The sequence below is a fragment of the Scleropages formosus genome, chromosome 18 (assembly GCF_900964775.1).
Source record: "Scleropages formosus chromosome 18, fSclFor1.1, whole genome shotgun sequence".
In the NCBI taxonomy this organism is placed as follows: Eukaryota; Metazoa; Chordata; class Actinopteri; order Osteoglossiformes; family Osteoglossidae; genus Scleropages; species Scleropages formosus.
In genome coordinates, this window is record NC_041823.1 from 21,002,460 (window position 1) to 21,057,199 (window position 54,740).

Genomic DNA, 54,740 nt, shown 5'->3' on the forward strand with positions numbered 1-54,740 from the left:
TACCTACTTACACTGGGTCACCAATCCATACATCAGTGAAACACACTCTCTCTGCGTCACTCACACACTATGGGGAACCCGAACAGCATGTCTTTGGACTGCGGGAGGAATCCGGAGCACCCGGAGGAAGCCCACGCAGACACGGGGAGAACATGCAAACTCCACACAGACTGAGCGGGGATCGAACCCACATCCTCTCGCACCATCCAGGCGCCGTGAGAAAGCAGCGCTACTCGCTGCGTCACCGTGCCGCCAAATTCTACACAAAGGCAGATTGTTACCGTTAACCCTGACCGACACGGGCCCCATTGTGCCACATGGCCTCCCTCAGCCTCTCTTGCACCCCATCACCTCTATTCCTGTGCCTTTTCCTCCCATTTAAACACATCAGTCTCTCCTCCACATTCATCAGTATGCGTAGAAGTGCAGATTGGCCCATTCCATGGCTATGCCTTATGCTTACACTTTATCCGGACCGCTTATCTCCTAAAGCCTTTTTCCTCTGCAGCGTCTCATTTACCGCGCTGCGCCGGTGTAAACCGAGCACGCTCTTAAGAATAGGCGAAAGCTTAACGGAATCCCGGGTCACATTCGGTAGGCTAAACAGAGGCCGAGCCATGCGACGTCCCCTTTCGTGCCTTCTCCACATAGCCGACGTGAAACTAAGAGCGTTGTCCTTAACTCGAGTTCATTCCTTGCAATCAGAGAAGAATAACCAGGAAGGTTGGGCAGCCAATGGTATTTTGGACCCCCCGTGGATTATTTTTTCCACATTCTTTGCAATTCCGAGTTTTTTTTATTCCCCTCTCCTCGGCTACCGGCTGCCTTACTTGCCTCCCGTTTGCCGCATTATCCCCGCTTTTATTTCTGATTTTTATTGCGGTCATCTGCGCTCAGCTGTTGGGGAGCTCTGCGTCACGCCGCTCCGCGAAAAAAAAAAACAAAAAAACGACCGAACTGATTTAGGAGGCCGTTCTCTCGCGCGGGAAAAGGGAGAAGACATCAACATGCGTTTCGGTTTCGGGGGGTTCTGCCATTCTTCCCCGCGTACCCCGGTGAGCCCAAGGCTCTGTGCTCTGCGATAGGAGACACGCTGTGTGTGCTTCCCTCCCTGGCTCACACTACAACTCCCATTGATCCCTGTGGTCCAAGAGGTTCGGTTACACCTCTCGCCAAACCGGGAGGTGAACCCAGGGCCTTCCATGGCGCCTGGTTCTCCGGTGTCAGGGTGTTACAGGCACTTATGTAGACTCCTCTCGGCTTTTTGAAATATGGGACTGCTTTACCCCGGCACCTGCCCTACCACCCATCTGCTTTCTAGGCCTCCCGGCTCACGGCGCCCGTTGTCAGTTTACATTCCCAGCATTCCACGCTAACGCTCTGTGTCCGCCAGATGCCGGGAGCGAAAGAGTGAGTAAAGCTGAAAGTGCAGAAAAACCATCCGGACACCCATCGGTTTAACCGCATGGGAGTGAAAACACGTGGTGCGGGAGACAGCGATGGAGACCGACGCCCCAGGTGGCAGCACTTGGATGCTGGAAAAGACAGGATGAATGCAGGGAAAGGGGATGGAGGACGTAAGACAGAGACAGGGGATGCGCCGGGCTGCGACCCGCTGCCACGCCGACGCAAACCAGACCATCCTGCTCCACCGTGGAAGCACCGGTGCGCAATCACGGTAAAGAAGAAGCGCTACGACTCCACCTTCCCACAGCAGAGGCGGCAGCCAGGGTGACGGACGGATTTCAGCTCATAGCAGCAAATCCAAATAAAGTGCTTAGAAGATCCGATCTTGGTAGTTAGCAGCAAAGACAAACAAAGTGGGAATTATGGAAATGATAATGGGTCTAATGAAGGGTTACGAGAATAAATAAACTCTCCACCAATTCTTCGCCACCCCTCCCTCCCCTCTCTCTCGCTATGGTTTCGTCGCACCCCCTTCATTAGCACATTTGCAAAGTGCTCTAATGGCCCTCAAGAGGCTGAAAATTGGGGGACCTGATAAGCCCCCGGAGAGGATGCGTTTCTGCAGGCGACCGCGTGCCTCTTATTGGATAAACGCATTTGGCCGGATGGGCTCGGATCACTGCGGCAAAAACAAAGGCAACGCATGGATCGAGAGGTTCCGGGACACCCCTGTAATTGCCTCGAAACGCAACGGCACAATGGGGCATTCGTTTGAGCGTTGCCACGGTTACTTGCCTTTGTTCGTCCCCCTTATGGAGTGCAGCAGCATAGACGGCGCCAGCCGAACGAAATGGTTCGAGCACTAAAGAACAGGACAATTTGGGTCTCCTCTGGCTCCAGGTGCGGACAAGCCCTGGAACGCAGACGGGGTGGATGAGTGAGTGACGACTACGTATGAAATACCCATGATCCCGAGCATGGGAGGCACGCAAAGGCAGTCGTGGTAATCCTGGTAACACTGCAACCCAAACCTGCCCAAGCTTGATGTTAAGCAATTCAGTAACAGGGGTATTGGTTCAGATTTGAGTGTCTTCGCTGAAGCCATTTAACAGCTCCATGTGGTATAGGCAGAACTAGAAAACATACTGGATTTGGCTCAATAGCGGAATAGACCCACTTTCACCACTCCTTCGTTTAAGGATTAAAAAAACCCAAGAAAGGTGGAAAATACACACATGCAGTCTGAACCACTTGCCCTATATGGGGTTGTGGGGAGCCAGAGCCTAACCCAGCAACAGAGGGCGAAAAGACACACCCAGGACAGGACACCACTCCATTGCAAGGCACCCCAAGCAGGACTCGAACCCCAGACCCACTGGAGAGCATGACCCAGTCCAACCCACTGTGCCACCGTGCCACCACACCCCCCAGCTCTCTAATAAGCTTTCTTAACTTTACCCTTTGCCCTTACTATGAGGAAACATGCCCTCACTCTCAACAGTGACATGCTGGAGTCTTAAAAATCCAAAAACCAAACTCTACATTATATGCATCCACCGCCAGGGAGGAAGTGAAACGGTTTTACTCGAGGGACCACAGGCAATTATCATGCCTCAAGCACCTACGCACAAATGAAAACAAGAAACGATTTCAAAACCAGCGTGATTTGGTTTTCTGCTCGTAGCTGCTAAAGGGACCAGTACGGAGGCGGTTTCGGAACGGATCCTGGAATCCGCATGGCCTTAAACCCAAACGTACAAGAAATGCTTATGAAGTGTACCTCAAAGCTTTAAGAATGAAATATGCCCACGAATTAAGCAAATTAGTTTAATTATGGAAGCAGAATCGCTGGTGTGGCATTTTCAAGTACCGCACCGTCGTACAGCCTGCAATACTGCGCACTTTTTGTCGAGGAAATGCAAATATCCCCCCCGGGCTCTGAATACCCTGAGCCTCCAGCACAGACATGAGTTGCGATCTTAACGGAACTTAAACGCGCAGTAAGCAGTCTTTTCAAATTTTAGTCTAGCTGCCGCCATTCGAACCGTACTTGTGCCCTAGCAGCGATGGGTTACAGGGTAACGTAGAGGGTAACGCACTAGGTTCAGCGGGAAAACACTGAGATCGACACGGCTTATGGGCAAAAGTTTTTTGTGTCTTGAGACAGCGAGTCCGTGTCTCTTCCTCAAGACATCTGATTCAAGCTACTGCCGAGAATAAAATACCCGTCGTGGAAATGAAATGACTGCACGTGACGCAAAAGTGTTATCGTGCAGAATAAAAAGTCGATTTCACGAAAAGGGCCGTCTTTTTTCGTTAGCTGTCGTACCGGCTTTTCGTTGTACGGGACCCCGTTGCATAAGGGCTGCAGGTACTATTTTCCGTAAATCTACACACACACTTTCTGAACTGCTTGTCCCATACGGGGTCACAGGGAACCGGAGCCTAACCGGGCAACTCAGGGCGTAAGGCTGGGGGGGGACACCCAGGACAGGACGCCAGTCCATCAAAGGGCACCCCAAGTGGGACTCGAACCCCAGACCAGCCGGAGAGCAGGACCCGGTCCAACCCACTGTGCCACCTCACCCCCCTCGATAAATCTCGTTTGTAGTCATTTTTCTTATGCCAAATATGCTTATTCTGGGAACCCTGAAAAATACATAAAATCACTGATGGATGCAAGGGAACAATACAATTTCAGATCAATTTTGCAACTCATTAGACACACTAGAGTAGCATAGATGGTCCAGAAAGTGAGCCAAGAACCTGTGTTTATTTTAAGAAAGTAAAGGGGGCTTAAATCAGCGGTAGGTTACCTGAATCGACTCTTCGAGAGTTTATATAATATCCATAGCACTCTCCAAGCTGATGTAACAATACTGGTTTTAATGTTTGGATTCCCACTGCTTTTAGACACAGGAGGAGGGAGAAAACGTTTTTCTTAACAGCGCCATATTTATTGCACGTTGGTTTAGCGACGTGAAGTGCGATTTTAATATTTCTTCCAAATATATTTATTTATGCCAAGCGAATAAAGTCGGTGAGATTTTTTTTTTTTTTTTTTCATTAATGGATGCAATTAGTTTCAGTAGTTAGATTTACAGACCCAATTTACAGAGTGAAATCTGCTGGGTTCCAGGAAAAGTGCAGAGGGTGCAATATTACATATTTCACGTTTTTTTTTTTTTTAAGCTGACTTTATGGATGACTTTAGAAGCTCCCGGAAGAAACTGCGGTTAAATAATTTCCGGGAGTCTTCTCGGAACCTGGCATCGATGCTGTACTCCCGTGTGAATGCCGGATGGATGAGTGATCACTTGCATCCCGTGATAAAACATCATTCATTTTCTCATGGAAGAAGTCCAGGATGGCTATGCACCAATTCACAGCGTATGTAACATCGCCGGTTCGACTGAAGAAAATGATGGAAAAAGTCTGAATCTGTGACACCAACCCATGTAGGATAAAAGAAAATAAAAAGCTTCTAAAACTAGAAATCTGCGCTTTCCAGGCTCTGTTAAAACGAGAAACGAAAAATAAACATGGCATTTTTCCCAGCATGGTGATATTTTGAGATTTTGTTCCATTGCTGAGCCTCTACAAATATATCCATCCATCCATCCATCCAGCCATCCAACCGTCTATCCATCCATCCACCCATTTTCTAGGCTGCTTAGTCCTTCTAGGGTCGCAGTGGCAATACGGAGAGCAGAGAAGCCCAGACTTTCCCATCCTTTGCGACTTCCTCCAGCTCAAACCGGGGGATCCCCAGCCGCTACAAGGCCATCTGGGAGACATAATCTCTCCAGCAGGTCCTGGGCCAATCTCGATCCTTCCTGGATTGGGGTCTTGTCGTGGCGGCAGGGCTTGCATGATCTAGGGATCTCCAGAGCTAAATTGTTGGGAGCAGTATGCTCCTAGTAGGGTCTCCCTTGGTTACCAGGGCTGGAGTGAAGATCCAGACCAACACAATCCAAAAAAAACCCAGAACGTAAACAAGTCAACATTTACCCTGCCCGGAATAAGGTCACCGGGACCTACCCCTGGAGTCAGGCCAGGGGGTGTTGTCCCTAGGCAAGCGCACGGTGGCCGGGCAGCCCATGCAACCCAGCCGGATTCGGCCCGAAAAGGCAACATTGCGGGGGCCGTGTGGACCCACCACCCGCAAGGTCCAGAATGGGGGTCTGGTGCAATGGAGGAGCCAGAATGAAGTTTTATAAAAGTGCAAATACTAGTGTTGAAATAGCAAAGTACATTGGAACACCCTGGTAACAGCTCTTGTTGCACACACAGCGAAACTGCTTGCCTCGGGGGGTGGGGAAGGAGAGCCAGCCGGAGCCTAACCCAGCAACGGAGAGCCAGAGGGGGAGGGGACACACCCCGGATGGGACATCAGTCCATCACAAGGCACCCCAAGCAGGACTCGAACCCCAGACCCACCATATAGCAAGACCCAGTCAAATCTGCTGCACCACTGTGTCACAACCCCCCCCCTTCTTTTTATTGCACCTTGTCTTTTTTTTTATACCCACTTGCTAGTGAAGACAGCGATAAATTAAAATTTACAATTGAAAACTTGAACCAGCGGCTGAGCCGCAACCAAATGGGCCATTTATGTTTTTGGTCATTGCCTAGATGTCCTCGTAAAGATAACTGTGGTAAAAATGAATGAATTTCAGCACTAAAAAGGTCTTGGCACAAAGCCTACCAGAATTTTGTTGTCTACAAAACTGCTTAATTTAGTTAATTTCTTTCTTTTTTCCTTCTTTTTACTCCTTTTCCTTGCAATTAGAGGCATGGGGATTTTAAAACTAAGTATTATAAGTTAAGGGGCAGGTAACTCGTCGTGCTACATTGGGAAGCTAATAAAGCAGCTCTCGTTAAAGGTGAAAAACAAGGTTTTCTCTTGGAAAGGGCTCACTTTTTGAATTTATTGTTTATAGAATTACCGGTGTTCACCTAACGGACAAGTGGGGTGGCACCGTGAGTAGCGCCGCTGTCTCGCAGCACCTGGTTGGTGTGAGCGGACGTGGGTTTGAGCCCCACTCAGTCTGTGTGGAGTTTGCATGTTTCCTCTGGGTGCTCTGGTTGCCTCCCACACTCCAAAGACATGCTGTTCAAGTTCACCCCTAGTGTATAAGTGACAGAGTGTGTTCCGCTAACGTATGGATGAGTGGCCCAGTGTAAGTAATGTATCCAAGAGTGTAAGTCACCACGGTGAATAAGGTGTGTGGGCTGATAACACTACATAGAGTTCAATGGAAGTTGCTTTGGAGAAAAGTATCTGTTGAAGAAATAAATGTACATGACAACATGGATAATGAAATAACACACATCAGCCTTTAGCTGTGCTTTGCTTGCTGTATTATAAACACATGAATGTCAAATGACCCCTTATAATATGCAGTGTTTATTCTAGCATTGTTGTGATGCAGCCAACGGCAGCTTCCAGATGCTCACGGAACGCCCATGGAGCTGCAGTACAGCTGCCTTTTGCCCTTTTGTACAGAACTCATTTCCCAGCAGTACTCCCACGTCCCACCCCGTGCCCTTAGTCACATACCCTAGTATGCACCACGCTCCAGCTGCAATAGGCTGGATGAGAGAAACCACTGATCCACCAGTATGGCTCAATCATCCGTCTTGGACTGCAGCGCTTTGAAGAGAACTCCAGCCGTGGAGGCGCACGCAGACTAGCTTTTTTAACCAGAAATTTAAAAATGATAAAAATGGGAGGTGGGGTGCATGGTGGTGCCGTGGGTTGGACCGGGTCCTGCCCTCCAGTGGGTCATGGGTTCAAGTCCCGCCTAGGGCGCCTTGCAACGGAGTGGCATCCCACCCTGGGTGTGTCCCCCCACCCTGCACCACCAGGCTAGGCCCCAGCTCCCCACAACCCCACATGAGACAAGCAGCCTCGGATGCTGTGTGTGTGTGTGTATGTGCGTGTGTGTAAAAATGAGAGTGACCACAGAAACACAACTCGGATGTTTTTCCTCGCAAATCTTTTAACGCCAGCAAAGATGACCCCGCTGAGCACAAAGAGCTTTATTAGAGCCCCAAATCACTTCACTTCATTAACCCCCCCCAACCCCCAACGCTTTAGGGTGCAGAAGGGAATTTAATGAGACATATCACCACATCTTTTACGTATCTCTCACACACACACACGCGCCACATCATTCGCACACACCGCCTTGACAGAACCCACAGCGAAACCATTCCTATAAATCCCACCGGCTGAAAAAAAGTGAGCGGCAGAAACAAGCGGGGAAAAGGCAGGGCGGGGAAACGGAGACAGAGGGACAAATTAAAGGAGACTAGAGACGGCTACAGACCTCAGCGGTGGAAGGCGAGCGTAGAGCATCCTGCCTCACGAGAGGGAAGCGGCAATGAAATCGGCGCTTATAAGAAGCAGTTACTGGCACAATTTCCCTCCAAGAGTTCAATTAATCAGCGGGAAACATAATGATAAAGCAGGAAATTAAAACTATCAGATGAAGAGAAACAACCGGTTTATTGCCGGGATTGCTCACTCCCTCCCTCCCTCCATTTATTAATTAGCTCTCCATAACCTCATTTTCCTATCTCCTTTATACGAAATCCCTCAAGTGTGTCAGATTTACGTGCGCAGGTTCTTCTCGTGCTGCGCTCTCCGTTCCCTGCCCGCATCCTGCCTTCCTGCCCATCTCAAGTTCAGATTCAAGTTGCTTTGATTGTCATTCCTCTCTATGGCTTGTACGCAGCGGAACGAAATGTCGTTTCTCCGGAGACCGTGGTACAAGAGAGTAAAATACCCAGCTCATGGGCTGTGAACTGTAGGCAGTTTGCAGCGTACGGAGCCATGCTGCCGTTCCGTCTCGTTCCATCATCTCCTTCCATCATCCCGGTCCATGATCTCGTTCCATCACCTGCATCGTGTACCGGCTCCAACAACATCCCTCCCCCGTACTGGCGTAGCAGCCACTGTTATTTAAGTGTATATTGCTCCGTCCTGCTGCAGACAAACATTCCTTAAAGCGAGAGCGATGTGCGCAAAGGAGGAGTCGTGTGGGTGGCAGCCACAAGGCCAGCACTAATGCGAACGCTCCTTTTACCCTCTCCCTCTGCAGTAAGGACACAAATCACTGTCCTCCTCCCCGTCGTCCAAGAGGCCGTTTAATATCCTAATGGGTTCTTGGCAAGGAAAGCCTGCAGCATGACACAATCCCTGATACGATTATGCGTCGCCATGCGCCGCTTCGTACTGTGGAAACGGAGAAGATCTGCAGCTTTGGGACTTTTCGTTTGCTGCTTTATGTGCGGAAGATGTCAAAAAGACCGTGTAAGGCCTGTGCAGGGAGTCTTATCAATGCTGTGCCGACTAACGAAAAGGCGTGTTTACCTGCGCAAACTGCGAGCCTGGTTTCGAGTCCCTGCGCTTTTGGGGATGGGGGGTGATGTCACAGTCTGGAAATTATGTATAATTATGATAGAAAAAAAACAGAGCACAAATTCAAATTTTTGCAGAGCAGACCAGCAGAACGTGAGGATTTTTTTGTTGTTGTTTGGCGCAGTGGCGCAGCGGGTTGGCCCAGGTCCTGCTCTCGGTTGGGTCTGGGGTTCGAATCCCGCTTGGGGTGCCTTGCAATGGACTGGCGTCCCGTCCTGGGTGCGTCCCCTCCCCATCCGGCCTTACGCCATGTGTTGTCGGGTTAGGCTCCGGCTCCCTGCGACCCTGGATGGGACAAGTGGTTTCAGATGATGTGTGTGTGTGTTTGTGCTGTTTATAGGGTGGGGTTGCAGCTTCACAGACCTCAAGACACCGAATGAATGTTTCACGTGGCGGTACTTTAAAAATGAGCCTAGGGAAAAGATTTGGGTAGCGCTGTAGAGTGGCTTTGTGTGGAACACAGAGCGGGGCAGCATTTCCAAACCACGTCAAAGGTCTCATGGCGGTCCGTACCTCCGACAGGACCCTGTTGTCCTTCCAGTGACTCTGTCTTATGTCTCTGATGCTCTTTTGTCTGGTTTAAGCTGACAGTCGAATGTTTCGTTCTTGTTTCACTCACGCACTCGCTTCCCCTCAGCCAATGCACCACTTTCTTAGCGTACCTTTGGCTGCAACCCCAGGGCTCTGTGATGATACCGCAGTCCTCACAGGTCGTGTCCGGTCCGTCACGGAAGAGTCTCAAGGCATCGCTTGGACAAATAAACGTGGCTCGATTTACGCAGGGACACGGTTTGCGTTCACAGACGAGATGGGTGACTTCAATAAGACACAAACAAGAAATGTTTAATGCATGTCTAATGGCTATAAATTAATGTCTGTGCACTTCCGTCTCAGTTCGGTAAAGAAGGCTGAAGTGAAAAATGTGACTGTTCTCCATTTTACACGAATTTAAGCATTTCAAAAACACATACGTACAGAAAAACACAATGGAGCACAGAGCTTTCTTAAATTAGTTTTGGTGGATATAGTTCATGGCAGTAAGGGGGGGCGTGGTGGTGCGGTGGGTTTGACCGGGTCCTGCTCTCTGGTGAGTCTGGGGGTCAAGTCCTCTTTGGGGTGTCTTGCAATGGACGGGCGTCCCGTCCTGGGTGTGTCCCCCTCCCCCTCCAGCCTTACGCCCTGTGTGGCTGGGGTAGGCTCCGGTTCACCGTGACCCCCCCCCCCCCTTGGGACAAATGGGTTGAGACTGTGTGTGTGAAAGCAAGTTCTTTTTACAGTATGAATTCAGAGAAACTTCCCATATCAGGGGTACTACAGCATTAAATGATACAGTAATTGTTAGCCCTACTTGTAGTTATGAAAGTTTTAGTCTAGTAACACTTTCCCACCAACACAGGGGGAGAGATGCCATTTGGGTAACAAGGGAAGGATGTGCCTGGCCACCCTGACCAGAGCAAGTGGTGGAGGGATGGATGGATTGGTAGATGGTTGGATGGATGGATGGATGGATGGATGGATTGGTAGATGGATGGATGGATGGCTGGCTGGCTGGATGGTTGGATGGATGGATTGGTAGATGGATGGATGGATGGATGGGTAGATGGATGGATGGATGGATGGATGGATGGATGGATGGATGGCTGGCTGGATGGTTGGATGGATGGATGGATGGGTAGATGGATGGATGGATTGGTAGATGGATGGATGGATGGCTGGCTGGCTGGATGGTTGGATGGATGGATTGGTAGATGGATGGATGGATGGATGGGTAGATGGATGGATGGATGGATGGATGGATGGATGGATGGATGGATGGATGGATGGATGGCTGGCTGGATGGTTGGATGGATGGATGGATGGATGGATGGCTGGCTGGCTGGCTGGTTGGATGGTTGGATGGATTGACTGGTAGATGGATGGATGGATGGATGGTGTCCATGTTCAAACAAATCCAGTGTCGTCGTCCCCCCCCCCCCCCCCCCCCGCAATTTGGTTGCCTTCGATGTGACTCCTGCCTAGCATGGTGTCCTACGCTTCTAGAATAGACTTTGGACCTATTTAGGACAAGCTGAGATTGAGTGGAGAGTGAGTGAGTGAGAACTCCTCAGTGTACTGTTTTTAATATTTTCAATCCCCTACCCCACAAGTCATTACACACCTGACAGGTATTATAGTTCTACACAAATGAATGAAATGAGGGTTCAAGAAACACACACACACACGATAAAAATGATCATCGTACTGGTGAGCAGTAATATTTCCAGCGCAACCTTGACTACCGTAATCGACGCGAATGCACTCAACGACGTCATGATGAAATCGAAAGGCGAGCAAACATTTTAAAACGAAGGCAAGTGTGTCTTCGCAGAGGTCACGGGGATAAAACCGCAGAGAATTCGGGGCGGCTGGTGCGTTCTTTCGACGTTTTCTTTTATAATCAACATCTACACATCGCCAACAGACACATGACAAGCTAGAGAGCGCACGACTGCAAACCACAAAAATACACAATATACAGGAAAGGACAAAACCACACATGATGCTCCATTAAAAAGACAGAAATCCTAATGAAAAAATACATTTTTCTTATCCCTGTACTGCTGGAAAGGCAAAAAAAAAAAAAAGATAAAGCAACAATTCAGTAGATCAACGGCAGTACTCAAGTCCCCTTTTTAAAAAATACGATGAAAATACACTTCATATCACAATCAATCGAATAAGCAATCAAAAGTAGTTCCGCATATTATTTTTCGGCACGTACCTGCCACTATAGATGTCATTAACAGTCATTACGCCACATGTCCTCAAATTTAAGATGGGAACCGACCAGATATACATATAAAAAAAAAAGCAAGCAGTGTTACATAGAAGGCCCGGTTGCCCCCAGAAAGGTAGTGGCGCACGGCGGTGTCCGTCCACGTTCCAGTGTAGCGCGAAATAGGGTACGAAGACACCGGCACCAATTAGCACACAATTCCCAGTGCTGTCAGCTGCATTCGGGGAAAAAAAGGGCAGGCAAATATCCTTAAACATAACATTTCGAAGAACTTACACAAAGACACTAAAAATGCTTACATCTGAGATACGAAACAAAGTCAAGATCTCCCTGCTCCCCCTGCCCACCCCCCAGTCCTTAAAATGCCATCCTGTAGCCGTGACGCCTTTGGAGTCATCCGGCACTTGCTGCGCCGCTGTCACGAGAGCCCCCCTCGAGAGATTTCTAGTGCAATTTACTAGATTGTCGCCGGGTTTCGCGTCACGTGACGGGCTCGCCGAGATTCCTTTTTGTCGCCATCCTGCTGAAATACAAATGGGTTTCGCACCCGTTAAACCGTCCGCACGCTGAAAGAACCCAATTGGCCTACGAATATATTACGCTCCGCGCCGCAGTACGGCATTTTAAGTATAATTTGAGCGCATTTTTCTCTGTCACCTACGGCGAGTTGAGCCGAGATTTGAAGAAGCATCCTTTCTGCGCTTTGTATAACGCTCTCCCTCTCCGTCTTCTTATTCCTAGCCACTTCCGATGGAAAAACACGAATCGGCGAGTGAGAGTTGGCTGTAACGGCAAAGAACGCGTACATTGCGGTCAGCGATGCTCATTCTTTGGCTCGTTACGCACGGCCAAGGTGCTACTTAGAGAGCCAGGGGACAACTGAACCACTAAGGGTCTGAAGAGAATGACAGCAGGCCAAGACCGAACCGTTACGGAGGATTTCGAAACTGGAAAGATGCTCATTCTGCAGCTTGTTTCCAGCCCTTGAGTAGAGTTTTTGTTAACTTGGCCATTATAGTAAGGCTCCTGGTCTTGGGGTGCCTTGGAAACGTGGACAGCGGACAGCAAGTGGAGAGACTTCATACGCAGGATACAGCGATGCGACCAGGGATGCGGCGCACGTCACCGAGAACTGATCTGACCGTCACCATAGTTGCCACCGAAACCTCATCTCAGAACACAAACCCATCTGTCCCACCCCCTACGACACTACGCATTTTGGTTATAGAGGAAAAAAAAAGGTAATCATGCAAGTTGCACAGCATCTTGAAACAAGTGAGTAAAATGAAATTAGCTGGAAAAAAAAAAAAAAAAAAAAAGTTGGACAGAATTATATATATAAAAAAAAAAATTCATACAATATAGTAGAAGATGCGGTTGAAGATGCAGAATCTTGTGGAAACGTGTCGTCGGCAAACAACCTTTGGAATGAATTTGCAGCGCGGTGAAAGAGAAGGCGTCGAACTAGCTCACGCAACGCTACCGTTACCCAACGGAGAATGTGTGCAGTCCCTAAACAGCATGTGCTGTAAAAAAAATAAAAAAAAAAATACATGGTTTTACAGTGCCTTCAAAGTACGTCTATGATGTGAATTAAGTGCGGATGCGGTACAGAACAGCAAAGGCACATACAGAATTAAAGTCACTAAACAGATATTCAGTAGATTACATTATGGACAAAAGCAATGAAGTATAACACAGTAACTTACTGGCATATCATGTTTCAGCAGGCATGGTTTAAAAAAAAAAAAAAAAAAAAAATCACTGTAGTGCAGTGTGTTTTGCCGCTCTGCATCGTATTGCGGCAACAAGGCTTAAAGTAACGATCGAATCAGATTTTCCGAGAATGTTTTAAAACCCACGGTACGATATTTTATCCTAAAACCGTCCTTGTTACACAACACTACGCCTCAATTGTACTCTGCTCCCCTACTATTTGCTCTTTCAGGTTCGGGTCTCTGTCGAAAAGAAGTTAAATCTCCCGCCGCAAGACATGACCGCCGGCCCCTCCGTCCACCGAAGTCCACTCTTGCGCTCCTCACTGGGGGGTGGAGAAAGAAAACGTCATTTATATCAATTTCTAACCTGAGAATGAATTTAAATCGAGCACGATTTTCCGATTTCCGATTTTGTCCCATCGCCGCAACGGTCGAAAAGAGACAGAATCGAAGCAGCCGTTTCAGACTCTTCATTTAACAGATAATATTAGAGTCTGCTTTAATTTCTTTTTTTTTGTTTTTCTTTTTTTTTTTTTTACAGATTATTAAGATGCTGTAAAAATGTCTTGTTTAGCAACGGAATAACAGCACAGGCCAGAAGAACGGTACCTTCGTTGGGTCTTTGCCTTGACAGCGGTCATTCGCTTTAGCAATTTGTGACTATTTAGTCTAGCGATAACTCGGCATGTTCCAGTCCAGGGGATACAACAGCAAAGCCCACAAAGGGTTAACGCGAGCAAAGACCAAGTCGCGGCAGCTCTCGGACCGCAGCGGCCGAACCGTACGGCTGCTCCTTCCTGCAACCCAACCGACCTGCTCCGCCGGCGGGCGCTTGTTCAGGAGTTCCGCCTCCTCGTTGGCCTTTTCCGACTTCATCTCCACCACGATGTCGTTGTTCACTTCTCCAGCGGCGCTGCAAAACGGGAATTCCTTGGGTTAGCATCGTTCTCGAGGTCAACGCGATGCGTCGATCCTCCCGCCGACGGGTCAGCCGGCGTTCGGGGGCGGTGATGGGAAAGCCGGGGCTCTTGCGTCACTCACACTTCCTTCTTGTCCTCCTTCCCGCAGGGCAGCTTCCCCTTCTTTTGCAGGCAGTACAGCATGGTGACGAGTAGGAGCAGCAGCAGTACGCACACCACCACCGCCACCACGACACCCGTGGAGCCGCCCTGCTGCCTGTCGGCCGTAGCAGCTACGAGGAAGAACGGAGGGGGCGGGTCGAGAGAGCGGCGAGGGTTCAGGGGCGCGGTTAAAACGAGCACGGCCTCGCCGCGGCGCGACCCAGAGGAGAAGGACGAGAAAAAGACGTAGACGATGACAGCCGTCTATAAACAGACCACGGACGAATACGGAGGCGCACGGGAGCACGAGCACAACGTGGAACGCAAGCGGGGATTCACGGGGACTCACTTGTACACACGAACACACAGCGGGATCGGTACAGACCTGTTTTAAGCACAGGGTTTCCTTTGAGCAGCATATCAAGAGAAAAGGATGCTTGAGTGTGATTGAAAACGTGCGCGACAGTCCCCAACAGAGCCAAGCCACCTCCCGCAGACAGCCCGAATCGAGCAGGGTTACACACACACACATATACACGGAGAACAACGACCAAGACAGAAAGCAGTTGAGCGTGACGTTGGGCGGATCAACGTTACCGCCGGCGTTCGAAAGAAACCAGAGAAGCAAAAGAGGAAGAAAAGGACGCCACGCAAGAATAAGGGACGACACACTCGGGAAAAGAAGAGAGGAGAAGAGCTCGGGATAGAACAGAACAGAAATCTTTATTGCCCCCGGAGGGAAGACCGTGCCGTCCACAAAATATCGGACGAGGACAGCCAACGTCGTATCGTTACGCTCGCTATACAATATACAATTTTCAGTGCTCAGTAATAATATGCAATAAACAATATACAATATGCATAGGTTCTCAGGAACGATGTACATTATGTAAAAAACACAGTGCTGAGAATGACAGAGGAAGGAGGGAAAAGACAGAGAGGCGTCTACCTCTGTCGGCGTCGCTGGTGTCTGGGGACTCGCCGTTTTCGGAACCCCCTGCGGTCAGAAGAGCATCGTTTAGGAGGCTGTTTGGAGGAGGAGCGAAAGTAAGGCAGAGGAGGGCAAACATCCCCAAACCTGAGCTGAGGACAACTCTGAAGAGCTTGGAGTCTTGTCCGTGCTCGTTGGCCACCTCGCAGGCGACGCCGTTTTTCAGGATGGATTCCGTGGCCTCCACCGTCAGCTTGCTGATCACTTTATTCTCGAGTACGGTCACCGCCTGGAAGAAAGGGAGGTGGAGGAACTCGTCAGCAGGCTGGGGATGGCTGATCTCACGCAGCATGACCGCAAGGCGTCGGAGGCTCTTGGGGGAGGCGGGTGGACGGAGAGCTCGCGGCACCTCTTTTCCTGATGATGTCCAGGAGAACTGCGGGGCCGGGTGACCCTGGGCAGAGCAGGAGAGGGTCACCGCGTCGCCTAGTTTCTGCACTTTAGCTTCGCTGGGCGTGGCGATCATGGGCTTCCCTGGCAGGGCAAGGTGGTGAAAAGGATGGTGAGAAGAGCATTTCAGTGCATCGGGCGGTAAGAGCACTCGAGTCAGTCCCAGTCTTCAGAACATCTCGGACGCGCCTCGCGTCGACCGGTGTTTCGGAACCGCCCAGGCTCGGATGCCTTCCCCTTCCTGCAGAGGCTTTAAGAGCCCAAGCGGAAACTCGAGGCTCGGTGCTACGGCCCCCCCCCCCCCCCCCCGAACCTCCACAGGGCAGCTGAAGGACGACACGCCAGAAGATGCAAAAGCCAGAAATGGGACGTGGATGATTGTTCACCGTCAGCCCCACATGAAGTTTTTTCGTTGTTCGATTTTAGTTTAAAAAAAAAAAAAATTTTAACAGCTAAACTGAGACACTGGTTAAACGCACATCCCACTCAGCAAAGTCTGTCCCCGACCACACCACTACTGCAGAGATGCAACTTCACCTCGCAACTAACAAGACTTGATCTACAGGATGCAGGCAGAGCAGCGCTTGAAGCTCTAAATTTGGAAAGCTTGGCACAGACCATTCAGTATAGTGACGGCAGAAGATGACACCACAAGGAGGAGAGTTGAACGTAACATTCGTTCATTTAGGTGACACTTTTCTTCAAAGTAACTTACAATTATTCACCCCCCTCCTACAGCTGGGTAATTTTACAGGTAAGTACCGTGCTCAAGGGTACCACAGCCAAACGGACGGATCAAACCTGCAACCTTTGGATCCAAAGGCAGTAGCTCTAACTACGTCACTACCCCTAGTGCTCATGCAATGTGGCAACTAAAAGGAGACCCAAGGAGAACCTGTAGCAGAGCACAGTTCCAACAACCAACAGAGCAGAGCCTGAGAGCCACACGGTCACTCTTGGTATCTCATCTCACAGTCAACAGCAACATACTCATACAGTTACTTAGCAGATGCTTTTCTCTAAAGTTACTTCCAATGAACTCTATGTAGTGTTTTCAGCCCACACACCTTATTCACCGTGGTGACTTACACTGGGTCACTCATCCATACATCAGTGGAACCTGAACGGCATGTCTTTGGAGTGTGGGAGGAAACCAGAGCACCCTAAGGCTTATACCAAGTCACTTATCCATACATCAGTGGAACACACACTCTCTCTCATACACTGTGGGGGAATCTAAACAGCATGTCTTTGGACTGTGGGAGGAAACCAGAGCACCTAGAGGAAACCCACACAGACATGTGAAGCATATGCAAACTCCACACAGACTGAGCAGGGATTGAACCCATATCCTCTCACACCACACAGGCACTGGGAGACATCAGCGCTACTCACTCCACCACCCAATAGGATTCAACAGTTTAAACACCTGACGTGTGTATTTGTACGCTGCATGTGAACCGCATTTCAAAAACTTTTATAATCTATATTAAGTGGCAAGAGACACTGAAGAATTACAGCTGTAGCTGGTCAGTACACGTTGCTTTTGTTATTGTCGACATCTAGGGAGAGATCATTGCTGTAGTGCAACGCGGTTTTAGCTCCGCGGTTACCATGGCAGCATGGCGCAAGAGGCTGCTTACCAGAGACTGTGACGGTCACGTTGCCTTGGGCGTGGAGGCCAGGAACAGTGGGCACAGTGCTCACGCAGGAATATACTCCAGTGTCTGAGTATGACACCGAGGCCACAGTCAACACTTCGGTCTTGGACAGCGTGGTCGCACCCTGTTATGGAGCCACACGACCACAACCATTGTCACAAGGGCACCGTCATCTCACATTCAGAAGACACACACCTGCTGTTCTTGCACGCTTGAGCGAGTTTGTCCGTCTGTATGCGTGATGCACAGCGGTTCCCCAGCACGAAACGTTCTCCACGATCTATAACCGCATAGTGCGACACGATCGACCCAAGAACCCATCGGCGCCCACCGGCAGCCCCGGGACGACACGAAGACACGACATCCTCGCTAGCCCACGTGGGTAAATCCTCAGAGCACGCTGCCCGGGAGGAACTCGCCTTCTTCCACTGCATGGTGTGCTTGTCCGTGCCCTTGGTCTTACAGCGCAGCTCCACCTTTTCCCCGAGGAATACGTTGACGGGACCGGCGGGGGTGATCTTCACTGGCTCCAGGTCTACGACGCAGTACGGCATGGGGAAATGGAGAGACGGCGCGTGAAGAGAAAAAAACCACAAGGGACGGTAAAGCGGTGCACCGCACCGCTTCGTAACAGCGCCAGCGAGGTGTTTCGGAGTTTCATCCATACTCCCTCATTTGCAGTTTACTCAATATTTAACGGGGATTGGTTAATATACACCGAAGCGCCCCGCTAGGAGATGCGTGCAAACGTTCCAGAGACCAAAAACTCACAGTGAACGAAGAGCTCGAGCTCTTGGAAAAGGCCCTCTTGCAAGAAGTCAACGTCCAGCGCTTCGCATCGGTACGTGCCGCTGTCGGCCCGGGTTGCGGAATGCAAGGTCAGCACTCCTTCGAGACCTTCTTTGGGGTACTCTTCTCCCTTAAAAACAAGGGCGGAGATTAAGCGTGAGTTAACGAGGCAAAACCGAGGACGCTTGCTTTGGACATGAGAGGGTCTCAAAGGAATGTTTTTTTCCTGATGTTTGAAATTGTGATTCTCTCAATGGGTGCAGCATGCTGGGTGAATGCCACGGACTTGGCGCCATCTCTCACCTCCTTATTAATGAAGGAAAAATCGAGCGGAGGTTGAGGGTTTCCGTCACCCTCGCATTTCATCTTCACTTCATCACCCTCTTTGATTGGGCCTGTTGTCTCCAGCGAGAAGGTCACATGCTCGGTGGGATCTTATGAGATGAAAAACATGATCAGGAGCACACAAACTGGTGGGTGGGGTATTATCTAGCATTTACATTAATTCACTTAGCAGATGCTTTTCTCCAAAGTGACTTCCAATGGATACTATGTAGTGTTATCAGCCCACATACCTTATTCACCAAGGTGATTTACACTGCTACAGACACACTACTTACACTGGGTCACTCATCCATACATCAGTGGAACACACTCACTCTGTCACTCACACACTATGAGGAACCTGAAGAGCATGTCTTTGGAGTGTGGGAGGAAACCAGAGCGTCCAAAGACTTACACTGCTACATACGCTATTTACAATGGGTCACTCATCCATACATCAGTGGAACCCACTCTCTCTGCAACACTCACACACTATGGGTGAACCAGAACAGCATGTCTTTGGAGTGTGGGAGGAAACCAGAGCACCCAAAGACTTACACTGCTAGATGCACTACTTACACTGGGTCACTCATCCATACATCAGTGGAACACACACACACACACAATGGGGGAACCTGACCAGCATGTCCTTGGACTGTGGGAGGAAACCAGAGCACCCAGAGGAAACTCACAGACACAGGGAGAACATGCAGACTCCACAGACTGAGTGAGGATCAAACCCACATTCTCTCGAGTTTTGAATGAGCTGCGTGAGCATATTGGAGGGCCGGGGGGGGGGAATCATTTTTGTGATGTTTGCCAGCACCGATCATTCCGAGACGAGGCAAAGCTCACAGTGCAGCGTGAGAGAGAAGGAGTCGGAGTCCAGCTTGTCAATGCGGTCCTTGGGCATTTGGTACTCCACCGTGCACCGGAACTCTGCATTACGATCTTCCTTGGTGGGCTGCAGATACAGCGTGCTGGTCACCGTGTAGAGTCCTGACGCTTCCTTCACTTGACTTTGCATCATGTACATCTCTGCAGGAAAGAGGATAAGCACACAAACGGGGCGGGAGAGAAGAAGATGACAAGCCAAAGGGAGATGGACACAAAGGCGAGCCGTTGCACTGCCGAGCAATTTCTCGATAAAGCGCTTGGAATGTGTTGAGAAATCCGGTATCGGGGTATGATAAAAATGCTGTTCTCACTCTCTTTGGGGTCCTTAACCTCCGGGAGGGGCATGGAGTTCTTGTACCAGATGAGGCGCGGCATTGGAAAGCCATTCCTACTGATACACTGACCAGCCTGACGGAGAGAAAGCAAGTGAGGCTTAAAGTCTACGGCGCTGCTGTGGCTCCGTCCCACGCTTTCGAAGCGTCGTCGACCCGCCGGGGGGAAAACAAAGATAGAGGGCTTTGCAGGTTTTCTCGACCGGGTCGCTCCTTGATTCTGCTCTCTGAGAATATTTGCGGAGGAACGACACCCAGCTGGGTGCTCTGACGATTACGGGACTGTTTGATCAGCCCGGCCGAGACTCAAGGAGACCGTGTTGGAAAGGGGGGGGGGGGGGGGGGGGGGCGATAATGATGCCTCTTCTAGAAGGAATGCGAGCACGTCTGGAGAGGCATTGTCCTTCATTTCATATTTTTTTGTTTGGTTTCAATCGCATATTTAATGTTGGCGTTAAGAGGCCAAATTGGGGCAGTGGGTGCGCTGGTGTGGTGGTGCAGTGGGTTTGACCAGGTCCTGCTCTCTGGGGGGGGTCTGGGGTTCAAGTCCCGCTTGGGGTGCCTTGTGATGGACTGGCGTCCCATCCTGGGTGTTTCCCCTCTCCCTCCAGCCTTGCGCCCCGTGTTGCCGGGTTAGGCTCCGGCTCCCCCCCCCGACCCCCGCGTCGGATAAGTGGTGTGTGTTTGCATTTGTTTTGTCTTGATACACAGTTCCTGTCCCACATTATGTGCAAACCTCACGCCTATAACCTGATACTCTGTTACCCACCTGGTGGAAAACTCTGGATGATCTATACAAAACTGAATTCTCAGCCCACCAGACTTTGAAATGCCGGATGCGCATCATAAACACGACTCGCTCAGGGCACCGCACACACACACACACACTCACCTCAGACCTGGTGTCCCCCAGGACAGAAAGAACCTGATTGGAGGCGGTTACCACTGGCTTCTCCGGTGGAACTGTTGAGAGAAACGGCGAGGGAAGCAGGTCAGAAACCATCAACGCTGCAGAACGCTCATAAAGAAACAGGATTTTAAATACGAAATCAGTTACAGCTCCGGTAACAAGAAAAGCATCTGACCTGTTCGTACAAACTTGAGAAAAGGGGTGGCGCCTTTACATTCAACACATTCACACCCCATATTTACCTGTACACACATTAATGTGCAAACACACACACTTCTGAACCACTTGTCCCACACAGGGTTGCGGGGAACCAGAGCCTAACCCAGCACATAAGGCTGGAGGGGGAGGGGACACACCCAGGACAGGACATCGGTCCATCGCAAGGCACCCCAAGCGGGATTCGAACCCCAGACCCACCGGAAAGCAGAACCCGGTCCAGCCCACTGTACCACCACACCCCCCAAAGAGAAGCTCACAGGTAATATATGTGCAAACTGGGACACGCAAAATAAGCCCAGTCTCAATTGCCGTTATTATTAGTATAAATACCTCTGTGAGTGTTATTTACGTGGGTGAACCTGGTGGAGTGCAGAGATATGGCCGAAGGCCAGAGAATTTTCACTTTTTTTTTTAAACACTTTTTTCCCCTCACGTGCGTGGTCAAAATGCCACCGTCCCCAGCTGTCGTCGGCGTGTAAATTTTAACAGCCTCCCTTAAATAACATTCGCAATGTCTTCCAAATCTCAGCTCTCCGTGCTCTCCTTCCCTTGCTCCGTCTGCCCTGTTTGACCAGTTTACCGGAGCAGGGCGTTTCGTATTAAAAAGGGAGAAGTATTCGGTGTCAACAATCACAGCGAAGGTCACCGAGAGAAGGTCGGACGAGAGGGTGGGATTCGCGGTTGGACGTGGAGACAGAGCTGGGAGGGCGTTGGAAGGGCGCTGTGACTATTGTCGAAGCGGGGTGATAACACTGTTTATGGACAAACCTCTAATCCGAGGCTTGTTAAGTCTGCTGCTGTAAGCGCCCAGCACACAACACACACACACACACACACACACACACACACACACACACACACACACACACACACACACACACACACACACACACACTGTCTGAAACTGCTTGTCCCAAGTGGGGTCACGGCAAGCCGGAGCCTAACCCGGCAACACAGGGCGCAAGGGGACACACCCAGGATGGGACGCCACTCCATTGCAAGGCACTCCAAGCAGGACTCGAACCCAGACCCACCAGAGAGCAGGACCCGGCCAAGCCCGCTGCGCCGCTGTGCCACCACGCCCCCTGCCCAGTAGTCTCATTTGCTTTATTTCAAGGCGAGTGCTTGTTTTTACACAGTGTCACAATGACACGTATAGTGATGTGGAAGCAGAATTTCCATTAGGTCTTCCTCAGTCTTGGGCTATCCCTCATGACATAAATCTCTCTCTCTCTCTCGCACGCACACACACACACACGCACACACACACACACACACACACGAACAGGGAGTCGTCATGGCAAACAAATCGCACGCATGATTGCACACGGTTCATACGGAACAAAACGTAACTAGAATTGGGGGAGGCAAACGAACACAAAACACGCGATCTGGGTCATTCAGAATATCCATTATCATTAATCAAAAAGGATTCCCTGGAGGACCCTAGAGTGGCAGCTGCAACTGTATTATCGAGGGCAGCTTTGCCAAATGCAATCTTCATGGAAAGTCACACACACACACTGTCTGAACCACTTGTCCCATATGGGGTCACAGAGCCTAACCCGGCAACTCAGGGCGTAAGGCCGGAGGGGGAGGGGACACACCCAGGGCGGGATGCCAGTCCATCACAAGGCACCCCAAGCGGGACTCGAACCCCAGACCCACCGGAGAGCAGGACCTAGTCCAACCCACTGCACCACTGCACATCCCCCACATAAGAAATTTCATCAAGAGAAAAATAAAACAAGTGCTCTTGTAAGCTGATGTTTAGGTGATCCGTAATTATCAATTTTATCGAACGCAGCCTCGTTTCCATTCGTTCGCTGGGGACGGACACTAACACTGAACAGCTAGCGCCGGCACGGCAGTCGGACTTACAGAAGACTTTAAGCTCTGTGGTGGCCTCGCCGGCTCCGGAGGGCCCCGCCGTCACCTGGCAATGGAAGCGCCGGTCATCGCCGACGTGCACGGGGTTGATGACGAGAGCGTTGTCCTGCCCTATGGACGCCCGTCCAGAGAGCTGGGTGCCGTGATCGACGGCCCAACGGCCGTCCGACAGGGTTCTGAAAGCTACCCGCTTCCTCGAGCCACCCTCATCCTGAGAGACACAGGGAAAAAGAAGCGGAAGAACCACGATGTCATTATGATGTCAAATAATTGCAACTCATCAACTCGTCGTTTTCCTTTCCTCCTTACTCTCAGTTACATTAGACTAACAAGGGTAACTAGGTGTTCCGGCGGTTCGGGAAGGGTTAACCTTGGGCATGGACACCCAAATTAGTTGCCGTAGACACTAGCTCAGTTTTGGACGGGTGTTTTTTGTACTATGGATATCCAAAGAGGAGCCCTTTCACCACATTAGTACGCCCAGGAGCGGCGTGAAGACGCTGGTACTTTGAGCCTCAGAGCTTTTTTTTTTTTTAAACTCTTTTGTTTTCCTCTCCTCAGTTGCCAGCTGGTATACATTATATCAACTACCTGCTATTTATACCAGTGTCTCACCGGATCATTCCCAGTAACTTAATCTCTGCTCTGCGTCACGCTGTTGAGAAGAACGCTACATAAAAATAGACCGAATTAAGCCGAATTTATCGCATTTCAGTTATTTTTTATGGTTGTTGCTTAGTTTCTTTCGGGCAACACTACGGCGGTTCGGGTAAAGCTGCTCGGACAAGGAGCGCGAGAAAGGGAATAATAGAGAGAGAGGCTCTTTCAAAAGGTTCAGATGATGCCCCGGAGGAAGCGCACACACACACACACACACACACACACACACACACACACACACACACACACACACGCACACAGGGGACAGGGAACTCACAATAAACCACTCGACGATGCTGTTGCCGAGGAGCGAGGGCGCTGCGAAGTGGCAGGGCAGGGTGACGCTCTCCCCCTTAATGACCTCCACTTTTGGCGTCACCGTCACAGTCATGGCCGCCCAGCTGCCTGCTGGGAGAGAAAGACAAAGGGGCAGGGGTAGAATTAATGGGCTGAAAACCCTTAGAGCCTTAGCTCAGACAGCTTAGGAACACATAGATAGGATGGAGATATACATCTTCTCGTTGGAACATGCTCTTCATACGCAGGAGAGCACACAGCACCTGTCCTGTGTGTCATAAGGAAGCTGAAGCCCCAAAGCTTACTGGTCTGCTAATTGGCATAATCTGTTACACACACACACACACACACAGAGAGAGGACTATTACCCTGCAGCATAGACTGAAGACTCAGGTAGCAGGTGCTATGAACAATAAACCTCACACCAATTTGAATCATCGATTTAAATCATGATTGAAATTTTTTTTTTTTTTTTTTTTACATTCTTTACTGATTTTTTCAGTATATTTATTTTTCGTCAAATCTTAGAAGGTTTATTTGGTAACGTCGAGAAGAATTTGAAGGATAATCAAACCACGGTGTTTGATACACGTCAGATTATAATAGGTTATAAAAATCAAAAAACGTAAAAAAAAAATGACGTGCAAAGTTTGGATAATGATATCGTAGTCTTTCATTTACAGACATCAGTAGTTTTACTGGAAGTATGGGTTACTTATGGCTCACCCAGCTCAGGGTTTTTGTTCTGGGCCTTGAAGAGAAACACAAGCTTTGCAGCATTTTCTGCGCCAAACCCGTTCCTAAGGTTACACTGGATAGATCCATGTGCCCTAAAGACACATGCGGCAGCAGAAAGAAGCTGGTTGACGGCAGCCATGGAATCTGCATCAGCGACATTCTTGTTAACTATTAAAATTTTACAATTTTAAGCATTTCACATTTACACTACATTTATTTTACGTTTATTCATTCAGCAGACGCTTTTCTCCAAAGCAATGAACAAAGAATGAACTTCCAATGAACTCTGCGTAATGTTATTTGCCCACACACCTTATTCACCATGGGGACTTACACTGCTAGATACACTACTTACACTGGGTCACTCACCCATACATCAGTGGAACACACTCTCTCTGTCACTCACGCACTATGGGGAACCTGGACAGCATGTCTTTGGAGTGTGGGAGGAAACCAGAGCACCCAAAGACTCACACTGCTATATACACTACTTACACTGGGTCACTCACCCATACATCAGTGGAACACACTCTCTCTGTCACTCACACACTATGGGGGAACCTGAACAGCATGCCTTTGGAGTGTGGGAGGAAACCAGAGCACTCAAAGACTTACGCTGCTAGATACACTACTTACAATGGGTCACTCGTAGATACACCATTTTCAGGAAGAAAACAACATTGCCGTAAAATAAACATTTAGAGTTACAGAGAATGCTCAAGATTAAAAAATAAAATAAAATAAAGCTGATTAAAAAAAAAAAAAATTATCTTCCATTTATCTGATGCTTTTCTCCAACTTACAATGTTAAGGTACTCAGTTTTTTACCCATTTATACAGTGGGTTAATGTTAGTGGAACAATTTAGGGTACGTACCTTGCTCAATGGTAGTACAGCAGAGGGGGGGGGCATCGAACCTGCAACCTTTGGATCCAAAAGCAGCAGCTCTAACCACTACACTACCAACTGATTAGAAAAGAAAATAAAGAAATCGCCAACCCTGCTGAGCACAGGGCTGGACAAGGTCAAGTCCAGGGAATTAGGAACACAGTATATCGCAGGTTCAAGTCCAAGAAGAAGCACTGTTGTCCCTCTTGCACCCTTCAGTAACAAATGTAAGGCCACTGTATGAACATCAGCTCAAACTGCTTGTCCCATATGAGGTCCCAGAGCCTAACCCAGCAAGACAGGGTGAAAGGCTGGAGGGGGAGGGGACACACCCAGGATGGGACGCCAGTCCATCTCAAGGCACCTCCCAGCAGGACTCGAACCCCGGACCCACCGGAAAACAGGACCCGGGCCAACCCACTGCGCCACTGCACTATGGCACCCACCTCTATGAACCTCTGGAATGAAGCAACTGTGATTTGTGCAAGTTGTACTGGATAGAGCAGGGAAAACGAAACCATAACATGGTGGGCAAGTTTGGCTCAAAGTGGTTTCCGTCCAACACATTTCCAGCAATATAAACGCCTCCAGCAGAAAGATAGCGAGGAGTCCCGGCACGTGATTATCTGCCTGCATCCACGCCTCTTCCCTCCTACGTCTATTGCTGAATTTCTGAAGAATTGCAGGGCAGCGACCTCAAAGAGCACCCTAGGTTACCCACAGTGCCGTCTCGCGGGCCCGAAAGGCCCACTTTTAACGCTTTTTCCGCGGATGAGGGATGAAAAGAGTTTAACAGCAGCGGGTTAGTCTTTTTTAAATATTTTTCCCAAAGCAGCACACCGCACAACATTATTTCAACAAAGAAACTGGTGAGAAAAGGAGGATCATTAGGAGATCAGAGGTGAGCTCGATCAGAGGCCCCCCGGAGGAATATCCCACTCGTCGGCGAAGGCGACAAAGGAGCGCGAACATCGCAGGCGGAGCGGCTCCGTGAGCTCTCCGATGTTTGAGTAGAGCCCGAGTCCGTTACATTCTGCCCCGTGGACCGGAAACCGGCACGGCGGCAGCTTTAGTCGAACGAGGACAGTTCTGCTAACAGCCACTAACATGAACGTCGGAGCTGCTGCGATGACGCGGCGCCTGGACCGCAGCCTGGTCCATTTTACAGTGCTGCTGGGCTTGGACAGAATCATCGGTGAAGTGCAACGGGTTGGGCATGCAATCGTTGTGAAAAACAAACAAATAAATAATGGTAATATTTTTGGTAGAACGGAGCGGGTCAGAGAAATGAGAACTGGGGTTAGTAAGCAACCCCTGGCTGCAGCAGTTCCACGGAGAAGCTTGTCAAGGTGTTTGACGCTGTATTGCCCGCAACATTTACGGCGCCTGAGGGAGGGAGGTTTTTCTGCTCTGTGCACGCGTGTGAGACGTTTGTGCAGCTTGTGGGTGGTACGAGAGAACATGGGTTCGATCCCCTGCACCGTCTGTGTGGAGTTTGCATGTTCTCTCCCTGTGAGTTTCCTCCAGGTGCTCTGGTTTCCTCCCACAATCCAAAGACATGTTGTTCAGGTTCCCCATAGTCGTGAGTGACAGAGAGGGTGTGTTTCACTGATGTATGGATGAGTGACCCATTGTAAATCGTGTATGTAGCAGTGTAAGTCTTTGGGTGCTCTGGTTTCCTCCCACACTCCAAAGACATGCTGTTCTGGTCCGACTATACCCCACGACCCAGCCTCGCAAACGCTCGAGAGCTCCGCCGATCCCCGGAGACGAGACGAGCTGGCGGCCCAGAGGCATTTGAATATAAAAGCGACTTTGAGAAAGTACAGTCTGAGCAGCGGCCGAGAGCAAAGTTTCAGAGAAAGAAGCCCTGGCTTATTGACGACTGCCCTATTAACTGAACGCCGCATCTCCAACCGTTGACATAAGCGCAGAGATAATGGACTCGAACGGGAAGAGCACACAGGAGAGTAGCATTAATTGCTGCGTGAGACATTGTGTGTGTTTGCGTTCTTGACTCACACTTATTCCTCACCAACTCTCTTATCTCCTCTCTCTCTCTCTCACTCGTTCTCCGGCCCCACGTACGATGAAGTCAGTGACTGAGTGATCGATGACCCCCCACCCCCTCCCCATCATTTTACCCAGGAGCAGCTGTGGAGACAGAGAGGGGCAATTAGGGCATAATTAGTGGTTCCTTCGTCCAGTCTGATCACGCAGCAGGGGTGGGTAGGGGTTCCGTTAACCGACGACGGGGCAGATAATCGGATTTCTACGAAGAAAGGGAGAGCGGGGGGGAAGGACAGATGGGAGCGAGACGGTCCGACTGCGACCCGCAGACACCCTGACAGACTCTCACACTGTGCACAGAGTGATGGGCTTTCATGTGCACTCACGCACATGCACTATTCATGAGTGGCATGAGGCGGACGCGCGCGCGTGTGCACGCGCCCGCTCACGCACACACATAGACATTTTCATAATGGACCCTCCCTCCCTCCGGTGGTCAGCCCCATTCGCCACATTTACATTTTCCATGTACTAACCTTATCTCTGTAGGACAGTGTCGCATTTTACATAACCAGCTGACAAGGAACATTTTTTAAAAAACTAAATCACCTCCCAGCAACTATTCTGTTAAGGGAAAACCGGCCACGTTTACATTTATTTATTTAGCAGACACTTTTCTCCGAAGCGACTTCCAGTGAACTCTGTGTAGTGTTATCAGCGCACACACCTTATTCACCGCAGTGATTTGCACTGCTACATACACTACTTACAATGGGTCACTCATCCATACATCAGTGAAACACACGTTCTCTGTCACTCACACACTGTGGGGGAACCTGAACAGCATGTCTTTGGAGTGTGGGAGGAAACCAGAGCTCCCAAAGACTTACACTGCTACATACGCTACTTACACTGGGTCACTCATCCATACATCAGTGGAACAGACACACGCTCTCTGTCACTCACACACTATGGGGGAACCTGAACAGCATGCCTTTGGAGTGTGGGAGGAAACCAGAGCACCCGCAGGAAACCCACACAGACAAGGGGAGAACATGCAAACTCCACACAGAACGAGCGGGGATCGAATCTCCACGGGACCAAGCTGCAGGCACCCGCTGATCCTGAACCCTCCCCACCAGCCCCAGACCCGCTTTACAGGACCAGACACACAGTGCCCTGTTTCCCTCCTCTCTCTCTCCACCCTCCGTGCTCCACCGACTGCTCAGGAAATCGGAAAAGAATCGACGGCAATCCTTGTTTCCAAATTCAGGACAAACGAAACATCCGACAATGACTCCAAGGAAGTGGACTCGGAAGATATCAATCGATGGATATCAAAATCAAATTGATTAATGGACATACGAGAAAAAGCACGTAACTCATTAAAGGTCCATCAAGGCCTCTAATGGGGCTCTTATACCTGTCTGTCACTGCACAATAACAGAGGCACACAAGGTCAGCGTCTCTGTCACTTTCCGCAGGCACACAACCGGATTAGGCTGCTTTCTTTATTCCGTGGGCGAAGTAAACAAAGGCTTTTGACAGGAAGCTCAGCCCGGAAACAGGGACTCGTAAGCTTTTTCGCCGGGAACCGCTGGGCATCGAGCGGATGTTGGGCAAGCTGCGGAAAGGGGCACGTGTTTGTCGCGCCGGGGGTTCGCACCGCTGGAAATCGCAGCGAAACGACTCTTCGGAGACCGTGACCGAGACCGACCGCGCATACGCCGCCCGCCTCCTGCGCGTCTACTAGTACTGCCGTCCACATTTGCATTTGCGCTAAACCAGCGGACGCTTTTGTCGAAAGCGACCTACAGATTAAGTCCATAGAGGTGTGAGCCCACACACAGCAAACGAGGGCTACGACCATGCCTCCGAGCTCACGCCACCGGCAGTATGTCACCGAGAACCAGCTCAGGTATTGGTTACCACACCTTGGGGGGACTCATGAGATCCTCCTGTGCTGAATGTTCATTGAGTACCACCCCCCCCCCCCACCACTTTCAGGAAAGCCACATCTGTGCCCCTCTATACGAGAACTATATAGTCGGGACACCATGGCAAGGACATCTCCATCCCACACGATCCCCTCTCCATTTTTGACATACAGGTGGTCCCTGAGGGGGGTGCGGTGGCGCAGTGGGTTGGACCGGGTCCTCCTCTCCAGTGGGTCTGGGGTTCATGTCCCGCTTGGGGTGCCTTGTGATGGACTGGCGTCCCGTCCTGGGTGTGTCCCCTCCACCTCTAGCCTTCTGCCCTGTGTTGCTGGGTTAGGCTCTGGTTCCCTGTGACCCTGTATGGGATAAGCGGGTCAGAAAGTGCGTGCGTGTGTGTGTGTGTGGTCTCCGACTTACGACCGTGAGCTGGCGATAGACATCCCGTAGAAACCGTACTTCAAATTTTGATTTTTTTTCCCCCGGGTAAGCGATATGCGGAGCGATGCTCTCCCACGATGCTCGGCAGCGGCAGCGATCCGCATCTCCCAGTCTGCCGCGCAGGGGTGTGTATTAGGTCCGTTACGTGCATTTTCGACTTATGATGGATTTCGCGGAACGTAACCCCATCGTAAATCGGGGACCGCCCGTTTCATCAACACCTCTTGTCCGGCGAGTTCTTTTGAAACGCACACCCCATGCGTACGTGAGGTAAAGCACGTGAATATATAATGAGTGTAGACGATTTGGTGACACCGGCAAGTGGTTTAACAGTAGAAGATGATTTGGAGAAAAGTGTGGGCCGAACAAATCATTTAAATGTCTCACGTTGTCTGGAACCGCTTGGTGCCGGACGCTAAGCCAGCAGCGCAGGGCGTGAGGCTGGAGGGGGAGGGGACACACCCAGGACGGGACGCCAGTCCATCGCAAGGCACCCCAAGCGGGACTCGAACCCCAGACCCACCGGAGAGCAGGACCCGGTCCAACCCACTGCGCCACCACACCCCCCGTCATTCAGGTCTAAAGAAAATAAATGAAATTAAATGAAATGAGCACAAAATGGTGCGCACTGGCACGTCCCAACAGCGTAGTAGAAATGCGCACGGGAGCATTTGTGTGCAGGAGTTCAGGAGCCTGACGGTCTGTGGGGGGGCACGAGGCCGGACGCACCCTAGCGGTGGAAGGCGGGGCGGGTCAGAGCCTCGCACTCGGAGCGGATTCATGCGAGGCCAGCCGTCAGTCGGCACCCGGCGATAAGCCACCAACAGGTGCTGCGCAGGACCAACAGCTGCTGTCGTGCACGCTCCACGGGAGCGTGGAGTGGAAGAGGGAACTCATGGAGTGGACGGAGGGAGAGAAAGAGACAGAGGAAGGGAGAGGGAGTGAAAAGCGAGGGAGACATCAAATACCGTTCGGAGGGTTGAGCTGGGAAGGGCACAGGGAGACCCGGAGCTTAGAGAGAGCAGGCGGAGAGAGGAAACAGGAGCAAACACTGATAAGGGGGCGGAATGAGGAACAGCAGGAGAGCGTGTGGTGGGGGTAGGGGCGAAGGGCTGGGACTGGCATGAGGGGCAAGAGCAGATGTGGACTGCCCGGGTGAGAGGGTAGCCTCCGCTCAACAGTCCTGCTTTTCTGCCCCTTTGCTTTGAAAATAAGCATTATGGCAAAGAGGGAAACCACACACAACCCCTCCCTTTTTTTCAAATTCACCGTTTGAACTGCATCGAACTGCATTCGTAAAAACTGTCCCAGAACTTAACCAGTCGGTCAGCAATTTCTCTGCAGGACGAGGTCGAACACGAATACCCTTGATGAGGTGGCATTTTCTTTATGGTCCGTGTGGTCTGAATAACCGACCGGTCACATCAGCCACATGGCCGGACCCACGCGCCATCAGCGATGCAGTGCAAATTCTTTGAGCTCTGTGGAAAACGGCAAGTTTAAATCAGCCAAGCCGTGAAGTGGCAAACCTCATTAACTATAAATATGCTGTGATTTATTATTGTCTGCTCATAACTGGTGTAGTACCTCTTGGCCTACGCTGGTAGAAGGACGCATACGGACGATAAAGGGATGAGGAGGCCACAAAGTGGAGCCTCACAGCACGGAGGAAACGGGTGGAAGACCTAACAGTGGTGCCACTGAGCACGTCTGCTTAGGGACCGGCGTCCGGCCCACAGCCGACAAAGTAAAAAGGTGGTTTTACTGCGCTTCCATCAACGCAAACTAGAGTCGTGAGGTTTATGCGATAATTATGTTCCCCGTTTGGGGAACACGCACATACGGGCTCAAACCGCTTGTCCCGAGCGGGGTCGCGGCAAACCGGAGCCTAACCCGGCAACACGGGGCGCAAGGCTGCAGGGGGCGGGGACACACCCAGGACGGGATGCCACTCCATTGCAAGGCACCCCGAGCGGGACTCGAACCCCAGACCCACCGCAGAGCAGGACCCGGCCAAACCCGCTGCACCGCTGTGCCCCCCAACTGAAATTAACATAAGCCCAAATACGGCGCACTTGTCTTTTAAGCATGGGACCGAGGCACGGGGGTGTGTGCGCCCATACAGCATTTGATCTCTACCAATGGTGCAAACTCAAAATAAAGAACTACAACTTAACACAGCATTTTCCTTAAAAAAAAAAAAAGGAAGAAACAGATCCAGACAGATAGGTAGACCCAGCCCTTCAGTGTTTTTTTTCTTTTTTTTTTTTTTTGCAATATTGCTCCGCACGCAGCTATTGGACCCTGGTGCAAAGATGAAGACGGAGACAGACAAAGGAAGAGGGGGAACACAAACGGCGCGAAGAGAGAAACCAGCAGGGCTCCAACCTCCACTTAAGTCCACAAACGCTCCTGCTCTCGAATCCGGTCGTCTTGGCTACACGGTCAGAGGTCAGGCCCGTTCGAGTGCGCGACCTGTGTGTAAACTGGCGCCGGGAAACCCTGCCCCGGCAAGGCACAAACAGAGGCTGTGAGGCTGAGGACGGCCGACTGCTGACCGAGACGACGGACCGCGGAGCAAAAACCCGCTCGCGGTGACTGGAAAGCAGACGACAGTAACAAAAATGAGGAAACGGGACGAGATGTATTTTCAAAACCAACTCTCTCCGTGAGTCAATTTACCAGACAGATTCAAACGATTATGTGGAAGGCTTAAAGGCTTTCGAGATAAAACGTCTGCTTAAATAAATTATGAATAATAGATTTTATGTATAATTTTGAGATATATTGGGTATCTTATTCTCCGACAATTTATTTAGCCGCTCATTTTACCCGGCACAAAACGTCAGGGCCTTAATTTAAATGTTCAGCTGTCGCATTCAGAAACCTGCTGCCTATTTATAGAGTTGTTTTTTATTCTAAGTGCTCTAAGTGCGGTACTTTGGCCTCTTTGAGAGCGAACGCCGTCTCTCGGAGATACGGTCGGTCAGGATCCAGCGGTCACGATTGAATCTCCACCTCAGACCGCCGGGAAAATTAAATAAATTGTATTTTATAGCGGGGGGCACGGTGGTGCAGTGGGTTGGACCAGGTCCTGCTCTCCGGTGGGTCTGGGGTTCGAGTCCCGCTCGGGGTGCCTTGCAATGGAGTGGCGTCCCGTCCTGGGTGTGTCCCCTCCCCCTCCGGCCTTACGCCCTGTGTTGCCGAGTAGGCTCCGGTTCCCCGCGACCCCGTGTGGGACAAGCGGTTCTGAAAGTGTGTGTGTGTGTGTATTTTATAGCAGAGAATTCAGCTGCGTTACATCCGAGATCCTTCGACAGCAACCGAGCGGACCGACCGAAATCTCCGCCTCCGCACCCGGTTTGAACGCTGAGCGTAAAGGGGCTGCAAAAGTCATATCTGAGCACAAAAATGAAGAAAGACCATTCCAATTAGAGAGCATCACCAAAGAAGCAGAGATGAGAAGGGGTTTAATATTTCATGTGTGGGGACAGCTCTCTGGAGTTCCCGCTCTGCCTCTTCCCCTCGGGCTCTCAAATTAAGCCCCCGTTCTCTGCTGCTCCCCCACTTTTTTTTTTTTTCCCCCACTGATCAGAATCGAATCTGAAAATGAATGCGAGATAGACAGACACCGGTGGCGAGTGGGTGTTCGGGGCTCGGGAGCAGAACAAGGCGGAGCGGGACAGAAATTGTAACGTGGGCTCTGCGGGAGACGGAGAGACGGAAAGCAGGGAGACTGAAGGTTGATGGTCGAACGCGGAGGAGAAACGGGCAGGAAGAGGGGGAAAAAAAAAAAAAAAGACGCAGATGGAAGAAAATAATTTGGTGGGAAAGGACACAGGTGTGGAGAAGGGACGGTTAACGTGCTGGAGACAAAGACAGAAGGGGCTCTCGGAGTATCTATTCAGTTCCCATCTGCCTATTCCGTCTACCTTGGCAAATGAGCGCTCGTAATGGGAGAAAATGACAAGCGCTGCTTAGAGAAGCAATCGTCTTGGAGATGTTGCTAAAGTCAGCCGCCCAAAAAGAGGTTTCGACTCAGCTATAAGCCAAGGGGGCTGGTACACGGTGGGGAGGAGATGAGGGGCAGCATGAGGGATGCATGCGGTGTACTTTTGGCTCTCTCTTCGTCTCCTCCATGAAGGCCCTGACTTCTGAAAAGCTTTAATAACGCGCGGGAGCTTCCGTTGCGCAACCGAATCCGTTTCGCCGGAGAGGGAGGCTGGCGAGAGCGAGAGCTCGGACGGGCGAGCCAAGGAGCGGAGGGGCTGAGTCAGAAGACGAACGGCGGAGCCGTGTCGCCGTGACACAAAGACGGCAGCTAATCTGGCTAAAAGGGTTAGGGCGAAGAGCACAGCCTCCATTCCGTACCTCCCACACACACACACACACACACACACACACACACACACCCCGCCCTTCCTTCATTCGCTCTCTCATTTCAGCTAAATTCATTCCAGCTCCACTTGTTTAATTGGCTTCCTATACAAGTGTGTACTCTCTTGGGAAAAAAAAAGAAAAAAAAAAAATCAACGGAAACCGCGTGCGAAATTACGGCGCAACTACAAGACCACAATTATCTGCAAGTAACTGCACGGTGCGAAAATATTTTCGGCAAACCCAGCACGGTCGGAGGTGGGGGCTGAAACGAATTCCCATGTTTCACCCCTTCCCTTTCGCCTTTATGAATTCATGTATGAGGGAAGAGCGTCGGTAGGCTCTCGCGCTCTATGAAAAGGCTCTGTATGGCGGAGGACAGCGGGGCTCTTGTCCGCCGCACGGAAACACAGAGCCGTTTTATTTTGCCGAAAACGTCTGCGCTCCGAGAACGAATTTCTCACACGGACGCTGTCGGAGCGTCCCGGAGCCGCGTGCCTACGTCCATTCGCGTCGGCCCGAAGCCCTCCGTCCAGCCGCCTCACTCCACCTCCGACGGTGCGTCCTCACGCTGTCAATCACACTTCGCACCCCCCGACTGTCCGCCCTGCTTTGCATTTAGAGTCCATCTGCATATTTTGCATCTGTCTCTCTGCTCCCATCTCCACGTCCCCTGACCCTCCGTCTCGCCCTATTTCATAACAATCTCACCTGATTGGATCGTTTCGAAAATTTTTATTACCTTCCAGTTCTCAGGATTTCCACGCTGGCCTTCAAATTCCCCGCTGGTTTCCTCTTTCTAAATTGCATCTAACTGTCTTTTTAAATCGTGTCATTCTAACTCTTAAAATCGCCCGTTGCCAAAGTTGATGACACGAATGAGATGGACACACAAAAGGGGATCTATTTCTCGGCCGAGCCTCCCGTTCAGGTGCTTTCGTTGCTATGGCAACGGGGTCCCCCGTCCGCTCAGCAGGGACAGTAAGTATCCGAACCTCAGCTGTGGTTTCTAAAACCGTCACACCGAGACACGTCACGAGGCTCCCGCGGTGGCCACGGCACCCTAGGAGGCCAGTTTCCACGGATGAGTCTTGGCCGATTCGGCAGAAACCATCACAGTCGGCGGGACATGGAGATGTGAAGCTGAGCCCTCGGAGACGCTGACCCTCCTCGGCACGAACAACAGCAGTGGCGAAGAGCCGCTCCAAACACGACGACTCCCCCCTTGTTGGCACCTGGCCCACCGCCCTATTAGACAAAAATCCCATCAGCCCTAATGAAGCGCACTGTTTTGGCAGGATCAGAGATCGGGGGGGGACCATAAATCACTTCCCTCTAGTTGTGTGACTTCCCTTCACCTGCCTTGGAAAACAAAGGAGGGAGAGCAGGACGGGTGGAATTTATGGCATAACGGTTTGGCGGGAAGATCTCCGCAGCCAGACCGCGTACCTGTGCAGAGCTCGAAAACCGGATGGCGGATTGAAGGTGTTCGGAAGCGAACGGAAAATTAAATTCCCTTTACCGCAGTGTGCCTAATTCTAATAATGAAGAGGAGGCAGAGCCAAGAGAGGATAAAAAAGCGGACTGTGGGAGTTCTAGAACGCTGGCAGCTCAGTGTGAATGTAATAAGTGTTCTGTCTTTTTTTTTTTTTTTTTTTTTTGTGGAAATATGTGTTTTTTTAGCATCTGGGGCAGAGTGGGAAAAGGGAGGGCGGGCAGAGTAGGGGCAAAGGTCTGAAGCGCACGGGTCAGTAAGTCTGGCCAGCCATCCTGGCTGAGGAAGGAGCGAGAGGAAGGAGGGGGGGGGGGTCGCTGTGCATGGATGAGCGCTCGGCCCCACTCTGAGAGTCAGTGTGTGCACTTTCCACTGCCCTGACATCTGAAACACCCTCGCACCTGCCACCCCGCAGCACCCGCCCTCCCCTAAAAATCCGCGGAACCCCTCCCATCTCCAAAAAACTCGGACTTGAAGGTTGGCTCCCGTTCTCTTTCGAGCCCGAGCGAGGACTTTACCACGTCCGTGGTGCTAACGGGAAGGTAAGCAGGCCGCGTGGGTGAACAGGGGGGGGTAAAGATACAGTAAAGTCCTTCCGATGACACAGCACCCTGAGATTGCAAAGGATCGTTGCGACAACTTCACAAACGTCTCCCTGGTAGAGCCCGTTTCACTCCAGAAGACAGACCCTCCGCAAATCTTCTCTTTATATCTTCCCGGTTCACGCCGTCCCCTGCTGCTCGTGCACGTTGTGTGACTTTGTGCCCCTCTCTCTCTCCAGCTCTCTGTGGTGACATCATCATGCTTTGGCTACAGACGCCTGTGAGGCAAAGCGAAGGCAGCCACACGCTGCCCAAGAATGTTATCAACAACCTGCATCCAAAAACACAGAATAAATCTGGATTAAATCCTACGTGCTGTAGTGGATCACCCCAGTTTTCAGTGTCCAATACCCCGCATGGCCGCCCTCACCCTCCCCTCACACTCTCCGACCCCCCATTAGAGAGGATTAATTTGCAGTTCTTGGATGAAGCTCACAGAGTGAAGTGTGAAGAGGCACACACTGATACACACACCTCCCAACTCATAAACACGTAACACACGGGCGCGAACAGGACACAACAGCGCGCACTGATTTACTTTGACAGCCATAGTTGTAAGAGCGTGTTACCGAGTGAAGGTCAACGAAAAATGATAAACTGGAGAACCAAGATGAGTGCAGCCAAAATATTTACACAACAAGGCAGGCACTCAACACTGCATAAAAGTGCCTTATGCACATTGTTAGTCATGTTTTTTAATTTTGGGGGGGGAAAAGAAAAAAAAAAAAAAAAAAAGGTTTTTTTTTTTAGGTGTTTAGTTATGGAAAAACAAATTAGAATATGAAACTTCTATAGTCAAAACGGGCAGCATGGTGGCACAGTGAGTAGTGCTGCTGGTGGTGCGAGAGGACATGGGTTCGATCCCCCCGCTCAGTCTGTGTGGAGTTCGCATGTTCTCTCCCTGTGCGTTTCCTCCAGGTGCTCTGGTTTCCTCCCACACTCCAAAGACATGCTGTTCATGTTCACCCCTAGTGTGTGAGTGACACAAAGAGAGTGTGTTCCACTGATGTATGGATGAGTGGCCCAGTGTAAGTAGTGTATCTAGCAGTGTAAGTCTTTGGGTGCTCTGGTTTCCTCCCACACTCCAAAGACATGCTGTTCAATTCCCCCCGTAGTGTGTGTGAGTGACAGAGAGAGTGTGTGTGTTCCACTGATGTATGGATGAGTGACCCAGTGTAAGTAGTGTATCTACCAGTGTAAGGTGTGTGGGATAATAATAATAATGGTGAAAAAGTAGTGTAGTAGTAATTCTTCTTCAGGTGATGACATGGGCTCAGTTCATCCTGCCTTCCATAAGAGAGCGATCCCCTGTCCACGGCTAGTCTTCAAGGTGCTGTACCTGCCTGGAACGCTGCCTCCTCTCCATCCCCATCAACTCCCGTCTTGACCTTAACCTAGCTACACACCCGCAAGTGATCCCATTTTTAACACCACAGGGATCCCCAGTCATGCCTGTAATTCATGCCATTTACATAAAATCCCGCGCTCTCCTTTTGAGTTGCTGCACATAAAAATTCTGTACGCACGCATGAAATCCCACACAAAGGCATCAAAACAAGTATTCGCACGTGCTCGTTCTTAACATTTGTCTCTGGGCGTTGACATCAGTGGGCTGATGGCCAGATAGACGCATAAGACAAGAACACGTGTGCAATAGATGGACGGATAAAACGGGTGACGCGTCCCATTCGTGTTGTGAAACTGCTGCTTTTTGCGGCTTCCTCGTCATCGCGGAAAACAGGCACTGCGAACGGACTCTGTATTCACTCGCGCAAAACCTTTGGTTTCCCATTCCCCCCGAAACACCCCCTCCCTGGGCTACCCCCTAATTACCTCTATATTAATACACCTGTCCCTCTCTTTCATCCTGTACCCACGGGGAGTAAGACGGAGTGAAGGGTGTCGGGGCAGACCCTACATATTCATGAGAGTCATCAGACAGCCCCAAATGACAGCAGTCCATTTCCACGGGGGGACTGTCATCGGGTTCATGAGAAACGGTGCAGTGTTACCACGGTGACAGACTAGAAGCAATTTTTGCAGCCATGTCCAGAGATTACAGTAAAAACAGGGGGGAGGCTGCAAGATCTCTCCAGCTCATGTACGATGTAAATGTTCATGCACCGTAACTTCATGAGCATCACCAGACAAAGCCTTTATTCAGCCACTACTCCGGCATTGTATTCGCTTGCTTGTGTTTCTTAATATTATAAATAAAAAAAATGGTAGGAGGGTATCAGGATTTGTCTATCCTGTGTTTTATGCACCTAGTTGAACGATGAACCTCGGTGCAGCAAGTGGTAGGTAACAAACTAGGTTTAGTTGAGTCACACGTCTGCAGCCGTGTCTGTCTCTTTCTCTTAACGTAATGCACACGTTGTATTTTTGCTGAGATTTACGTCGCTTTGGACAAAAGCATCTGCTAAATGAATGAATGTAAATGTAAGAGACACAGGAGCCAAGGCTGAGGTTGGGTGTTGTGAGCGGGGTATGATCAACCCCGTGTAAATCTTTATTAAGCGAAACACTATCATGACGGAAACAACCGTATTGCTATTGACTGCATTATCTGAAATTGAGCTGGGTTGGAAAAGTTAATTTATTCACCATATCGCTGGACACATAAGCACGGTAATGCTGCAAAGGTCAGGTATCTTGAAAGCGTTTCTAGAAGTCATTGGACATTGTAATCATTACCCCAAGAAGTGTGTCCTTCATTGTGCTGCTCTGATAGGAAGCACTTTGAAGGCGGCAAAAAATCTACCGGCGGCAGAAAGGTTCCTTGAAGCAGCATGACTGAGAATAATTGTTGTTATTAAGAGGCTGGTGAAGTTGCTATTATATTTATCACTGCTCAGGAACAAACATTCTCAAAAAAAAGAAAAAAAAAAAAAAAAAAAAACTCAAAAAAAGGTTTTTGAAGGAATGTCAATAGAGGTGATGGAAAACGTACAGAAATGTACAGATTTGTATAAATGTTCGCCAGCAATAAATAGCGAAGATAATTTAAGGTGTACGAAAAAAAGGCAGCCAACTGAGCCGTGTAACCCCGATGGCGTTCCGGAAAAAATCACTGCACGGCACACTAAAGTATCTCCAGCAGCAGGAAAGTCTCGCGCTCACCTAGTATGGAGTGAAACGAGGTATCCCGAAAAACAGGGAATTATAACAACGGCTCCGAGTCGGTCGGGCCGCGCTGCAGATCGCAATCTGCGCCACGCGCGAAAGCCGGCATCATCGGGAATTTCTGAAATTCAAGGCAGACATAACAACGCACGTCCCGACCTGCACCGCGGAACTGAGAGACGCAGGGGCTGGAGTTAAAGAGAAAAGCCAGGTGAGGTGGACGGGTGGGGGCAGTGAAAATGGACGAGAGGTGCAGCAAACTGAGCAAGAAGAGAGGAGAGCAGTACTGTAGTTTAGGAACGGTTAAGGAACTGAGATGTGGGGGAATAGGTTCCAGGCCCTGGAGGGGCACAGTTGTACTCTCAGACAGGTACTAACAAGTTACTTTTACTCCAGAGAAATTTTACTCGTACTCTTGTGGAAATTGTAGTTTTCAGAGTAAATTCCGACAGCGACGCTTCTCACTTTTACTCCGGTACATTTGTAAAGAACGATGTAGCTTTACTCCCTTACATTTCTGTCAAACTCTTTACCTTAGATCCCCCCCCCGAACGTAATGCTTTCACTGTCCGTTCCATGGAACTAATCTAGTAACTAATTACTAGAGACACCCATAGTGTGTGTGAGTAACAGAGAGAGACTGTGTTCCACTGATGTATGGATGAATGACTCATTTTAAGTAGTGTATCTAGCAGTGTAAGTCTTTGGGTGCTCTGGTTTCCTCCCACACTCCAAAGACATGCTGTTCAGGTGCACCCATGGTGTGTGAGTGACAGAGAGAGTGTGTTTGTTCCATTGATGTATGGATGAGTGACCCAGTGGAAGTAGCATATCTAGCAGTGTAAGTCTTTGGGTGCTCTGGTTTCCTCCCATACTCCAAAGACATGCTGTTCAGTGTCACTCACACACAATGGGTGAACAAGAGAGTGTGTGTATGTTCCACTGATGTATGGATGAGTGACCCAGTGTAAGTAGTGTATCTAGCAGTGTAAATCACCTTGGTGAATAAGGTGTGTGGGCTGGTAACACTACATAGTATCCATTGGAAGTCACTTTGGAGAAAAAAAAGCATCTAATAAATAAATGTAAATGTATTACTAAGTAAGTCAGTACTACAATGAACCATGATACCATCTGCAGATTGCACCAGCTGTCAGTCACCGTCACCTTTATAGTGAACCATTAAAAATATGTCGACTGTCAGCTCACTTCTACTGTGCAATTCACTGGCTAAGTTCACTAGCAGTGACACAAATCAGAGTTTAGTACTGATCAAGCTGAGTCAGAGATGTGCTTTTTTATAAGGACCCCCGCCCCTCATTCCCCGAATTATCATGGAAGGGACACCGATGGACTAAATTATTTTAAATAATATAAATTAATTGCTGCTGGAATTTTTGTGGGCCGTGTCCAGGTGTGGGAGCCTAGAATCGCCACCGCCATTCACCCCGCTAGGGACAGCAGCCCTGGCTGGGCGCCTACTCCGTGACACCGGACACCGAGAGACTGCGAAGTCGCCTATGAAGAAAGACAGATGTGAGCGCGTACAGCAGCACTATCGCGGCTTTGTTAAAGTTTAGGGCTGGTGCCCATCACCTGCTGTCCTCGAGGGCGCAAGGGCCACACTGTGCATCAGTGTTGCGAGGGTCTTGGTCTTGATTTTGCTTTGTCTGAATTGGGGCATCTGTGCGCTCGCCGTGCTGCTCCCCAGCCTCTCCGTCATCGCGGGAGTCCGCATTATCCAGGCCCCGATTAAACTCGAGGCCACTTCTTCCTCCCTCTCATGAAATGCGCAGTGTTGCCCATATGGTTTCCTCTCTTCAGCTGCATACATCCCCACATTCTTCTGCTCGCTTCCTCCTCTGGCCAGAACAATGTGGGCTAACATGGAGACACACCCCTTATCCACGCACCGCCTTTCTGGACAACAAAGAAGCTGCACAGTCGCAAACACTCATAAAGATCCATAGATATCCTTAGATCCGCAGACTCACATTTTTGCCCGTGCGTGCGAGTACGACGCATTATGTATAACAAAATAGGCAGAATGTCTCTAACGCACGGTAACAAGGGCGTACTTCCTTAAATAAATTTCACCTTGACACTTTCCATCCACGAGGACATGATTTCTGTCTCCTTCTTGGCCAAGTGGAGGTGGATCAGTCATTATGTGGCAGATGGTGAGGTTCACCACAGCCGTAGAAGATCTCCTGCCAGTTTGACAATGTCAAGGCAGAGGACTTACGGAGAAGCGGAGCGGACCACTGGTGCACACGCACGTCCGGCCAAGCAAAGCCCGGCTACGCATTAATACGCCCCCACGTCCGAAAGAAAAACAAACATCAGAGGGCAGTGAGATCGGAGGCTGTTAAAGGCAGAAAAAAGACCAAAGCCAAACAAATTGAACAAGAAAATTATGCAGATCACAAACAAGCCAAATCAAAGCACGAAGAAAAAAAACAAACCGAAAGATGAAGATCGTTTCCTGTGCGATTTTACTGATTTAAGGAGACGGAGGAACGGGAGAGTAAGCGTTTCATCTTGAAAAGACTTCGATGTGCGGTTAAGTGGGTTGTTCCAGACTACGGCGGAACGGACGGTGCTACCAGAGGACCGGGAGAACCCTCGGGAGCCGGAAGACTGAGAGCCGCGGACCTGCGATGGCCGCGGGTTCGCTCTCTGATCGGAGGAACAACGGGTGGATGGCGGCAGAGGAAAGATGAGGAGGCAGACTTAAGAACCGGCTCTAACCCTGAGTTAGTGTACGCAACAAGACGATGAATGAGACAGGCCTCAGATACCATCTCTGCCTATATGCATTTATCGGGGTAAGAAGGTGGGACTGGCGGGTTGTGGAAAGAGGTGCAGAAAAGCAGCTGGAACATGATAAATCACAGCGAAGCTGCCGGGGAGATGAGTGAAATGAGGGTACGTCTCCGGAATTTCTAGGCTATCGCTCATCACCGCATAAACACACTCGCACCCGATTGAGGCGTCATCACAGAGTGAGCCTTCAGAGGCCAGATAAGCGAAAAAAGGAGGGAAATGCGACACGATCCAGTCGAGCCGCGTGCTTCGTCCGCACGTACGCTCATCGGCGTGAGCCCCGACCGATCGCTGCGTGACTCTATGTCAAAGCCCGTCGGAGGAAACTTCCATTCATAAAAGAGACCTGGCGGAAACAGTTGTACGTCCACGCGCGCGTGGAGTCCGCGGCGCACATGGAGCATCTCCAAGAGCCCCTTGGGCGGCCTGCCCACGCCTGATTTGGAAGGCGGGGACAGCGAGGAGAGGGTACTGGAAAGTAGGGATGGGGGAGCAGGCTTGCCTAGACAGGTACGCGATAGAGCAATTACGCCGTCCGTCAAAGGGAGGGATGGGGGCCCGCGACCAATCCCCAGCACTTTGCAGAGCAGACAGCCGTGCGTTGCTCGAGTGCCCTAAAAGCCGGAGGGCCCGAATTCCTCTTCTCTCTCCGGATCACATGGCGACTGGAGGACGTGCATGGTTACTGCTCGCTGGTCTGGTTTTACTACCAACATGGTGCCGGCGAACCCCAAGCGCTGCACACGGAGCGGCTTGGAAAGGACGGATCGGAAATGTGAGAGAGGGCCGAGGGGAAGGCGGAGAAGGAGAGCGAGAGCGGGCGCTATGGGAGGGGGCAGGGGGGCCTGGCTGCCAGCGAGCGTATGTAACCCAATCTGTGAAGCTGCGGGGCCAGCTGTCCCGGCCTCTCTCCTGCTGTCACACCGTCAGACTGCAAACACAACTGTTTGTGCTGGTGCTGCCAGAGGGGAGAACGGAGAGAGCAAGGGAACCGGGGAGAAGACGCGGGCGGAGAAGAAAGGAGCCGGGGCCGGCGGGTCTGCCGCGGTCCGTCCTCGAGGTCGCCCTCGGAGGATTTCCCTCGGCGACCAAGCGTTGCTGGCGCACTTCAGTCACTCGTCATACCAATGCGCTTTGTGACTGTAACACGCACTCACGCTGTCCAACTGCTAACCTGGCATGAGAGCGACGGGGAAAGGGGGCAGAGAGAACGGGCCGGGCCTGGCGGAGACAGCAGGGAGGTATGGCAGTGCGGGCAGAGCCGTGGCTGCGCCCGGGAGGACGTCCAGCCGAAGGAGCGGGGTTTGACTTTGACAGGGATCATTCCCTCCCAGAGACTTTTTATGGAGGGTAAAATGTAGGGGGTGGGGCAGGAATAGTTGGAAGACAGACAAGATGACAGATGCCCCTGGCTACAGACATCCCCCACCTTCTGTGGCTCCGTGCACGCAGCTACACCATTGGCCCAGCGGGCCACCGGTACTGGTGGCTTCGGGCAAGGACCTTCCAATCAATCCACGTCGCCTATCGTGACCCCGCTTAATTCCGCCGTCCGCAAAGCCCCGGGGCAGAAGTCATTTTCGAAGCTTGTTTGCCCCAGCTTTGATAGTGACGAATCCCACCCGCCCACAGTACACGCACAGCTCAGTTAACGAAGAATACATTCCAGGGACCGAGGGCAGCACACACTGGCCCATAAATCAGCGAAACATAGCAGCCTTGCACTCCCGGCTCTAACTTGGTTAAACATCAACACCTCCTTCTGTTCTCCCTCTCTAGCCCTACATGTCTCCTTCACAACTCCTTAATTCCCTCTATTTTTCCACCCCTCTTTCGTCTCAGCCCGTATTGTTTGCCCTCTCCGCACTCCTGCTCATTGTGCCTAATCACCCTGCATTAATACCTGCATTCCAACAGCCCCAGGAATGTCTTAACAATGTAGCTCTGTTGCCCTACTGGTGCACAGGTACTAATCAAAGCCCAGAGGGGAGCGGTTAAGGCAGTTCGGGGGGTTGGGGGGGGGGGGGGGTCGGTTGGAAAATTAAAGGGAGGGTCATCAGCCCACTGCTAGCCAGACTGCACAAACACACAATGCCCGCAAAAATACTGCAGGGAGCGATCCTGAAAGTGAGGAGAACTAAAAAGTGTTGAATCTGAAGGGCTGCAGTGCAAGAAGGCAAGAGAGTGCGAGACAGAAGAGAGCAAGACAAGTTGGTGAGCGTGGAAAAAGGAAGGATAAAAAAAAAAAAAGAAAAGGGAGCCGGCAGCGAAGACAGAAGGGCAGGAGGAGCAGTGGATGAGGAGCGGTGCTGGGAGGGGTGTGCGCGGACGAAGAACGGGGCACTGACAGCTGCACTTCAGCACCCTTCACTTAGATCCAGCGTCCTAAACAGCCAAGCCCAAAAAACAACCATGGCAGCAGAAATGAGCATCATTTCATCTGGATGTCAGATTTGGAGGCAGTAACAACAACAGAAAAGGCTTTTTTTTTCCTCCCTCTACACATCATCCAAGTGTTCCTTTGCGAAGAAGGTTGGAAACGGGTGCAGGTCTTCCTCGCCTCCTCCATTAACCCCCAGCAGAGCGCCGGCCTCCCGGGCAAGCCCCATTGTTCGGTATGCATGGACACGGACGCACGCGCGCAACAAAGCCTTTTCATTCCCGGGCACATTCGCACATGTCACCCTGAGAGAGGAGGGTGAGAGGGAAGAGACGAGAGACTGAAGAGAGACCGCCAAAAGGACCATATCTTCCACGGTTGCTGGCCAGTTGGGACCAACGTCTCCTTATCAGCCCAGACGGCCCTCAAGAAAAGAACCATATGACCACATCAATTGCGGCCGTGCCCGGAAGCATCGCAACATATGTTGACCAGATTTGGCCTTAATATCCATGGCTCATTGACATGAATTCTCAGTAATTAATTTTAAGCTGAATGGACAGAATATGCCATTAGTTTTCATAAGTATTCACACCGTGCTCCTGTATTAATGCCGTGTTTTTTGGAAACGGGGAGCTTTGCTCTACCAAGGCCAATATCACACAGCTCCTGATTAGCATGGAAACCTAGGCACTCCTGCCCAGAATTCCTTTTGCATTTTCATTCCTGTTTTGGGTGCCCCTTAGACCGAATGGGTCCCCAACGTAATGAACCCATCGGTGCCCCCTCCGTCAATTTGGATGAGTGTCGGTCTGCACGGCGTTCGAATGCAATTCGCTTACGGCCGACGGCAATCGTGACAATCAGGAGCAATGTCGCTTCTGCAGTTGCCAAACCCTTGAGCATTTCACTTGAGTGAATCACATAAATGCCAATAGTGCATTATTGAGTGTGAAGCAGAGACTAACCTGACCTTTAAAGAAAAATTTCAAAGCTTCTGCACTGGTCATGCGTTAAAGCACAACGGACAACACAACATCCCTCCTTTGATATACATTCCAGCAAAGTCTAAACTCAAGGAACAGTAATAGCGTTGCAAATAGAATTCATGCTAAATTCATCAGTCGGTGCAATCCTGTGCAGTGAACTCTGTCCAATAATGAAACAGCAACTGAGGCCATGGGCGACGGCTCACTTTTTTTTTCTTGCAAATGGGAAAATCCTGTCAGCTTTCAAAGTGAAAAGAGAATCAACGATTGCTCAGACCAGGGGACTTAATTACAATTGGCAGCATTAAAATAAATCAAAGGTGTAATTGAATTCGCCGCAGTGCACCGCCCTCGCTCACCAAGATCAGAGAACCCCTGCTTCCTCATGCTCTCTGTTACCGTGATGGCAATTAAAAACACGGTAACCATTCGCAAGGGTTTTTAGGAAGAGAGACGGGGACGCGCGCGTGTGTGTGTGGGAGCACGTCGGGTGGAACAGTGCCAAGGAGGAATCGCCGACTTCTCCGCAGCCAGCGGTCTCATCTTTTCGTGCCTGTCAAAGTCAAGTCTACGCAGGCTTCACTGGGTGCAGGAAGATAATTTTCCGTAGAAAGTCAGTGAGTGGGGGTGTTGATGTCAACCTCAGGCCCACAGCACTCTTGATCACCTTCAGGGAAGAAGCTCAGCAAAAAGCTACCACAGGGTCTCTCCAAAACTCCCAAACCTCCTCCAACGAGGCAATCTCCTCTACAAAAAATAATAAACACAGCCGTTTACATAGCATATATGTCAAATACGCCCAGGAACTACTGTGCAAGCTGTTGAGTAGGGTGGGTCCTCACCAGTGGGGGTTTAAATACCAGATAGCAAACAGTGATCAGTGAATAGAAATTATGTAAAGCAAGAAAAACCCAGGCACGCCTGTCGAAGATCTCGCTCAACCTTCAGCACCCTCACCCCGCAAAGTCAACATTCTGCTGCTCTCAGTCCTACAAGCACACCGTGGATTACTTTACGTTGAACCACTTCTTATTTTTGCAGTTCCGCTAAACGCTACCTCCAATTTCAGTTCACGAACATCTGTGTGTGACATATAACGCTCTGTTGATTCATATGTGTGCCTTTCTTCCTGCCGCATGGCTGAATTCACAAATGCAGGCAGTTCACGGATTACGAACGAGTTCCGTCCCTAAGTCTGTCTTTAAGTCGAATTTGTATGTAAGTCAGAACAGTTGGGTATGGGTCGTATCTAACGTTATTTAGTCAAATGTTTGTCTTAGTATGCAGACTTGGGGGATGCGGTGGTGCAGTGGGTTTGGCCGGGTCCTGCGCTATGGTGGGTCTGGGGTTCGTGTCCTGCTTGGGGTGCCTTGTGATGGACTGGCGTCCCGTCCTGGGTGTGTCCCCTCCCCCTCCAGCCCTTGGCCGTGTGTTGCAACGTTAGGCTCCGGCTCACCACGACCCTCCTCAGGACAAGCGGTTGTAGACATTGTGTGCGTGAGTATATAGTGTGCCTTTCTATGCTTAAAAAATGTTAAATAAACACTTCTGGATACAGTAAAACATCTTTAATATAACAATAATAATAAATGTAACTACAGTATTTATCATAGAGATTGACATCGGGACAGAGCCTTTAACACGCTCCATTATTTTCACCGCATCCTTCAAAATTGTCCCGATCGTTGACCGACTGTAGCCTAATGCTTTTCCAACGTTTGTTGGCGTTTCACTTTTTTCCCCCAATCGCATTATTATTTCCACTTCACTTTCAATCATGATCATTTTCCCTTTCATTGATGCATCACATTTACTCTTTGGTGCCATGGTTACAAGGGTAAAAACAAAAAAAAAAAATTAAAGCCAAATACAGTAACGCGGGAGACACTGTTAACAGCAACGTGATACGACTGAAAAGAACGAAGCGTGTCCTACCTCCGGCCAACACGCTCCCATTGAGCGTCTACAGTGGTTCGAGTCGATGAAAGCAGCGCCCGTTTGTTATTACAAACCACTGTATGTAACTCAAATTTTTAATATAGTAGGCTTTACATGGGTTGGTTCGTAACTACGTGTTGTATGCAAGTCGGACGTTCGTAACTCGGGGACTACCTGTAAATGCTTCTGCTGTACTTAACCTTGGGGTACTGAGGAGCTTTTGAGTTTCAGTCTGTTTTCTACAAGCATGATCCACCGCTATACCTCGGATTCTGGAAAATCTCTCTGCACCTTCAGTTTATTCCTCCCCGTCCGATTCAAGCTCATAATATCTTCTCCCCCGCCCCCCCCCCCAACACCCCTTGTCTTTCTTTCCTTTGCTTCCCGGCAGCTCCTTCAGGACAGAACAGCCTTGGGGAAATGCTACTGGAACTTTTTTTTTTTTTAAAAAAATGATCTGGCTTCCTCCTTTTCTAAGGAATCTCTTTGTTGTGTTAAGGGTTTTCAAGACGTGGGAAATGGGAGAGAGTTCAACATAAGAGGAGGCTGTGATTGATTCCAAGATGGGTACCAAGGGAAGGATAGGAAGCTGTCCGCGTGGTCATTGCTGTGCTTAAGGTCGCTGGAGGACACAAGGCAAGTCATCAGCTGTCACTGCAGATCAGCAGACACCTGTGTGGCCTTGAAAGAAAACAGACGTCCAAAAGCACCAGCCATAAAAGCGCACGTGTACAAAGAGACTATGGTGAAGTTTTTTTTTTTTAAATAAATAAATAAATAAAAAACCCTTGCAAACGCCAGCATAAGCATCAGTAAGAGCCAACAACTACCAATTAAATGCCACCGCTGCACAGGACAAAGGGAGAGGGAGAGGGAGAGAGACAGGGAGGCTGCCAAGGCTCCGAGACGCGTGTGTGTCTGCATTATAATTACCATTTGGGTTCTTCTTTGATGGGCTTTGGGAAATAGGCATGAAAAAGGTGCCCTACTTTCAGGGAGCTCTGCCAAAAAAATGCACAAAATATGGCTCACTTCAAACCCGGATGGGGCGCGTGAAACTGTCCGTCTCACACGCCGCTACCCACTCCACGCTGCTATACACTTGCAGATGAGGAATTTCAGTTAAGTACTGGTGAGTGCAGGTGTGTTACGCTGCTCTTCACCACACTCGGCTGGAAGGCTCTTCTCATCCGTAGTGGACCCGACGGGGACAACACTCGGTGCTCCTCGAGGACCTCCCAATATGTGTCTCTCACACACACACACACACACACACACACACACGTCGCATCGCAGACAGAGCTTCGTTGATGAGAGCTAAAAACTAAACCTTCCAGATGTTGAGTCCACGACACCAAGAGTTTGACAGATCAGAAATGACCGATTGCACCTATGAGCCAGTGCAAAAAGAGCTTCAAAGTAATACCACGGTATACACATCACAGTGCTGGAGATGCTGTTTGTGCTCAGCTTCTGCTCTCAGACTGGAGCTCTAGGACTCAGGCTGAGAATGGGGAGTCGGCAGGACAAGATGGGACCTGCTCACAGTAGGATATGTGTGTGTGTGTGTGTGTGTGTGTGTGTGTGTGTGTGTGTGTGTGTGTGTGTGTGTGTGGGGCCCCGTGGTACCCACAGCCACTAGCTGAAAAGGACACCTGTAGTTTCCCGCCCGGAGTTTGGCAGGCCAGGCGACAGCTCTGTGAAATCGATAGGCCGACCTTAGGAATCGTGGAATCTCTCAACCGTGCGCAAATAAAGTTGGAGGAGCTTTTACGAAACCACCATCTCTGCATTAAAATCTACGTCCATAAATCACAAAGGACTCTCGGGCGATTTCAGAACGTCTTGTGCTCCCTGAAGGCTCCACGTTGATGTCCGTATGGCACCGGCAATGAGTTAAAGAAGTTTGAGTGACGTCACCCTTTGCACCGAGACCCCCCCGGGGGAAATATCGTTTTTTTCTTAAGTGGCGAGCACCGTTCCGGAGTTTTTCCTAGCAAATCGCCGAGCGCAAAACACCTGAGCGCTTTGAAGGCAAAAATATGGGCTTCCCTGTCTGGATTGAGTTCAAGTTTTTTTTTTTTTTTTTTTTTTTTTTTTTTTTTAAAAATCTCCTCCGTCTCAAAAGCGCCGTGTGTAATCCGCGCAAAAAACGGTGTCCGTCTCTTCACAACGCGAGAAGGGAAAGGCTTCGAACTTTTATCTTCCCCGTCAAGCCTAAGTAATGAAAGCGCCTCTCGGGCCAGGCGACTAATGCAATCCTAATTACGGTGAGCTGCAGGGGTGAGCTTTTGAAGCTGCCAAAGGATGTATTAAACCAAGGAAGTGGCTCTTCGAATTAAGTACCGAACGGACAAAGATGGGAAGCGCTCCATTTCCAGCGTGCACCTCGAACGTAACACGCAGGATGTCTCAACAATTCTCTCCGCTGCCATCCGGGCCCCCGCTGCCCCACCCTTCACAACGAGATCGGGAGGGGGAGGCAACAATTCCAGGGTATTAAGGTCGGGAGAAGTAATTATTGTTTCTTTCGTGGAAAACAATAATGCAGGTGAGATCATAAGAAAGAGATTCACAGAAGTCAGAAGTAGTGGTAGAGCCTCCGTGCAAAGACTTTCGCGGAAGACCCCGGAATCCGAATTCGAAGCACGCACGCACGCTCGCGCACACCGAGAGGGCCGATCTGCAGCCACCTGTCAGCCCACGCGTTTAGGTTAACACTTTGCTTGGGACAGACTAATGATTTCGTGACACATAGGGCGGAAGCCTTGCTTACGGTGCGCTAACGCTCCGACGTTGCGCGAAAACGCTGGGAAGGGGGCCGAGTCCCTCTCCGGGACGCGGTTCATGGGGTCCCGGAAGCCACATATGGAATTTTTTCTTGCTGGGGCAGAGCAGCGTGGCAGGAGAGACACTCAGGAATGCTGGAATGTGCAGCTCTGGGACACAATTCCTCCGAGACGTCAATTTATCTATTATTAGATGAGCTGGTCTAGGCCGGGTCGGAGGGGACGACTCGGTGACCGTACAGCTGGGCAGAGCACATCGTTTTGTTTCCACGCTAAAAAAAATGGATGAGTTCTATGTTACTTTTCAACAAAGAAGAATTTTTCAAGGGAAAAGCGTGCTTCCGTCAAAGGAAGGGAACTCGAGAGCAAAAAACAGGTTATCCTACGGCCCCTACACATATCGGCCTCAGCTTTCGGTTCACGCCTGGCTTGCGTTAACGACGGGGGGACGTCGTCTTTCGTTGAAAGGACGGGGATCCGCGAGGTGTGAAGGAAAAGGAGAATCCACTCGCAGGTTCTGCGACGAGAAATAAGGGAGCAGCGCGAGGAAAGGGCTGCGAGAGCGGGCGCCACCCGTACGGACAAAGAGAGGAGCGGGACGCCGAAGGCACGGCGAGGGAGAAGCGAATCGGAACACGTTCCGGAGGGGGGCAGGAGGGCGATGGGGGCCACGGGGAAGCAGTAGGAGGGAGATACACACGCAGTCAGTGCACCTGCAAGGGCTCAGCTGCAGGCAAACCTGCTGACAGATGAGCCCTGTGTCTGTGTGAGAAGAAATGGAACCCAGGGCCGATGGGCTCTTCTGAGCCCCCGCCCTCCACCACGGACACGGCCCAAGTAGGAGAGCTGCGGCTGATCTGCGCGTTTAGGTCCAAACCCGCAGTGTCGGAGTCAGTTACAGCGCTCTTCGCGGGACGGGGGGTCTAAGAGAGTAACAGCGTAACGGAGTTTAATACGCGCGGCGATGTAGGTGAAGCCGGTTACAAGCGTCGCGTCGCGGCGCGTGATCGGACTGCCGGGGACGCGCACTTACTCTGACTCACCCTCCCACACACACAGTGCTCGTAGTGGGTCGAGGTGGCGTTCCGCTTGGAGAAAAACCGACCCGCTTTCATTTACATTTGATACACGCACATATACATTTATTCATTCACCGGACGCTTTTCTCCAAAAGGGACTTAAACTTAAGCAAAACACTCATTTGTATTAAGACCAGGTCGCTTCCGAAAAGCTCGGTACGGACAGAGTTACAGAATGATAGCCAGAGAGAAAAGGAAACATTAAAAGTACAAAGAAAGTTGGCGAAAGTTGTGCTCTCGCTCGCCCACTTGGTCCGCCGGAGTCACCTGTGTACCCGTACCCGTACCCGTACGCGTACGCGTACCCGTAACTCGCGCCTTCTGTTCCCCTGTCACCTGCTCCTGGTCTCTGGCGCGAGGGAAGGACCGAGGACGAGGTGAAGAGCACGGTGACACATCGCCCTCAACCTGCTGTCACTCAGTTCGCTCAAGGAAAGGAAGAGAGTCGCTCACCTGGGGCGGCGGAGAGCAGCAGGCTGCACAGCGCCCAGGTCCGCATCGCTCTTCTCTCGGACCCCGTTCTGCAAGTCGCCCGCCGTGTGTCCTCCACACCGAGTGTGAGTCAGTGTGCGCGCGCGGATCTCTCTCTCTCTCTCTCTCTCTCTCTCTCTCTCTCTCTCTCTCTCTCTATATCCAAGTCAGCGATCGAGTGTGTGAGTGAGTGTGCGCGCGCTCGGTGTGTGTGTCTCCTCCCGCCGCCGTCTAATCGCCACTCCGGCCGAAACTCGACTCCGCCGCCACTGTCCTGCTTGATATATTTGCACAAAGGTGACCGCCCCCCCTACCCCTCCTCCGCCCCTCACACCCCACCCCCCCCCCCCTTCCCCCGCGGCGGCTCTTTCAAAGGATCCGCTGTGCCGTAGAGCGCGCGGTTAATAGTATATAAATGAACTGATCCTTAAACTGGTCAGTTTCCTTCCAGCCATCGGAGTTTTTCATCGTCACAAATGGGGGCGATGACAAGGACGATTTCTTTTTCTCCACTTTATTCCGAATGTGAAGGATTCGAGTGAGGAGGTTATTATCCTCCCCCCCCCGTTCTGTTTATTTCCTTAAGGATTTTTCCATAATTTCTGCTCATTTATACAATTATCCGGTCATTCCGTTATTTTCAGATGAGTCTTCCCTTGGTTTTTGGGTGGTTTTTTTTTTTTTTCTGAGCGACGTTTGGGGTGGCTGGGGAGGGTGTGTTTGTTCCGGGTTGGTCTTCTTGTTGCTGTTATGCTCGTATGAAAAATCCTAAAGGAAAATATTATCTCGTACTTCATGTAAATATTGTCAGTGTAGTTTTCAATTCATTCGTCCATCCAGTGTCAATAAACGGCTGTACGGTGCGCAGTCGCGCTGGTCCGGAGCCTATCCCTCAGGTACAGTGTGAGGCTGGGCACAGCAATCCATCTCAGCACAATTACTCTCTCTCTCTCTCTCTCACACACACACACACACACACACACACACACACACACACACACACACACACACACACACACACACACACACACACACGGCAGTGACCAATTTGTGTCTGTGAATTGTAAACAGAAACCCACATTGAGAATATGCAAGATCCATATACAGACTGAGCCTGATTTTAACCCACATCCAAATAAAAAGCCCAGATATATATCATATTCAGGCAGTCCCCGGGTTACAAACGTTCGACTTACATACAACCCGTAGTTACGAACGAACCCCTGTAAAAAAATCAGAATGGGGTTTTATTTGCCAAGTGTGCTGATGCACACAAGGAATTTGCTTTGGTGCTTTCAGTATTACAAATAGGCAAGACAGACAGCTGACACAGAATAAACAAATACCACAACCATATTTACAGAGTAAAAAATAAATACAAAAAAGAAAAAAAGTACATTACTGTTTTTGTATCTTGTTGTTCTAAAGCCAATTATATTAAAAATTTGAGTTACACTCAATGGTGCTACTTTGCAACCCACATCAAAGCACTGAGCATCTACAGCGCTTCGTCGGCTCATGGGGGGGTGCGTGAGCCCGAGGTCGGACTGAGACTTTGTTCTTTTCAGTCGGACCCCGTTGCTTTTAACAGTGTCTCCTGTGTTACTGTATTTGGCTTTAAATTTTTTTTTTTGTTTTTACCCTCGTAACCATGGCACCAAAGCATAAATGCGATGCAAGTGATGCTGATGCATCAAAGAAAAGGAACACAATCACGACTGAAACTAAAGTGGAAATAATAAAGGGATTGGAAAAAGAACAATTTTAAAGGACAAGACTGCCCGTATTTCGATAATTGCCGCATCTTTTTTTTCGTAGCAGAAATTGTCTGTGTAGTCAGTGATATTTCCTCTAACTTTGATTTTAAGGGTTCTTCTTCAGGTTGGGCGGTGGCGCGGACCGGGTCCTGCTCTCTGGTGAATCTGGGGTTTGAGTCCCGCTTGAGGTGCCCTGCGATGGACTGGCATCCCGTCCTGGGTGTGTCCCCTCCCCCTCCAGCCTTGCGCCCCGTGTTGCCGGGTTAGGCTCCGGCTCCCCCTGACCCCCGAATCGGACAAGCGGTTTCAGATGATTGTGTGTGTGTTGTTCAGGTGGTTGTAGCGACAGTAGTGGTAGCAGTGACTAATCCTGCTATTTCTGCTTATACCCATAACCCAGAAGAAGTGGGCAGGGGGGCAGTCAGGGGGCATTCCTGGGACCCAAAGCTCAGATATCTGTTTTCTTTGGTTTTTATGAGCAGCAAAGGCAGATTTCACCACACACACAGATGTGCATGCGCACACACACAGAAGAATGGCAGCAGCAGCAGTCACACTACCTGGAGGGGATGTCATGTGAGGTCAATACCATCCTATGAGCATCAGAGCGCTGGCAGGTTTAAACACAGGGCATGATGTGCCCCTCAGACAGAATACACACAACTATTCCTGGTCATGACAACACCTGAGATAAACCTCCTGCAGGACTCTGCAGAGTATCGGTAATACCCTAAGGAGCATCGGTGGCATATAAAAAAAAAAAAAAAAACCCTGGAAGTTTAAAAATACAGTTGCTGGGGAAATGAGTTTCAAGCCTGGTGAAAAGCAAATAAGTAGACTGGGGAAAAGAGGGGGAAGTGGAAATGGACGGGTGGAGAGGAGAGGATCAGAGGGAAAGAGAGTCCTGTTAACGGGAAGCCTCAAGGGAGACAAGGACATGCAAAGCACGATGGAGCTAGTTGTGGATTCCGGCTGACGTCTCCGATGCTTTACCGTGGTACCTGGGTTAACGGAATCTAAATTGCACTTTCTTGGAATTTTCTTTGTGAAAACTCCTGGCTTCGGAAAGCTTTGATGTCCTAGGATGCTGTTCATAAAAATTGCAAATTTGTTACATATTAAAGAAAAGTCAGTTGGCAGTTTCACTGC

General features: G+C 50.3%; 1 protein-coding gene across 1 annotated transcript; it reads right to left on the reverse strand.

The window, feature by feature from the left end:
* Window positions 1-13,155: 13,155 nt before the first annotated feature.
* On the reverse strand, window positions 13,156-52,110 carry bcam (basal cell adhesion molecule (Lutheran blood group)). Its single transcript, XM_018732254.2, has 17 exons — window positions 51,817-52,110; window positions 23,732-23,862; window positions 22,786-23,005; window positions 20,668-20,738; window positions 19,755-19,851; window positions 19,402-19,584; window positions 18,526-18,656; window positions 18,205-18,352; window positions 17,853-17,968; window positions 17,416-17,557; window positions 15,732-15,856; window positions 15,470-15,611; window positions 15,341-15,388; window positions 14,777-14,797; window positions 14,372-14,522; window positions 14,144-14,243; window positions 13,156-13,653 (listed from the first exon to the last, which is right to left on the reverse strand). The coding sequence occupies exons 1-17, from the start codon at window positions 51,860-51,862 to the stop codon at window positions 13,651-13,653; spliced, it is 1,875 nt and encodes a 624-aa protein (XP_018587770.2). The 5' UTR covers window positions 51,863-52,110; the 3' UTR covers window positions 13,156-13,650.
* Window positions 52,111-54,740: the final 2,630 nt, after the last annotated feature.

Bases quoted from the DNA above. Each gene is read 5' to 3' on its own strand.
- bcam (XM_018732254.2), bottom strand. From the start codon at position 51,862: ATGCGGACCTGGGCGCTGTGCAGCCTGCTGCTCTCCGCCGCCCCAG. The intron at 18,353-18,525 runs GTGAGAGATGGC...CTTGTTTTTAAG, and splicing joins TTTCCTTCATTAATAAGGAG to GGAGAAGAGTACCCCAAAGA. The intron at 15,612-15,731 runs GTGCCGCGAGCT...CCTTTCTTCCAG, and splicing joins GGACATCATCAGGAAAAGAG to GCGGTGACCGTACTCGAGAA.